Raw genomic sequence first — 72089 nt, 5'->3', positions numbered from 1 at the left:
ATTAGAAAGTGTATCAACAAAAAAGACATTAACTCTCTTATTAAACTGAATAGGCAATTAAGAGGACTAATTAAGTTCAACAAACCAAATTTAGAGGTAAGGATAGAATCCTAGGCCAAAGACAGCCATAAAGCCTACTTTAGCTATGTTAAAAACCTCAAAGGCAGTGCAAAGCATTGTGCCATATTGTTAGTAAATGGAGCCATATTTATGGATTAAGAAGACATGGCAAATCTTCTGGTTGAAAAATTTAGCTTCAGCTTTACCCTCCCCTCTCACCCCAGCCATCCTCCAGGAAATACCATCTAACATAATCCCTTCAGCGATCCATAGGGAGCATGTCTTAGATGTGCTTTCTAAGGCCAAGAATCAGCTTCAGTGGTCCCAGATAATATCCCAGGATACCTCTTGAATAACCTGAAATATGACCTATCAGGGCCACTGGTTTTACTATTCAATCATAGGTTCTGCACAGGCTTTATGCTACATGAATGGAAGACTCCGGCAGACATCCTTCTGCACAAGGGCAGACCAACAAGTCATCACAGGATGTACAGTCTCATTAGTCTGACTACTTTCATGTGCAAAGTCATAGAAAGCATTATCATGGAAAGGTTTAACAGTGACAAAGGAAACCTTCAGACACTGGACCCAACCCAGTTTGGTTTAATCAAAGGCAGATCATGCCTATTTAACCTGATGGATTTCTTTGACAAGGTCACCAAGGCAATGGATGAGGGCAAAATGGTGCATTCTGCCTACCTTGATCTAGCTAAGGCATTTGCTACAGTACTTCACTCAGGCACTGTAAACAGACTCATGGAATTAGGCATGAACCCTTATGTAACTCCCTGGATAGCTAGCTGGCTTATAGATAGGGCCCAGGTAGTTAGGATTGGAGAGACCACCTCCACAAAGAGGCCAGCTACGAGTGGAATTCCCCAGAGCCCTGTGCTGGGTCCTCTCCTCTTTGGCATCTATTTTTCAGAAGTCAAGATCAATATCAAGGGCCTCTGGCTTACCAAGTTTGCAGATTATTGCAAGCTAGGAGCAATCAATCATTGAAACCCCTGCAAGCTACAAACATCTTACAGGATGGTCTAACACAAACAAATGACTGGTGCCAAAAGCATAACTTAAAATCCAGTGCCAAGAAATCCATAATAGCACCTTTTGGGAAGTTGGCCACCCAGATAAACTACCTCTGTAATAAAATTCCCCTAAATGCAGACACAGTTAGTCAGGCATTTGGGGAGTCATGTAGGTAGAAACTTGGCTTTTGACCAACATGTGTCTAAGATTGTAAGAAAATCATTCTGTGTCACTCAGCTTATAAGTAGTGGCATGGCGTCTAGGCCTGGGGAAGTCATCATGTCACTGTACTCAGCTATCATCAGACTCATCATGAAGTATATTTGACCAGGGTCATGCAACTACTGGAATGCCCACAGAGGTTCCTCACAAAAACGATGCAGGGTGTAAACACAATGTCCTGTGCAGATCACCTTAAATCCCTATCTCTATACTGTAACTGTATTTTCTACAGGCTACCGAGAGGCAATTTATGCCTGACATACAATACATTCTTGGATCCTGCTCTGATGGATCTTTTGCACATCCACAAAATGAACAGCCCCAGAACTATTAGATCTAAAGATTTAAACTTAGCTTGCACCATAAATAGGACATGTTGGAGGGACAGGTATGTATCTTTGAGAATCCCCATTGTCTGGGATAGGCTTCCCATCCATAGGAAGAAGAGCCCTTCCTTAACCCTATTTAAGTGCAACCTGGGCCAGTAGATGAGAAATCAGAAATTCACCCTGGTCTGACACCTTTGTCTGTGATGGACAGAGACAGCAGTTAAACCATGCCCTAACTAACAAACACCTCTTAAAATAACCTCTAAGGTACAATAACTCGTGGAATGTATTTTGGTTACATGGCTTGGCTTATAAAGACCCCAGTGGTTGTTAGCCCAATATACAGCTATGAACGTATAAATAAAACAGTCTTTTTATTGGCAAAATCTTCTTGAGTTTTATTTTATGCTTTAAATCTATGTATGCACTTTTGAGGTTTTAGGCTGCTGTTAACTCTTACTGAATGCCCAACTTTAAGTGATTGCTGGGATTTTAGAACAAACAGAGAAGTACAGACTGTTGGCTACTCTCACTCTGGGGTCAGCTGTTCTCCTTGCATGTCTGATTTTGATTTTGTAATTCTTTGTCCTGTGACTTGAAGTTTGAATGTGCACAGGGGTCCTGGATTTACTAGAACCACTGGTGATATTGTTTCTTTAGGTTTTGCTATTTATTATAAAAGACAACAAGTCAGTAGAGAGAATGACACAGGTGCAACAGTATTTGTTCTAAATGAACACATGTTTACAGAAATCTGATGTAAAGCTTAAAATGTACACAGGTAAAAGGCTGACTTGGATAAAATCATAAGTTATACTGAGGAAAAAAGAATCTGTGCTTGCTTTCACATTTGGTAAAAAATAAAAGCTGAATGATTAGCTTTGTGCTAGAGGGAACTGAAACAAATTAAGTCTTTAAACCAGTGTGTATTACGTTTATTTAAATCAGTATAAGAGGTGCTTGATAAAAAAGAGAACATTGTGTGGCAGAAGACCCCATAGTGGTGAATCAGGGTATGGCACCTGTGTCTTTCAAAAGTAGACCAGTACCCTCTGCAATGAAGTATGTGGATAAAGTGATTGAAATAACATGTATTTTTAATTCAGTAAAGCATAGTGAATAGACATATCTAGTATACCTCTATTGTAATAAGGTATAGCACCATACATATTTGTGGTGATTATAAATGAGCAACGAATCAGGATAAAGGCACTGAGACCCATCCTTTACCTTGATGCTCATGCTGAGTGATAGAATTTCTTTTCCTAAATAGATATAGCCACTGCTGATAAACAAGAATTATTTGCTAATGACACAAAAAGTCTGTGACCATGCACATAAGTGTTTGTGGGTGTATATTACCAACTCGAATAAACTGAAATGTGAATACCGTTTCATCGACACATATGTATCGAATGCACAGGTAAGCGAATAGCCACATCACTGATTTTTTTCCTAGGGAAAAAAATCGGTTGGCCATTGTTGTGAATTTGCCCTTTTCCCCACTGTAGTGTGATCTTGGAGTTAGTATATTTAGTTAGGGGGGTGTGGGGGGCACAGTCCCCCACTTTATAATGCTTGTACTGGTGTGTCATGTGCAGTTGGTCGTTTGCTTACCTCAGTATTCGACACATATGCGTCGATGAAATGGTATTTGCATTTCAGTTCATTCGAGTTGGTAATATAGACCCAGTGTTTGTTACTATGTTACAGATTACCACTTGCTGCTACTTTTACCATATATTTTCAATGAATCACAGAAAACTTTATCAAGGATTAACTGTATAGCTGGGCAATTTACTGGTAACTGGAAAAGAAGAAAATGAGCATCTTAGCAACTTGCATAAAGTACAACAAATGCTATAATTTTATGTCTTGAATTAAAAAATCAGAATGTGTGTTTGTTAAATCACAGATTGAATATCTGGGGCATGTGCTAGACAGAAGGTGTATAATCTATTCTGCAGAGAAAATTAATGAATTTCATGAGTCCCCTCCACAATACATGCTTGCGTGCACACACAAACACACATATATATATATATATATATATATATATATAAATGTGGGAGAGTTGCAGGCCTTTTTTTGTTTAATTAATTATTATGGAATGAACTCAACAAACTAAAACATAGCATTGGTAACCTTGTATACAATGCTGAAAGATAATGTTTCTTGGACATAGTCCTTTGCATGAGATGTTAAGCCAAGACCTCATCTGTCTGAGTTGGTAGTAGCTCAGGTGGATGCAAAGGATCCCACATTTGTCAAAAAGAGTTGGGGATGTTCCCCAATACCCTGGGCAAATTTCCCATAGTTGGTGTAAATACCACCTCAGATCACTCATGCAAGAAGATCATTGGCTAGGACTAACCGATAAGTATGTTGTTGTTTTTCTTTTTGCTTTTCCTGGGTAGGGGTCGCCACAGCGGAACTCCGGTCCACTAATGATTGGCAGTCAGTTTTTATGGTGCCAAAGAGCCAGCCTGACGCTCAACCTTCAACAAAGGCATGCCCATTCATGCATGTCTTTCGAATGCCACTCAACCGTGGGGAGGACATGCAGACTCCAAACAGAAGGCGCTCCAGCCAAGAATCAAATGGGAGAACCTCTTGCTGTGAGGCGACAATGCTACCTCTGCGCCACCGCGGCTTCCGATCTACAAAGTATAATCAGATGTTAGCATTTTTTACATTTTTTTCTGAAAGCATTTTGTATAGATGCTCCTATTTTTTTTAATTAATTATACGATCTACAAAGTATAATTAATTAAAAAAATAGGAGCATCTACACAAAATGCTTTCAGAAAAAAATGTAAAAAATGCTAACATCTAATAAGCCATTGGCACACTGTGATCTAAAATTACTAGTATCACAAGCCTGTGATGCCTTAGCTTATGGCACAGATGCAGTGATTCAACATGAGAGAAACAATTTGCATATCCATCCAGTACCTATTCATCTGTGGACAAAAAATATTACCAGACTGAGAAGGAAGCTGTCAGTTTGACTGCTGGAGTAAAGGAATTCCATCAGTACTCAAGAAGTATTCAAATCAAGTTAGTTACTGTCCATAAACCATTATTAACATTGCTTGGTGGGTGTAAAAGTTTGCAAACAATTGCAGTAGCAAGAATTCAGAGAAGGGGTATAATATTGTTCGTCCATGGTTATCTAATAGAATGTAAAATTTCCCCAAGTTATGGTAATGCTTGAAGAGTTCATTCATCTGAAATATTGTGTAGTGTTATAGAAGAAATGATACAGTATGTAAACTTTGATTGAAGAATGCATCCTGGATATTCCTTTTTCTTTTATAGTTGACTTGATAGCAGTTGTAACAACAAGTGACAAGAAACTGTTGTGATTATTGTGTTTTGTGATGGTAGCCAAGACGGCAAAAGTAATTGAGAGTTTGATAATGTTCCTTGGAGAATATTCAAACTTTTAATGCAAAGAATGTTGTACTGTACAAGGAATCAATAAAAACTAAAAGAAAAATCTAGCCAAGCTAGAGTTTCCACTGTGCAATTCCTTAAACCACTTGTATTAGAGGCACATGGGATATATGTAAATGACCAATTAAGGACATCAGATGTTTCAGTTATATGGCAGTTCTGAATGCCCATGACTTTTTTCTTTTTAAGTCTGTTATGGACAAATTCAGGCCAATAAAGTTCATACATTTTCACCAAATCTAAGTGCTGAATTTTCCTCCATATATTTAGTGTATGATGAAAAACGTCATTTTGTAACTTCAGATGGAATATTGCAGCAAATGCTTTTAAATGCTATCAGGTTGAAATCGGACAACACAAATGGATTAGCACTGAAGTTGCAGTAATCTATGCATTCATACAAGCACTGCCAAAAGATGTTATGTGGTTTGACTTCACAAACAGCCAGATATCTCATCCACAAATTTTAGCAACAGATTGAAGAGAATAAAGCTGCTCTCACACATAGCTAGCACAATGGAAAATAACGCTATGTATCCAGAGACTCCTTGAACAAAGATCAACCAAATGTTGTTCCATGAACAGTAACACCAGCCGAATAATCTGTCATCATTTTAAACATACAAACTCACCAGTTTTCAACTTTTCCTGATGTAGATCCAAACAAATTAATAGTCATATTTGGAAATTAACCTGCCTTTTGAACATTGTTCCAAATGTAATTAACTGTCTTCATCAATATCTTGCACAAATTAATCCCCAAAATGCCTACTGATGATGTAGAGAGAAACACCTCCTCCACAACTGCATAGGTTCATAGGTCATAGATCAGTACTAGGCTAACTCCCCCAGGGACTATTTTAAGCCCAGCCAATTACCTAATGTGATAATCAAACCCTGCACCCTGTGTTTATAAGGTAAACACCTTAACCATTCTGCCAAACTCACACCTGATGCAGATGAAAGATTGTGACAAAGTTGTGAATGATGCCTTAAACTACCTCTATCTAAGTACCTGTCCACAAATCAGGATCATTGTAATGAGGTGTAGCTTTCCCTACCTCAACTCCAGAAGATGAATGTATATGAAGAAAAGCCTTCTTTACACTTGCTGGTAAATTTCTCCCTACAAGCACAATAATGTTTGTTATTCAATTATTTTTATAAACAATATACATCAATATTGACTACAAGTAAATTTGAATTTCTATGGCTCAGATGCATGAACACATCTAGCCATAATAACAAAGCAACAACAGCAAGTACAAATAAAAGATGCCAAGACACATCACATGATTCAATTCAGCAATAAAAAACTACAACATGAAATGTCGAATTACAATAATATATGAAGTATTACATAAGGTTTAGAGGGATAAAATGACAGTAACCCAAGCTAAATTGGTGAAACAGGTGCTGTAAATGCAGATGAGGTAGTGTGAGGGTGAGTGACTTGCTCATCCTGGTGGTAGAAAGGAGGCGAGGTAGTCTGACCCACTACAATACCTGTGTAGCATTTTGGATGTCTTTGAGGTTTAGGCAAGTTAATGTTTAGAAACTCAGCGTATGATGGATTATGAGTATTTTGATAGCCTTGGTCAGATGTGGTGTGTGGTGTTTATCTATAAAGATTTTCATGTCTGAGTTGACCGTGTGCAAGATTTTTGCAATCAACAACATTATATATGCAAATCATTCGCACATTCTGAAATGATTTTGTAGTAGATAATTGTCATACAGCATGAGACAATTTTTTCATTGTCTCCAGATACCCATGTCAATCAGGTTGGCTGCAGAAGTTGTGGATAAATGCTAGTTCATGTTTTTTACAGGAATGATGCCGTTTAGTTTGTTTAGCATAAGTTTTGGGAAGATTTACTACTGTGGAGTAGGGAAAGGCCTAGTTATTTGGTCAGGGGTCTGCTGCAGCTGAAGGTGCATTTACTTGTATTGGCCCAGGTTATTTGAGCCTCAGACTTGGATTTCTATGGTTTTATAGATTTTGTAGGTCTCTTATAGGGAAAAAAGTTCTTACACCGACAACCCACTGAAGAGCAAGTCCAAAGGCAGCATTCCACTCAGAGCAGCTCATAACAGATTTTTTTCCATCCCTTTTTGATGAAAAGTTTGTTTCTCATATTTTTGGGCTTTCCATGCATCTCAGAGTCTTGATTAAAAGACCCTGAGTGGGCGCAGGTCTGTACTGGTTATAACAGATTAACTAGATGGGGGATCCAATCAAATAAAGCCAATAGTGGAGCTCTTTCACTTCAGAACCTGTAGCAAGTCACAGTTCCTTAAGTCCTATGACTCTGAGCTACAGGTCAGTGACCCCAAGTAGATGAGAATTTCAGAAACTTTAGCGTTGATAGCAGGGAAAATTGTAATTAATGTACAAACGGTAGATATTAATACAGAGAGCAGTGCCTAATGTATCAGTGGGGGCTGGGAATGCTTATAACAATGTATCAGATACAAGAACAGGGAAAAATCAATAACAGTAACAACAGTAATGTATCAAACAGAAAGGCTTTGGAAAGTAACTTTAAGCAGATAAATGATAAGCAGAGTATAAGACTCCAGCAGCAAAACTGGAAAGTAAACAGCTTTTTAAAAGCACAGATGCCCAAATCCTGCAGCAAAAATTACAATATTGCCGCTGTTGCAATCCAAACTATAGTCTTAAGGCACATGGCAAGGCAGAGATTTAGCAGTAAGACTGCTTATGAAACAATGCAGTAAGAAGTGACTAAATGAGGCTCTGATCCTACAATACTTCACAATTCTCCCACAGTTTCCCCCATACTTTCAAATGAAGGTACGAGACTTAAGGTCCCCGAACAAGTTAAAATACAAAGAAATGACATCTTCATTTTTAGCTAACAAATGGACAATTGCAGGAAAGTACAACAAAAAAAAAAAAAAGAACAGACTACTGTAATTACACTGAAATATTTGACCAGAATTGAAATAAAAGCTTTTTCTTCCCTTTTGATGAAAAGCTGGTTTCTCACACCTCAGGGCTTTCCATACTACTCCGAGTCTTGAATAAAAGACCATAGATCTGAGTGAGGCATAGATATGTCATGCATCCATGAGGATCACATGTGTATATGGCTTTTTGGGAATTTCACAATTCCAAATGATACAGCTTTTTTGATATTATAATGCCTCACTTTAAGTCCACCTTGGGCAGTTGTACTTTGATTCATTACATATATCTGCGGATACCGCACTGAACAGTGCAATCTGTTGTTTAGTGTATTGGACAGTAGCAGTACAGCTGACTGCATTTTGAGTTTGCTTAATCAAGTTATTCATGTTTCAAGAGACTACCGAGCAGAGCCTTACTGCAAACATATTTGTGTGATGGGATACACAGCAGTATCAAGCAAACAGATAGTATTGGCAAAGATATCAAAACATAGGAGTTAGATGCCAGGGTAAAAATAAAACCAAACAATTCACCTCACTGATTCAAGCCTCTTTTTTTCTGAAATCATTATCAGCAGATGTGGGCATTCTCAGATGTTTATAATGTAGAACTTGTGCCTCAAAATAGTAACAGTTTGCAGTTCTCTGCTTCTTATGCTAGCCTTTATCCGTTTGCTCTTATGTTATCTAGATCACTTTTGAGAGTACTATGTATATTAATTATTGTACATTTCGAAGCTTACATTACTGATTCTATGACATAGCCTCACATTACCCCACTTTGTTCCCTTGTTGTCCCTTAAGTTCTTACACCTGTCAGTGAAGTTTAAAACTCTACCTGTGTTTCATTTGATTAACATTGCTCTAATGATGCAATATGTATGGATTCCATGTAATGAAGTTTATTATAGCATTACTTGTACTTTCCCCACCTCTGCCAGGCACCAGACACGAGCTCTTCTTTTTACACATGTTACTGTTATAGCTTGATAAGATGTTTCTTAACATCTCAATACATGTTATCCAGAATAACTTCTGCATCAGTCTCTGGTTATAGAAGTGCATGTCTGTAAGCCCAAACTTGTCATCTTGGAGTTTCTTCTCCTTTGGGTGTTTTCATTGCCCTTGTTTAGCAGTCTGAAGTATACCATGTCCCCTTCTCAAACAATATAGGAGACACTAGTGTTTTGAAACAACTCCTCTGTATGATTAGACACTCATTACATATCTCACATGTGCATATATTGTGATACCTTTTCACTTTTCGCTGCTGCCATGTTTGACTGTGTGCGTCGACTTTGAAATTTTGTTGTCACCATCATTGCCACATTCATCCTTTCCGCCTTGCTCTCACTTCTACATACAGTCTTCATAGTACTAATTTATACCTTTTGGGGGATTGTTGACTTCAGTAGGAATGTCTTTGTGTTTATTGATGTTAAAGTTATGGTATCTGATTTGAAAGTTTTCTTTTTTTTAGATTTCCCTGTATTACCTGCATGAAGAGTTTGGAGATGACTGCAGATAGGTACATCAGTGTAATAAATATACTATATACACAAAGATTTTATATTTTGCACTCAGTTGCTGATGCCATATTTTCCATATAACAAGTCTTCTGTCTCTTTATGGTAAAATTCAAAACACTTCCAATGTTCACAGTATATCAGAATCCAGTAACAATTAATAATGACAAGCTGGCTCTTATTTCAAAAGTTTTATGTATTTACATTAAGTTTAAGAATAGTATAAGTTTCTGAACTGAGAATGAAATGGGTCCAATGGGTTCTGTGCTCTTTCCCAGTCAACAAATTCAAAATAAAAATAAAAAAATTAAAAAAAAAACAGAAAAAAAGAAAATACATATAAAACTCTGTTATAATATCATCTGATATTTAGTACAATGTAAAAATTATTAGCATCATTTAAGTATTTACCCTGTGGGGTCAGCAACCAATAACTCAGGTTTTGATTTATATTGCAAGGTTTTACTTGTTGTTTACCTCTGACATCTGGCTTTTTTTTTTGTTTTTTTTTTTAACAGTGATGCTGAGTAATGCATTGTTTGCTAGTAACACAAATTTTCACTAATATTACTGACTAAAAGAATACAGTCTATTTTCTGTATTTCTGCATATAAGCTAAAACTGTTTTAGTGCCAAGTTATGTAAAAAAAATGGCACATGTGGAAACCAGACACGATGGGCTACTGGGAAATTAATCAGGAGAGGGCCATGAGTTCGTTTATGTCAGTATCCCACTTAGATATGATTAATGAGCTCTGTGTTAATGTCTTTGATTTGCTCAGTATGCCAGAAATAATTTAACTATAAAATAAATGAAAAATGCAGATATGTTTCTGAGTTTTTCATATGGCAAGTATCCCAGCTGAAAGAGCGTTAAAAATTTTCTAGACCCTACTCAGCTAGTTGAACTCTAGCTTTGAAAACTGTCACATATACCTTTCATTGCTCATATTTTTTGTTTCAAAAAAATAATAATATGCATTTCACTATTTTATAAGCATTTAACTTAAACTGTTATTTGACTGGGTCACTCTGATGCAGACATGGTTGCTTTAGGGCTATTACTCATTTGCTGGTGAAATTAAAACTCATTACAGCTGTCTCTCTTGTTCAAAGGGCTAAAGCCTTGATTATACTTTGGCAGACCCTGGCTTAATTAGCACTATTAGAGCTAAAGGAGGTGGTTGGGAGCCTGCATTGGTTTGCCTGTACCAGGGAGGGAAAGCTGGTTGTGTCTCACAGCAGGACTGCCATTTGTGGGAAAGCCCAGAAATAAATCCCATATGCTTAGGGTTGGCATAATGGTTAATGTCATAACCTCATAGACACAAGGTGCAGGGTTTGTTTCTGTCCCCTGGTTATTGGCTAGGCTTGTAATTGTCTATAGATTGATTGATAGCCTGTATTTACCTCTGAACCAATGAGAAAAAATGTATCTGAATGTTATAGCTGTGTTGAAATGTACATTATCAATTAGCCTTAGTCTAATTGGCAATTCATATGTGTGTTAGCCGCAAGAAGAAAAGTATCCCTGCAGAGTAACAGCAGGGATACCCTGGCTCTTGACTGCCCCTTCTGGTATCTTATAGTGCCAAGAGATAGACAGGAATGAATGGGTCTATCAGGAGTTATGGGGTTTGATGGTCATGGGTAATATGGAACAAAAACAGAATGCAAAAGCATTATAACATATTACAAAACCACAGTTGGAGGTCAAAATATCACTACCTACTGTACAACTCAAGTCATGCAGAAGAAGCTTCTGGATCCCAGCTGATTACTAATTAGTGGAAAACATCTGTCTGTAACCTTCTTCCTACACTGATACTGGCACTGTAGCTGATATTTCTGCTTTGCCGGTTTATTTTTATTTCAGTTTATTAATCAGGCTATTTCAAGTAAGCTAATCTTTGATATACATAGGAAAAGTGACAGTGCGAATCTGGGGAGGCATTTTTCCTTTTTTTATTCAGAATAGCCTAAGGAACATATAATTTTGTGATGGATGGAGCTTGCTATAACCATGAAGCAGATGCCAGAGCCATGGCCTCTAGCTAAACGCCAAAAAGTGTATAGTCATCCCTTTTGGCAAAAACAAAGTGCCCACAAATTACCACATAGGTGGTAATCCATTAAGTACAGAAGAAGTAATTAGGGACCTGGGGACCCAAGTTGATAGCAATCTCTCATTTGACAACCACATGGCCAAAGTGGTTAGAAAAACATTTTATATAGCCCACCTAGTCATGAAGGGATTCACATCTAGATCAGGGGAGGTCATTGTGCCTCTTTACTCATCCCTCATCAGGCCCATAATTGAGGACAATGCCCCTTTTGGGATGTACCTTACCAGCCACCTGCAGCAACTGGAAAGACCCCAAAAGTACCTCACCAAGAGGATCAAAGGGCTCAAACAGATGCCATATGCTGCCCGGTTAAAGAAACTCCAGCTCTACTCAGTGGCATACCGCCTGCTCAGAGGCGATCTGTGCCTGACGTATAAAGCCATGTCCAACCCGGAATTAATGGACATGCTGCACCTCAGAAAATCCAAATCCCATCGAGCTACGTGCTCAAGAGACTTGAACCTCAGCACTGAAATAAATAGGACATGCTGGAGTGACAGATTCATAACCCAGAGGCTTCCTTCATTCTGGAATAAAATCCCAGTCCAGGTTAGGCAGAGTCTCTCATTGACTCTCTTCAAGAGGAATCTTGATGAGTGGATGGGAGATCATAGGTTTACCCCGGGTATCACTTCTGTGTCACTGTTAGACAGAGGCACAGTATACTAACCTCGAAAAAGGTTATAGCAAAATTAATTTAAAATGGGTGGTGAAAGCCAAACACACTCTGGCTAGGCTTATAAATGCCCTAGGGCAGATAGCCTAGTATGAACCTATGAACCTAATACACAGTCTCCATTTAGAAAGAATGCAAAGGTCAGAAATGAACCACACATTTTGGAAATGAGATACAGTATCAGTCCCCTTTATGCCCTTGCATTCCTATTCTGCATGTGGCATCACTGCATGACTGTAGTGCTGAATAGCAAATCCTTTGAAAAAGGTCTGTCTAGACTGTTACTAGACTTTTGTTTTAAAAATTCTTTGCTATTCCTCTCGTTTCTTTGTTTCTCGGAGTAGTGACTTAATTTTTTGTTATATTTGAGCACATTAGTATGTGGCAAGGCATTATATTCCACCTGGAATCTTATCATGATGGCATATTAGCCACCTGCACTCACTGCTAGCTAAACACCTTTCTGTGCACTTCTGTCATGACAGGATGCAGGCTTTGATAGCAAAAGCTAGTTCTGATCCATTACTTTGAAAGCTACATGCTTACTTAACTCTGTTAGGTCCTTTGCTAAAGTAATATGATTTGGCTGCCTCAGACTTGCAGCTCTGAATGTCAATTTTTTTTAACATTATGATTTTTATTTGTTGTATACGTAATACAGCTTTTCAACAATACCAGTTGACATAGCATTTTATATAAAGTGATCATTCTACATTAATCTATGATATTATGTAACATACTTACCTTAGTATATATAGTGAAAATATCTATCCCTTATTTCATTAGACAGAAGTTTTTTTGCATTTCAACTCATTCACACCTAATCCCCCCACATAAATTGTGCTGTTGTTCCTTCACTGTTTTACATTATTCTGTGGAACTGCTTAAATTCCCCACTCCCCTTTTACTGCCTCCTTCTGCCCAACTTGAAATTAACACTTATAGCCCTTTTTCTAATGTTTGTATCTTTTAATATTTTAACTTAAGCTCTTGTAGAAAGATTAACCCTAGCTCCTCCCTCTTCATCTTCATTAACACTCTCCTTTTTTATAGGATTGTTACTCTATGCATTATTTCATCTCCATACTCACATTTTCCCTTTTTTTACCCTCTCCACTCTTCCCACTCTCCCCTAAAGTGCACTCACCTACTGCTTTAGCAGAGCTGGACCCCAAGTGTCTTTGGGCCAGTAAGATGCTGACTAAGACTCCCACAGCAGGTTAATGCACTGACCATTAGTGACACCAAGATAAGTGGCAAATAAGCTCAGAGCTTCACCCAACTGGTGATTTAGAAACTTGCTTCTTAAGAATTACCAAAAACATGTTCACACCTTTATGCCAATATTCCCATACCAGTAGACATATGTCTTATTGTGTCCCAATACCATGGTTGATCTGCATGAGATAACATATCACAACACTCACACTCACTCACAGTACAAGTCCATCAGTTTACTACAGAAATAGTGATTAAGCAAGTATTATGTTAGTTTAAAAAATATTGTGCATAAGGGTACAGTTATCATAATAATTCACCATCACATAATATGAACATTTTCAAATACTGACAGAATCTGTCTATACTTATTATAAATACCAAAAGTATTTTGTTTACAGCAGGCAATATTTATATAGTAGCCTCTCTTACACATTTTTAAGTAAACTGGCTCTAAAATGCCAAGGCCCTTGCTGGGTTAGCATCATGGCTCCAGAGTCCCACATCTCAACTTCTGAGAGACTTGCTTGGCTACAATCACTTGCATTAGAAGCTGAAGTTAAGTGAAACTTGCAGTAGTGTATTTTAGTCTTCTGTTAAGTACAAACTTGCAGTTTTAAAAGTACTGTATTTCATTTTTTCTGTTTCCTAATTGTGTGTTTTATTGAATAGTGTGCTGTGTGTCTCTCTGCAGTTAGTTCCCCACCCACCCTGCCTGTTCTTGTGTTGGTGTTAGTGTTAGTGTTAATGTTGGTGGCTCTGGAAATGCCCGCCCCTCCTGTAAGTCTGTATTTGAACACTCCTCCTGGGTCCATCTCATTTGCTCACTTAACCAAGTACAGTGAGATCATATTCTGAGTCTAGTGTTCACTCTACTTAATACAGAGAGAAGATTTGAGAAGGCCAACCCACTTAGGTTCTTCCTTCCTCTCTCCTTGCACTAAAAAAAAAAAATTGCACTTTATTCATCTGCTTTTACTGTATTTGTGCTTCCTCCTACTTTATTTTGCTTTTCTTAAAAGTACTCAGTTTTATTTATTCTGCTGCATTTATTACTGCTTGGTAGTAGCCTGATTGAATTGTGACTGATTCTAAGTCTTTTGATTTAAACACTTGGGCTTCATACAGGTTGTTTTACATTAAGAAGGTTTGTGGTCTGCACTGTTGTGGCAGGACAGGTACCTTACATCCTTCTAATCTGGGAATTGCTGATTTGAAGGCCCAGTGTCTACTATTCTAAAAGTTTATTAGTTCTGGCTTAAGCACTTGGGCTTCAGGCCAGTTATTCTACATTAAGAAGGATTGTGGCCTGCACTCTTGTGGGAGGAAAGGCTGGATTCTGCCCTTCTGAGCTGGGAATTTTTGGACACAGGCTTATTGTGCCTGCTTATTTGAACTGTTTCTTTTTGAAATTGGTGCGCCTTGTTGCTGTAGCATAGACCAAATTCAGGCCTGCTAAATCTAGCTTTGTTTGTATAACTTGATCACTGATCCAGGCCACCTTTGTTTGGAGAAGGCTCCCCTGCACCCTAGTAGCAGGAGTGTGCAGTTAGAACGTGCCTGATTGAAGACTGCTGGAACAAAGCTCAGTTTTGAGCTTTTTTCCTGGTTAATTGGGTAACTTGTTTAAATCAGTTTGTTCATTTTCTATTGTTTTATATATATAAAAAAAATAAAAAATTGCACTTTATTCATCTGCTTTTACTGTATTTGTGTTTCTTCCTACTTTATTGCTAGGTGCATTGACTACAACTCTGATCTGCGATATGTAACAATAAGTATCCTTTTCTGTGCATTTAAAGTGTTTTTTGATTGCATCTGCTTTATTTTCTGAAAAAAAAAAAAACAAATACATTTGTTTCCCGCCTTTCTAAGCTAGTATAGTCCAGTTTTCAGGTTAATGCTGAATTCAGGGCTGTGTTACAAATCTCTGTGTTTGCCCATACCTTACTTTGATAGAAGGAAGTTTCTCTGTTCACCTGTGAGAGAGGGGAGCTTTGAGCAGCCTATCTGTCCCTGGAAGAGTGGTTTCAGCCCAGAAATTAGTAGTTTATTGGCCATTTTGGGCTAATTTCTATCTCTTTCATTTCCCCACTATAAATAACGCATTTGCCCGGTTTTGCGTGCTGGGCAACGCCGCTTAGCTAGGGTGTAACTATTCCTGGCTCCACAAAGTCTCCTCTTCAATTTTTCCCTTGGAACTAGACAAACTTTCAACTTAAGCACTCAAGCCATTCATTTCTCAGCCCGGCACTTGCTTAAAACTCATAGCAAGCACTTATAAACCCTAGCACTAGACCCTTCTGTACTGTACAGAAGGACAAGGCTCTCTCTTCGACCTTACCAGCCATCCAGTAAAACAGTTCACTGTATGTATCCAGGCATGTCCAAAGGGCAGTTTCAGATGTACTCTCCAGTCCAACTGGTGAATCTGGGCATTTTGAGGCAATGTTACAACTGCCTCATGTACAGAGACAACCCTCTCCTCCTACCTCCAGATGCAATTATGCAGCCAAACTGGAAGCTAAGCTCTCTCAACCCAAGACTGGATCAGACAGTCAAGAGGAGAAGGGAAATACTTGCATCACACCACCAGTCTCATATATACCCATTAAACCAGCACCGGCAAAAAAACCCACATAAATACATGAAAACATACTCGGAGGCTCTAAATAAAAATCTGTAAAAGCAACAGAGACTTACAAAGCAAACATCCAATCAACCTCCACCACCCAACACAAATCATGAAACACATACTTCACAAAACCAGTGTGCCAATGCAATCATAGCCCTTAAGGCAAAATAACATACCAGTAATAGGTGACTCTATAGTCAGGCACACTGACGTCCCACTCACTAGGCTGAATAAGGAGAAGGTTACTGTTAGCTGCCTGTTGGGTGCCAGGATCTGCCACATAACACAAGCATTCAGGACACTCCAGAACAAGTACAAATATGACTCTGTCATTGTCCATGTTGGTGTGACTGACCTGAACCGTACCTCCCTGGACTACATGAAAAGAGACATGGAAGAGCTCTCTGATCACGTAGCCCAGGCCGGTATGACCCTGACTAGCATCCTGCCCTCACCAAGAATGATACCACAGTATTAAGAAAAAATTCTCGATTTCAACAATTTGCTAAGTTTCTGGTGTCATTCAAAGGGGATCCAGTGTCTGTCCACCTGGGATGACATGCTCGACAAGCCACGCTGCTTCACTAGAGATGGCTTGCACCTGTCACCCTTAGGCTTTTGAGTACTGGCCAAGGGTCTTTCCACCCCCATAGTGCCTTTTTTAGGCAAGACTCAAAAGACAAACCCGCCACCATAAATAGCACAAGTAACAAAAAACTGAGGGTAATGCTACTCAATGCCAGAAGTCTAAACCTCAAAATGCATGCACTCGAAGCACTCCTCAGTATGGAGAAAATCAGGATATATGTGCAGTAACAGAAACCTGGTTTAAGGCTGCAGAGAGCACCCCAGCACTACCAGGCTACACCTCATACCATACATTTCAGCCACAGAACCTGAACCGAAATACAAAAGGCAGGGGCGTATCCATATTCATCAAGGATACCCACACCTCCATGTTAGTGGCACAGCATGATGCTTCAGAGATCATGCACGTGCAACTAACAACGGGCAAAACTGCAATAAAAATTGTAGCTTGCTACAGATCACCCACCATGTCCCAGGACCCCCTTTCTGCATTTCTGGAAACACTGGGAAACATAAAGGTCCTACCAAACACCCTAATATTGGGTGATTTCAATTACCCAAATATTAACTGGGAGAACTACTCAAGTACTTACTCCTTTGTCCAACATTTCCTAGAATTTATAAACTCAAACACCCTGGTTCAACTGGTCAACACTCCCACCAGAGGTGACAACATATTGGACCTGGTCATCACCAACATAGGCGACCGGTGTTCCACACCAGGGGTCAACCCCTCGCTGGTTAGATCTGACCATAAACAAATCACTTTGAATATCCACATTCCGCCCCCACCCCCGGACAAGTAAACCACCATGAAAAACTTTTCAAAAGCAAACTTCACGTTACTTAAGACCGAGGTGGAAAGTTTCAAAGCCTACATGCTAAAGGATAACGCTGTCCAAGCTGCAAAATCCTTTATTAATGCATTGTATGGGCCCCTACAAGAATGCATGGATCATGCTATCCCAAGCAAAACCAAGACTCACTCCTCCAAGAAAAGGAAACCAGTCTGGTGGACTCCTGCCATAAATAAGATATACAATAAAAGGAGGAAACTAGTACAGAAAAGAGTAAAATCCCAAGAAGGGATGACATCCCTGATCAGTATCAGCAAGAAACTACGATCCCTCATAAAATCATCCAAGTTGAGCTTCTAAAGAAAAATTTTCAAGGACTCTAAAGATAACCACAAGGCATTTTTTAGCTATGTCAAGAATCTAAGTGGCAATGCTCAGATCTGCTCGGAGTTTGTGCAGAATGGCACAAAATACACTGAACCGACCGATATCGCCAACATTCTGGCAGACAGGTTCAGCACAAACTTCACCCCCCTCTCACCCCCAAAAGGGCCCATAACCATACCAGAAGAATGTAGAGTCCTTGAAATCACAGACAGGTTAAAACAGCCCTCTCCAAAGGCAAAAACACAGAATCAATGGGACGGTGTCCCAGGCTGTGTCCTACACAATCTCAAAGATGAACTAACCCCTCACCTAAACACACTGTTCAAACTCAGCCTCTCTCAGGCTGCGTACCCATAGAGTGTTGCACAGCAACAGTTTTTCCGCTCCACAAAGGTGGAGCCACAGCAGAACCCAGGAACTATTGCCCTATAAACTTGACTAGCTTAGTCTGCAAGGCTATGGAGTGCATCATCATGGAACTCATTAACAAAGACATTGGGAACTTCCAAACACTGGACCCTACCCAGTTTGGCTTTGTTAAGGGCAGATCATGCCTCCTAAACCTGGTGGACTTCTTTGAGACAGTTACCAAGGCTATAGACAAGGAAAAGGTGATTCACACAGCCTACCTAGACCTCACAAAGGCCTTCAACACCATTCCCCATTCTGGGATTATAGACAAGCTCACCAGCCTGAACATAAACCCCTACATCACAAGATGGGTTGCCAACTGGCTCATGGACAGAACCCACATGGTGAGAGTTGTGGGAGCTAGATCCGACTCTAAACCAGTTACAAGTGGCATTCCCCAGGGCTCAGTCCTAGGACCCCTCCTGTTCGGCATATACTTCTCAGAGGTACAGGCAAGCACAGCAGGACTATGGCTGACCAAGTTCACAGACGACTGCAAACTAGGGGCTATAATTGACTCTCCGGCTGACACAGACATCCTCTAAAAGAGACTCACTGAGATGGATACTTGGTGTCAAAATCATGGCCTCAAGCTAAATGCCAAAAAGTGCATAGTCATCCCCTTTGGAAAAAACAAAGTACCCACACACTACCACATGGGTGGTTGTCTCCTAAATACGGAAGATGTAATAAAGGATCTGGGGACCCAAATTGATAGTAATCTCATCTTTGATAATCACATTGCCAAAGTGGTTAGAAAATCCTTGGCCCATCTAATCACAAAAAGAGTTCGCATCCAGATCAAAAGAGGTCATTGTGCCCCTCTACTCATCACTCATCAGACCCATCATAGAGTACAATGCCCCATTTGGGATGTACCTTACAAGACACCTGCAACAGCTGGAAATACCACAGAAGTACCTCACCAAGAGGATCATTGGCCTCAAACTGATGCCCTATGCAGCTCGACTGAAGAAAGTCCAGCTGTACTCGGTTGCATACCACCTACTCAGAGGTGATCTCTGCCTGACATACAAGGCCATGTCCAACCCAGAATTGCTGGACATGCTCCACCTAAAGAAAACCTTATCCCCTCGAGCCACACACTCTAGAGATCTAAACCTCACCACAACAATAAATAGGACATGCTGGAGAAATAGATTCCTGTCCCAGAGACTTCCCATGCTTTGGAACAAGATTCCAAGCTACATTAGGCAGAGCTCCTCGCTAACACTCTTCAAAAGAAACCTTGACGAGTGGATGGGAAACAGAAAGTTTACACTAGGGATCACTTCAGTGGCTGTGCTGGACAGAGGCACAGTGAACTAATCTAAGGGGGTGGCGAAAGCCAACACATTCTGGCTAGGCTTATAAATGCCTTTGGGCAGATAGGTTCATAGGTAGGTACTAGGCTATCTACACTGCAACACTTATTACTCCCATGCATAGTGCTGCTACACATTATTTGGCTCATCTTGGTAGACTATATTGTGATTGTTGATATTGTAAAACAAACGTGTAGCTACCCACAGCATATAATATGTCTGTTAGGTACCTGACAAGATGTAACCGATATCATGCCATTTACTTGCAGATGATCTAGTAATCATCATTTCAGTATTGTTCAAGGACTTTCAATTCCATGCATTTCACCAATGAAGACTGGGCATCCCTTTTGTGTCCTCCTGCATGTGATCACTCATTGTGTTGGACAGTAGACAGATATAAACAAAAAACACAGAAAAGGGGAATTAAGTGCAGCATTACTATACACCTTATTGAACCACCACTTACTCCATTAAAAATGCTCTCTTAGCCACTTACATGCCATACTTTTCTGCATCATTTATGCCTTCACACCAATGATAAACTCAGTAAATACAAAAAAAAAAGTTGTTTAAACACCACCTGTTTAATACTGATTTGGTACCTTGGCCATTCACCTTCTCAGGATAATTCAACAGTAAAGTAGTGTGATTTAAATACAGAGAAAATGCCCATATAACAATCAATTATTCACTTATACAATTATATAATTATATAGACTTATTCATTGTCAAACATTTATTTCCAAATTAACACCCCTAGGGTAAATTGTTACAAATTTTAAAATCATTTTATTTTCCAGTGTATTTAATTTCTGAGCAACCCCCCCCCCCCCCACTTCCAGGAAGAAATGGCTGTGGTAAAACACTCAAGAAAAAGCCAGGGTCTAAACCCTGGTAAACTTTATGAAAATGTTCAGCTATAGGGCTTTTGAGATTTCTATTCCTAATATTCCCAAGTGCTCCAGTATAAGAATTTTAACTTTATGTTTAGTCTGACCCACATCCTACTATATATACCACCCCACAAGACTCACAGTTAAACCTATCATTATAAATAACGCTCTTTCCATTAATTTGAGTCCCTGTTAAATTTCTTGCCAAAGGGCACACCTTACAGTGACCACAGACATAAGTGCCTCTAAGGTTTAAGGGCACCACCTTTAATCTCTGTTCAATACTTAATATCTCCTTTCGATTATAATACCTACAATAAGAAAAAATAATGTGTTTAGAAAGTAATTCCCTAACTGTTTAATCACAATATACCAAATACTAACAGTACTTAACAATTTTTTCCATGGTAAAAAGGAATTTAGTTACAAAAAACATCTTTTCAACACCTACTCTCCCAAAATTTTGCTCAGAATTGATATTAACATTCTTATATTCTTTTTTACTTATAACTCCATGTTTCATTTTTGCCTTCATTAACTGGTCACTAGAATATTCACGTTCCAACAATTTCATATTAACTCCCTTTATACCTACCTTTTTATATCTTTCCTCAGAAGTATTAGTACAAATTCTTCTCATCCCCCCAGATGGTAAAGAATCCAACAAATGCAGTGGGTACATACTGGAAGCATGCAGAAAATTATTAACTGCTGTTTCCTTGACATACTGTTGATACTGAATGTTTAAATTCCTATCAACATACAAAACTACATTCAAAAATTTAATAGATTTCCTATCCAATTCATATGTAAATTTCAAACCATGTTTATTTTCATTTAATTTATCAAAAAAAATCCCTAAACAACCTTTTATCCCCTTTACATATAAATACCAAGTCATCAATAAATCTTTTGTATAGAACTACATTGTTTATAAAAAATTCAGTAGGATATAATATTTTCTTTCAACCCCTCCCCCATATAAACAGTTGCATATGATGCCCCATTGCAGTACCCTTTTTCTGCAGAAAAAATTCACTTTCAAAACAAAAAATAGTTGTGTGTCAGACAAAATTCTAACAGCAAAACCAAGAAGGAAATGTTAATGTGTCACTCTTTGTAGTAACTTACTGGATTTTCATTTGAAAAAGATATTACAAAGAGTGTCTGCACACATTAACAATACTCAGGAATTACTTGAGAATGTGCAAAAGATAAACTAGAGTGATTATTATTTTTGGGTAACAGCTGACGTTAAATCCTTGTATGCTAATATAGAGCACAAATGAGGTTTGGAAGCAGTTTCCAACCCTATGGGTGAAGGTCTTCGAACCTCTTTCTTCATTTATTGATGACTTGGTATGTATATGTAAAGGGGAAGAAAGGTTGTTTAGGGATTTTTTTGATAAAATAAATGAAAATAGACATGGTTTGAACTTTGGTATAAAGGAAGTTAATATGAAATTGTTAGAACATGCACCTAGTAGAATGTAGAACTGGTGACCAGGGAGAACAGGCAATAAGATGCAGATGAAAAAGAATGGTAGTGTCTCCAAACAGCAAGTGAGAAGACTATTGATATACATCCAAGCCAGGTATGGAAATATGGTACATAAGGAAAGCTGGTGGTGGAATGCACAAGTTCAGGCAGTTATCAAAAGAAAGAAGGCATGCAGGAAAAAGTAGGAGATAGAAAAGACTAACCAGGCTAAGTTGGAAAACTGGTTGGCTAACAAAGAGGCTTAGACAACAGTCACACTAGCAAAGATCAATAGATACTCTACCAACTTCTGGAAAGTGATTCAGCATATACCACAAAGAACGGTAAAAAAAAATAGAAAGATAAAGAAGACAGTCATCAAATACCAGTCATAATGAATGCCAGCAATGATCTGCTTATTAGCCTGCAGGACATCAATGGCAGATGGAAGGAATGCTTCCTGCAGCTTCTGAATGAAGAAACACTCACAGAAGCTGTATGGATTCATGCACAGCCTGCAATGAAGAACCCATTAAAGAACAAGTTAAAACAGAACTAAGGAGAATGAAGTCAGGAAAAGCAGCCATCAATATGTTAGGCACCTAAGGGAGAAATGGTTCCTGAAGCTACTCAAAGCAGTATGGACAAAAAAGTGCATCTCTGATGACTGGAAAATAAACATTCTAGTGCTAGTATACAATAACAAAGGGGACATTTAGAACTGGGGTATCGAACTCCTGTCACACTGCATGAAAATGCTGGAGTGAGTGCTTGATAAATGAATATGAAGAGCAGAAAGATGGAAGATGAGCCTTTCAAATTCGGATCAGCATGCAGCACAACTGACCCAATGCTTGCAGCGAGACAGCCAAGAAGATGCTGGAGATGAGGAAAGAGTCCAGTTGTACATTCCTAAACTAGGATTAGCATATGACAAGGTCCTAAGAAAACTGATTTGGGCAGTCTTGTGATGTTTTGAAGTCCCAGAAAACATTGAAGAAATTAGTGCAAGCTATGCACAAGGACTGAATAACACAAGTACAAACAGTGTTTGGTCTCATAGGCAGGTTCCCAACAGGTATGGGTGTACATCAGCATAAAGCTCTCACTCTGTTGCTGTTCATATTGGTGATGGACTACATTTGCAAACAGGGCACAGAGGAGTGATCAACAGTGCAGCTAGATGCAGATGCTGTGATATTGCAAGCAGGCAATGTTCAATGGAATGTAAAATTGAAGGTACATAGGATGAAACTGAATACAAACAAGACAGTTGGCACTGCAGCAAACTGAGCAATCATAAGAAGCTGAAATGTGAGATAAAAGATAAAATAGTGGGACAGATTAACAGCTTTTAGTATCTGGTAGGAATGGTTGAGGAGAAGGGAAGTCTCAATGAGGAGGTCAAACATTGAATCAGAGGGACTGCAGCCAACTAGCACATATCAGGGATGTGTATAATGGAAGAATGGCAAAGAATCTGAAAGTTAGGGTATACAAAACAGTGGTGCAACCAGTGCTTTTGTGTGGTATAGAGACCTAGGCAGTAAAGACAGAGCAGTTGTGGAAGCTATAGGTGAAGGAGATGATGTCACGGAAATGGGTAATAGGCTGTACACTGTAGGACAGACAAAGAAATGACAACATCAGGGCATAAGCCAAAGTAATTTTAATTGCAGAGATTAAAGAGAACAGATAACAGTGCTTTGCACATATACAGGAAAGCAGAAGATGATTTGGGAGAGATAAGAAGAAGTCAAGAAAATGAGCATATCCAGCCAAGAGATGGGTGAATAGTGTGGGAGAAGACCTACAATAGTCAGGCATAACTGTTAAGGAAGGTAAGTTGAGTGACACTGCATTATCAGAGGTGGTGACAATTGATACCCCAACCCCATTTAAAAAATGGGAAATAGTGAGTTGATGATTATGATGATGATGATGATGATAATGATTAGCTGTATTATATAATTCAGACAAATAATTGGATTTGTGCAGTGCTGATGAATTGGATTGGATAACAACGGATGGTAGAGGAAGGGCCATCCTTGAGAATTTGCATGAGTCATGCTTGCTATTCCAGATACCAAACATTTTTTTCTTTTGTTTTTCTTTAATCCTAGTTATAGAAGGTAGTCTTGACCAGTAACCTCTTTTGAGCTATGACATTAGTATGTTGTTCTTCTTTTGGCTTTTTCCCAGTTAGGGGTCGCCACAGCGGAACTCCGGTCCGCTAATGATTGGCAGTAGATTTTTTTACGGGTGCCGAGGTGCCAGCTCGACGCCCAACCTTCAACGAAGGTGCACCCATTCTACGCATGTCTTTCGAATGCCACTCGACCGCGGGGAGGACACAGAAGGCGCTCCAGCCGAGAATTGAACAGGAGAACATCTTGCTGTAAGGCAGCAACGCTACCGCTGCACCCATTGGTATGTAATAACAAAAAAAAAATTACCATGGTTGGAAGAAGAAAACATAAAACAGGCAGAACAATATGCATAATGACAGAACAGTGTTCATTGTGAAAAACAAGTTAAGCAGCCTAACGGAATTACAAATTCAGTAGTGGCACCTGATACACTTCTTATTTAAGAAATTTAAATGCTAAGGATCCTCATTATTTTTTATATATACACATTTGCTTTGTGATAGGACAGGATTTAAATGTGGACATAATAGATGAGATCTGTATAGTCAAGAAAAGGGAAGAGACTTCCCTAGCTTAGGACCACTGAAAAGATGGGTTTTATAAAAAGACTGGAGGTCTATCAGTGAGGTAAGTGACAGAGTTTTGTGCTTAAAGGAGGAGTCCATGATAGTATTGCAGACAAGGGTGCAGGAGGATATTTAGTTCTATGCATCATACCTCTCACACTCTAAAAACAAAAAATCTGGACAAAGCCAAAAACAAAGGTGGGAGGGTCAAAGGCCCACAATCAGGGTCAAAAATTTAGATGTTTTTCTTATTAACTTAGAAAGCTGCTTGAATAACAGGTTTTGCATTAGCATGCATTTTATAAAGGATATGAAGTCTGAAGCTCAAATGTATGTCACTATTTAGTGACTTTAACCCTAAACAATTTGTCAGAAAACAAGAAATTTTATGAGGAACAGGCCAAAAATATGAGGCAAAAATCTGGACGTTCTGCAAAAAGCTGGAAAGTTGAGAGGTATTCTATGCATATCCCCAGTCAGTGGAATAAATTGCCACTAAAAATAAAATAAAATACTTCTATGGCTGGTCTTGATGACTGGATGGGTAGACACAAATTTATACCAGGCTGATCATGTAAGGCCCTGTTCAGTTTGAAGGTTGGCTGTAACTTAAGTTTATCTACTTAAAGGGTGTATATCTAAGCATCTTAAGATCCCCATAATTGCTTGTTTAGTATTATTATTATATGTTCCTGTATGTGCTATGAATAAGACTTCAATTTAGTAAGGTGACACAGTTGTTGTCCAAACAAGGAGACTGCACCATGAACCTAAAAACCTTATACAAGAGAACCTTTATTGATTTATCACTTTTGACACTGGCAAATTTACATTCATATAAAAGTAATCAAACTATATTAACATAACAAACATTATACTTCACACATATTGTTATATATCATATAACCTAAGCAATATTACATAAATTATTCAATTCCTACTTTTTCTAAACAAGAAACATCTTTATTAAAGCAACATTTACTACACAGGCAATCATACATTTATATAAATGAAAACAAACCACACAGATACAATCCTAGTCGCAAACATTTTACATCAGAAACCGTACTGACACACTTCCGGTTGCAAACATTAGACATTACTTATAATACCCAATCTTTTTCACTCAAACATTACATAGCTCATGTAAGTCCTGCCACCTTTTAAACCTCATTCCTGCCTTGTATGTAATTTTCTCCTACCTTTTTCTAAAGATCTCATTTCCAGTTGCTTTGTCTCTGTTACTATATTCACTACTTCCAGTATAGTTGGTTTAGATTTTGATTTCCATTTTCTAGTAATTGCTTTTTTGGCAGCTACCATTATTAGAAACAGCAGGGCCTTACCATGTCTAGGCAATTCTGATTCTGTATCATACCTTAGAAAAATCATGTCCCTCATTGGACCAATCTGCTCAACCAGCATCTCCGAGAGTGCATCCTGCATGGAATCCTTAAAGTCTTCCAACTCACCGCACTCCCAGAAAATATGTTCCCCAATTACTTCTCTCTTCCCCTTGCCTGAGGAAAAATTCTCTGGAGTCTACTGGGGTATAAAAATATCTATGTAAACATTTCCTGGCAAAAATCCTAAACCTTCTAGATTTTGTTGCATATTTGGGAGGCATATATATATCCTCCCATTGTTTCTCTGTGAATTGCTTATCTAGCCTCTCATCCCAGTCCTTTCTACCAGTGCTGTTCTTTCATTTGAGCTGGAATAGCTCAGTTGGGCGAGCGTTAGACTGAAGATCTAAAAGTCCCTGGTTTTGGCATGCAACCTTTTTATATGTCAAGTAGGGCACCTCCTTGGCCCTCTTCAAAAGGAACCTTGATGATTGAATGGGAGATAGGAAATTTACCCCGGGAATCACGTCAGTCGCTAGACAGGAGTCCAGGAAAGTAAATACTGTGGGAAGAAATAGCCAGGGAATTGTTATGGCTAGGCTTGTATAGGCCCTAGGGCTGATAGCCTAGTACCAACCTAGGAACCTATTTAGGAACCTATTTCTTTCTCTTTGCCTATACTCTGATATTAATCCTTGATAGGGAAGGCAGTCTCTAACCTGCAGTCCAAATAAATTCTTGGTGTCTTCCCATTCTATCACCCCCCCCCCTTGTTATTTGCTCCTAATACCTTGGTTCCTTTGCCAATTTTCTCCAATAAATTCTGGCTCCCCTCTTCCCTGTTGCCTGTATCCGTAATTGCAGTCATCCCTATCGACATAATCTCCTTTCTCCATTCCCATGTTGTTTTAGTTCTTAGAATACTTTCTGGTACTTTACAGATATAATATATTCTGCATGATTACTGTTATTCTCCTTAAAGACCTGCATCCAAAACCCCAGTTTACTAAGCTTCCCCAGTGTTTCATCATCATCCCTTTCCAGTTTGAATTATAGTTTTCTGCTTGTGCTATGTATAGGAGCCTTAACTGTGTAGATCTGGAATACCCCTTCAAATTGGGTAATTCCAATCCGTCCTGTTCTACTGGAAGAATCAGCTTATCCCATTTAACTCTTGCCATCTTCCCCTCCAGATAAAGTCCTTCAGCTCTTTATTAATTGCTGCTCACAACTTCTCCTCTGTAAGGGACTAAAAATATTTTAACTGTTTGTATCTTACTATCCATATCCTTATAACAAAGCTTCCATTTTCTCTGTTTTGTATTATCTTTTGTTTAGTCTCTCCTCCCACGTATCCTTACTAGAAGCATTTTTAATCCATACTCCTATCCCCATAAATATGGGTATTCCTGAACCAGTTCATGTGGGGTACATAATTTACCACTATTGCCTTTGTTTTAGCTTCAGAAATTTTGTAGACAGAAAAAGATCTGAATCTGTCTCAAAATGTTCCACAGCACTGTAGTGTCTTTTTCTGGTTTTGTCAGGTACAAAATAATATCATCTGCAAATAGTCAGCTTTTCTTGACTACCATATCAATTATATCCTTGAATTTCTGAGACCCTTATTTTCTTTGCCAATGGTTCTAAGTATAATGCAAATAATAAAGGGAAAAGAGGAGACACCTTAATTATCAAAAAGGACCCCACCTGCTTTAATTTTCACCTCTGATCCCTCATATATTCTCCTAATCCATATCATTTTTTAGGAAATGCAAATGCATCCATTGCCCTGCTCATAAAATCCCAGCTTACTTTGTCAAATGCTTTCTCTGCATCAAGACCCAACAACAACAGTGGTATTTTGTTCCTCACTATCCTCACCTCTTTATCTAACCTTTTTCTAACCTCACTATCCTTAACCGCTTTTTAACAAGGCGCCTCGCCTTTGTAACTGACCTATGTTTTTTTTTATATGCTGCTGCTGTTTTTTTTTTCCCCAAGATGTGATGTATCTTTATATTGTATTTAGAACTCAACTATCTTCCTTTTTTTGCATTAACAATGTTCATATGTCTGTTATGTACTTGGAGCTTTTCTCCCCGGGCCTCCGCTGAAAATGGACATGTATCCAGTCGGACTCTCCCGGTTAACAAATGTAAAATAAAATAAAATAAATAAATAAATAAATAAATATTTTCTTATATCCTGCTTCCCTCTGGATCACCAGTGTTCTGTTAATGTTGTCAAATGTTTGCCTCCCCTCCACAAAACCACATTGATCCATATCTATCAGTTTTGGCATTACGTTTGCCATCCTTTTACCCATTATAGACATGAACACTTTATAATCATGATTTAGTATTGACATGGACCTGTATGAAGCTGGATCTCATGGATCTTTACTCTCTTTAGATATTACAGGTACCACTTTATTCCTGGAGACTTTCCTGTAGATTAGTTATACATCACAATTTTTACCTCATGTCCTCCTATCCTAACTGTTAGTAATTGAGCCTTATCTACCTCTAACCTTGGCACATTTAATTCTTTCATAGATATTTCCATTTGTATCTTTTCTTGATTTTCATATTTCACTACTTTATAGAGAGACTCGAAGAATTTCCAGAATATTGCTAATACCTCCCTAAGTTATAGGCTCCCTAAGTTTGGTGACAGCCCTTTCTACTTTCTGTTGCTTGAGTCATTGTGATAAAAGTTTTTGTGCTCTAGCATAATTATAATAATAATAATAAAAAAAAACAGCTGTTTAACAGCAGTCTTTCTAAGCTCGTGTATATTATCAGGGTAATCACTTATTTTCTGCCCAGCATTTTGCAGCTGATCCTCTTCTTGTTCTGTGAGATTCCCCCTATCCTGCAATACTTTAACATTTGTCAATTCCTCTAAATAATTCTTATTACTTCTTAACCATAGCTCCCTGTCTTTTATTTCCACCTTATTTTTAAATTCCTCCTTAATTTTATCCCACTCCCTAGCTATATTTTCAGAGAAATTTCTATCCTCTCTAATGGCTCCTGAATAATCTCTACTACCCATTCCTTAAATTCCTGTCTTTTCAACAGGTAGATGGGAAAGCACTAATGTCTCATTTTTAATTCATTACCTTGTGTTTTTATTTTAGATATTATTCATGCATGATCTGAAATAGTTATTTGGTGGGTGTCAAGACCTTCAATTAAATGCACATGTTCCTGTGATGTGTAAATTCTGTCTAGCCTAGCCCAGTTGTTATATCTTTGGAAGTAATATGTAAATTCACTCTGAACTCATATTACTGAATTCACATCTTCCATGCCATATATTTTCATAAATTTCTTCAAGAATCTACCCTGCTTTGTTATAGTTTCCCCTTCTGGACCCACGGGCACATCTTCACTGCTGCAAATCAAATTCAAGTCCCCATGTATAAGCAGCATTCCTTGCAGAAAACTGATCATTTCTCCCAGAATAGTTCTAGGTGGAATGTAAATATATGCCAGTGTAATCCTCCTTCCTTGCCAATAGCCCCTTAGCATTGTAACTCTGCCATTATTATAGGTTCATAGGTTCATACTAGGCTATCTGCCCTAGGGCATTTATAAGCCTAGCCAGAGTTGTGTGGCTTTCACCGCCCCTTAGGTTGAAGAATACTATACCCATTAGTTTGCCGTGCCTCTGTCCAGCAGTGATACAGAGATGATCCCCGGGGTAAACCTACGATCTCCCATCCACTGGTCAAGATTCCTCTTGAACAGAGCCAGCGAGGTGCTCTGTCTCACATGGACTGGGATTCTGTTCCACAGCATAGGGAGTCTCTGGGTGATGAATCTGTCCCTCCAGCACATCCTATTTATATCCGTGTTGAGGTTTAAGTCTCTTGCTCTTGTGGCTCTGGTGGATTTGGATTTTTGAGGTGGAGCATGTCCATTAATTCCGGGTTGGACATGGCCTTGTATGTCAGGCACAGGTCACCTCTGAGCAGGCGGTATGCGACTGAATAGAGCTGGAGTTTCTTCAGTCGGGCAGCATATGGCATATTTTTGAGCCCCTTTATCCTTTTGGTGAGGAACTTTTGGGGTCTTTCCAATTGCTGCAGGTGTTGGGTAAGATACATTCCGAATGGGGCATTGTACTCAATCATTGGTCTGATAAGTGAAGAGTACAGGGGAACAATGACCTCCCTTGATCTGGATGTGAATCCCTTCATAATCAGGTGGGCAATGTAGAAGGTCCTCCTAACCACTTTGGCAATGTGAGTGTCAAAAGAAAGGTTACTGTCAACTTGGGTCCCCAGGTCTCTGATAACCTCTTCTGTGCTTAATGGATTGCCACCTATGTGGTAACTTGGGGTTACCTTGTTTTACCAAAGGGTATGACTATACATTTTTGGCGTTTAGCTTAAGGCCATGGCTCTGGCACCAGTTATCCATTTCTATGAGACCTCTCTGAAGGATATCTGTGTCTGATGGATTTTCAACTATGGCGCCCAGTTTGCAGTCATCTGCAAACTTTGTCAGCCACAATCCTCCTATGTTTGCCTGCACTTCTGAAAAGTAGATGCCGAACAAGAGGGGGCCCAGGACTGAGCCCTGTGGGGCACCACTTGTGACCGGCTTGGAGTCTGACATGGCACCAGCAACTCTAACCCTGTGGGTTCTGTCCTTGAGCCAGTTTGCAACCCATCTTGTGACATATGGGTTTACATTTAAGCTGGTGAGCTTTTCTATGATACCCGAGTGGGGTATTGTGTCGAAAGCTTTTGCAAGGTCAAGGTAGGCCGTGTGAACTGCCTTACCCTCATCAATGGCCTTGGTGACTGTTTCAAAAAAGTCGACCAGTTTCAAGAGGCATGATCTGCCCTTGACAAAGCCGAACTGGGTAGGATCCAATGTCTGTAGGTCCCCTATGTCTTTATTTATGAGTTCCATTATGATCCTCTCCATAGCTTTGCACAGGCTTATTAAGCTTATGGGGCGGTAATTACCAGGGTCCGTAGAAGCACCGTCTTTGTGGAGTGGGACCACAGTTGCCGTACGCCACTCTTTGGGTACATATCCTGTGGTAAGGCTAAGATTAAACAGCAGCCTTATGTGTGGGTTTAGTTCCTCATTGAGTTCGTGTAGCACACAGCCGGGGACACCATCCGGTCCCATTGATGCTGTGTTTTTAGCTTTAGAGAGAGCAGCTCTCACCTGGGCATTTGAGATGATTGGGAGGCTACACTCTGCTGGGATAGATATTTCTCCTTTTGGGGGGGGATGGGAGAAATTTTCACTGAACCTGTCTGCCAGTATGTTTGCAATGTCTGTGGGTTCAGTGATTTTTGTATCATTTTGGACTAATTCTGAGCATATCTGGGAGTTTCCACCAGATTTCTAACATAGCTAAAGAAGGCCTTATGATTGTCTTTTGAGTCCTTGGCGATTTTTCTCTCAAAGTTGGCCATGGATTATTTTATGAGTGATCGTAGTTTTTACTAGTATTGATCAGAGATGTCTTCCCTTTTAGGGATTTTGCTCTATCTTGTAGTAGCTTTCTCCTCTTGTTGTAAAGTTTGTTTATGGCTGGGGTCCACCAGATCGGGCTTGCCTTTGGTGGAAAGGGTCTTGATTTTATTTGGGATTGCTTGATCCATGCAATCCTGGAGGTGCTCAGAAAGCATTTGTAAGGGCTTCAGCAGCGTGGGTTGTGGTTTCCAATGGCTCAGGGGCCTTGAAGGATACCACACCAGTCTTAAGAAGTGTGAAGTTGGCTTTTGAGAAGTTCTTCACTGTGGTCTTTTTTTGTTGGGGGTGGGGCGGATGTGGATCTCCAGTGAGATTAGTTTATGGTCTGATCTCACCAATGAGGGATATACTTCCAGTGTGGAGCATTTTGTCCCCATGTTTGTGATGATCAAGTCTAGTATATTTTCACCTCTTGTGGGAATGGTGACAAGTTGTTCCATAGCATTTGAGTTTATGAACTCCAGGAACCTTTGGGCTAGGGTATTGGGGCTTGAGTAATGTTCCCAGTCTATGTTTGGGTAGTTGAAGTCACCCAGTATGATGGTGTTTGGAGAGACGTTTATACTCTCCAGTGTCTTCACAAAGGCTGTGTGGGGTTCCTGAGTTTGAGAGGGTGGCCTGTAACATGCTACAAACTGTAGAGCAGTTTTTCCTATGGTTAATTGCACCTGAATGGTCTCTGATGCTTCGTGAGTTGCCACCAGCCTGGAGGTGTGGGTATCCTTGATGAATATGGATACACCTCCTCCTTTTGTGGTACGGTCCAGGTTTTGGGGCCGGAACGCATGATATGAGGTAAAACCTGATAGTGCCAGGGTGCTCTCAGGAGCCTTGAACCAGGTTTCAGTCACAGCACAGGCATCGATGTTCTCCATACTGAGGAGGGCTTCGAGGGCGTGCATCTTGAGATTTAGACTTCTGGCATTGAGCAGCATTACCCTTAGTTTTTTCCATTATTGTTTTCTAGGGCGGTGGGTTTAGAATTTGAGCCTTGTCTAAAAAGGCACTATGGGGTGGCAAGAGCCTTTGCCAATATCCAGAAACCCAGGGGTGACAGGTGCAAGCCGTCCCTTGCGAAGCAGCGTGGCTTGTCAAGCATGTCATTCCAGGCAGACAGACATTGGATCCCCTTAGAATGACACCAGAAATTAAGCCAATTATTAAAACTGATCATTTTGTCTCTGTATTGTGGCATCATTCTTGGTGAAGGTAGGATACTGCTCAGGGTCAGGGTCATACCAGCCTGGGATACATAATCTGAGAGCTCCTTTATGTCTCTTTTCATGTAGTCCAGGGAGGTACATCTCCGGTCATTCACACCGGCATGGACAATGACTGAGTCATATTTGTACTTGCTGTGGAGTGACCTGAGTGCTTGTGTTATGTGGCGGATTCTAGCGCCCGACAGGCAGCTTACTGTGACCCTCTCCTTGTTCAGTCTGGTGAGTGGGACGTCAGTGTGTCTGACTATGGAGTCACCTATGACAAGTGTGTCTGGCATTGTGTTTGGCCTTAAGGGCTGTGACTGATTTGCACACTGACTTTGTGATCTATGTGTTGCTTGTGTTATGTCATGAGGTGGCAGTTGTTTGGGTGTCTGCTTTGGAGGCCTCTGCTGTTTTGGTTGATTTTTGATCAGTGCCTCTGAGTATGTCTTTGTGTGTTTATGTGTTTGATTTGTAGTTGTGATAGTTCTATGTGAGACTGGGTTTATGGTGTGTGTGGTTACCTTCTCCTCCTGTCTGGTTTTGCCAGTCCTGAGTTGAGAGAGCTCAGCCTCCAGTTTGGCTATATAGTTGCATCTCTCGCATGTATTTGTGTTTTGTGGGAGGAGGAGAGGGTTGTCTGTGTACACGAGGCAATTGTAACATTGCCTCAATATTCCCAGATTCACCAGCTGAGCAGGAGAGGACGCTAGCAACTGACCCTTTGACATGCTAGAAGAAATGAAAAAGTTTGCTGTGTAACTGAGTCAGAAAGGACCTATAGGGAAGTGGGTACTCAAGGGGGTTTTAAGCTAGTGAAGTACTTTGTATAATATAGAAGTGCTTTACCTGACTAAAAAATGCTTCAGGAACAAGTGCTGAGCTTTACAGATAGAGAATAGACTGTTTAGATTACAAGTAGAGCAGTTCTAAGGGAAAAAATGAAGAGCAGACTTTACGGAGCCAGAAATAGTTTAACCTTGTTTAAGTGGCAACTCCGTGCTAAATGCAGAAAAGGCAATAAGTCAGTAGTACAGGCTAGCACACTTTAGTGGGCAGCCAAACAATTAAATTAAACAGCAAACAAACACTTTTCGACTTGAATTAGACTAATTTTGACTAAAATGTACTTTTAAGTGCAGATAATAAAAAATGCAGTAAATAACTATGAAAACAGTTAAAGTTTGCTCTAGGTAAGCAGTAGAAGGTAAAACAAATATAAAAAACAGCAGGATACTTAATCAGGAAACAGTCGCTTTTTTTCAGTTCTCTGTAGCCAGGAAGACTCAACAGGACCACGTGGAGCTGTGTCAGAGAAATATGGCTTCAAAAAAATGCCAGAGGCAGATTTTAACCAGGGAACTTCAAAAGAGCTAGAAATGGTCCAAAATGACCAATTACTACAGCTTCTTGTGCTGAGGTCACTTCCCTCAAGGACAGGTAGGCTATTCAAGGCTCCCCACTCCCACTGGTGAGCTAAGAAATTTCCTTCTATCCAAGTAAGGCAATGGACAACACAGGAACTACAACACAGCCCAGGATACAGCAAGGTCTGTAAACTGGTCTAACTAGTTTAGGAGAGGCAGGAAAACAAGGAATATTTTTTGTTTTTTTGTTTTTAAATAGAAACACACAGAAATGCAGAAAAGGCAATAAGTCAGTAGTACAGGCTAGCACACTTTAGTGGGCAGCCAAACAATTAAATTAAACAGCAAACAAATACTTTTCGACTTGAATTAGACTAATTTTGACTAAAATGTACTTCTAAGTGCAGATAATAAAAAATGCAGTAAATAACTATGAAACCAGTTAAAGCTTGCTCTAGGTAAGCAGTAGAAGGTAAAACAAATATAAAAAACAGCAGGATACTTAATCAGGAAAGCAGTCGCTTTTTTTCAGTTCTCTGTAGCCAGGAAGACTCAACAGGACCACGTGGTATCTTTTTTATCTTCTTCTATCACTATTGGAGCTCCTCTTGCAATTAATATAAGTACTCTTCTTTTCCTTTGTTCCAGGTATTCCACTGAATAACCTTCTTGAAAACCTTTATCAAATTCACATGTTCAGTTCTTTCTAAGTGTGTTTCCTGTAATATAGCTATTTGCACTCTACATTTTTTAATATAGTTCACAGCTCTTCTTTGTATCTACCTGTGAGGCCATTTATGTTATAAGACTTTAAAGGTAATGTATAATACCTTTTTTGTTCAATGTCTAGTTCCAGCTTTTGTGTTATATGCATACACTCACAAAAAAACGAAAAACTGTTAAAATCAAACCAGCGAGCAATAAACTGAAATTAATCCAAACGAAAGTTAAAACTCCAATTTTATTAGCGCTTTCGGTGAGGTCAGTGCCTCCCCTTCTTCAGACAACAAACAAAAGTATTACCAACTGATTTATACTATGTTTAAAAGAAATTATTCAATTATGTTATTAAACCTTGTACTTTCTTTAAAGAAACTATGCTTGGTAGTCTGACAACCACGGAATACTTAAACACTTGAAACCATAGCTACATATATTTTATGATGCAGACATTACTGGACCCTAAAAAACACATATACTATATTTAAAAATGAAAATGTGTTATCCACTAAGAGTAAAAACAAAAACATTTACTACACCTTATTATAACACTAAACTACCATAAGTAAAAAAATCAAAAAATGACTGATACTTTAAACATACAATTTAAAACTGATTTGAATCATCCACAATTAATAAACCTTAATCTATTCCCACACTGTTCAAATACATATTAAATTGAGAACTTAATTTACTTATAAATAAACATCAAACCTACAAATCCCTTTATTATACTTATTGAAAACATCTGTTTTCTTTGTAGGTAAAAGTTCAAGCAATTGCTATTAAGACTAAATCAATTTTATTTTTATTTTGGTTTATATTTTATAGAATGTTTTATTTATCTACGTTGGGCTAATAATTTCAGTATGCTTTTAATAGAAACACATTCGTTCAGCCCTGGTGGAATATGGGCTACTGTCCTAATTTGCCACATAATTTCATCAACTTTGAGTTGTAGTTGCCATAGCCCCCCTCTTAAATCTCCTTGACATTGTTGTAATATTATGAATTTAAATCTATGATTAGGTTATTCTATAATGTGCTTAGCTAATGCATTCATTGTATCTCTTTTATTAATAGCGTACTGATGATCATATATGCACTGCTTGATCTTTCTCTCCATCTTGCCAATGTAATATGCAGAACATTGGTTACAGCAAGCTGTATACACAGCTCCTCTAGTCTCACAGTTAAATTTACCATTAACATGGCATATCCTCTCCCTAATGGTGACTTTGTTATCTGTTCGTATAAATTTACATTGCTGACATGAACCACACTTGTACATTCTACAAATCCTTACTTGATTAATTTTTTCTTTTTCTTTCAAGTAATGCTTTTAAATTTGAGCCTTTTCTATATGTAAAGCTAGGTTTATCTCCTAATACTTTCAACAGACCACTATCTTCTGTTATAATGGCCCAGTTTTTATTCATTATTTCCTTTATTCTAATGCAATCAAAGGAATACATACAAAGAAAATTGGTCGTTATTTCATGCTTTTTATTGTGTATGACCATATTATGTTGATCTGCAACTAGGTCCACATTTAGAAAAGAATTGTTCTGTAATAGAGGTTTAAAATATCCCGTATTTCTCTTGGAACTAACCTCAAAAATAATGTTATCCACCATAATTTGCGGGTACCCTCTATTAATGAACATGGTTTTCAAAAATTCACATTCACTAATGAAGTCCATCTCATCAGATAGCATTCTAGCTGCCCTTGCCATCTGTCCTTTCACCACCGCTCTCTTTTGATGGTAAGGGTGACTGCTGGTGAAATGCAAGAAGGCATTAGAGTAAGATGGTTTTCTATAAATTGTACTTTTAAGTCTAAAGTTAGTTGTATCCTTCACTATGTTAATGTCCAAGACGTTAATACCTCTAAGTTGTAAGAAAATTCTAAAAAATTAGTCACCCCAGTGATATTATTAATAAAAGTTGGAACCAGTGCTTTTTCCCCTTTCCAAATCAGAAACATGTCGTCCTGGTATCTGGTGTACCAGGAGATGTTTTCTTGAAATAACTTGTTTGTAAATAATAAAGTTTTTTTCCCAATGGGCCATAATACAATTGGCAAAACTCCCCCCACAGGGAGACCCCATTGCTACTCTGGTATTCTGGAGATACAGTTGCCCATCAAAGATCATAAAGTTGTTGGTCAACACTATTTCTAATAAGATTTCTACTAAGTATATAGTTTTCTCATCAACTTGTCTAATTGTCATAAATTGCCTAATCCATTCAAGTCCTAATTCTTGAGGGATTACAGTATATAGGTCTTTCACATCAATTGCGAGAAATCTATAACTCTCATGATATTTTACCTTACTTATAGTTTCTAAAAAAACTCCACGAGTCCCTACAAATTTGGGACTCTTGTGCCACCAAGGGCTTCAATATAGTGTCTATATACTTAGCACAAGCATAAGTCACAGACCCTCTTGCATCTACAATAGGTCTAAATGGGGGGCTCACACATCTTTTATGAATTTTTGGTGAACCAAAAAGGGCTGGTATCCTAGGGGCAACCATGGTTAGATACTGATGTACCTCGAAGTCGGTAACACCTTCTAAAAATAAATCACCTAAGGTGCCTCTAATTTTCTTATAAGCCATATTAACTTCATTGATACTGGAGGAAGGCTACGTATGATTTATATACATACACTGTTTGGCAGGTTGAACATTTATGCAGATGCTTCTTGTCATACACATTTTAGCCTATATCACATCTTATAAAACTTTTTGTTTTATTGAAAGCCCTCAAAAAAACAAAAAAAAAAAAAAAAACACACTCCAATACCCCCTAAAACATATTAACTTAATAGCAACACACAAAACTATGTATACCTTCAAATATTGACATTTTGCCTTCCTAATAGGAACAAAAATAAAAAAAAATGATAGCCACACTCATAGACTTGAGTTAACCTAGAAGAAAGGTCATCCATGCTAAGATGCGTGGTGCAACCTGTGCTTCTACTAAGAGATGATTGGTTTTGTCTTGCACTCTCTTAAAACTTGTTCCTAAATCAATCTAAGTTGTTTAATCCAGTTATTTCCACATGCAAGAATAAGAAAAAACACATTATTTTTTTTATCATGCTTTTTAACCAGGCTTTTTTTAATACATTGTAGTGTCTACATTTCTTAAAACTGAACAAGAAGGGGGGAGAGAACAGGAACACCTATTTACAATCCCCATTGCACTTAAAAATAACTGAAAAATTACTTTATAGCATGTAAAGAAAACCACATGACACAGCATTGGTATTATTTAAGAAAAAAAATATTTACTTACAGTTTACTTTCTCCATCCTCTTCCCCTCCAATTTTCCCAACATTAATGAAATGTAGTAGGGCATATGCTTTAGAGTCCCCCAACAAGTCCAACAAATTCTGAAAAGGTCCAGTATTTCCAGATTTTATTATGTCATATTTCACAAATATGATTATTGTATTGTAATCCCATATTAAGATACTGGTTTTATTACTGTTCATCTCCAAAAGCCTGTCTCTGCTTCATTTCCAACATGCTCTCAATTCTTCTAGTCAACTCTTGTGCTCCCTTCCTTCTCTCCAACATCTTCCATTGAAAAGTTTGAAAAGGTTTCACAGGTACAGCTCCTCTGTGGTCTTTATTACCAGAAGAATAAGAGGCACGATATCCTTCAGTTTCACAGCTTTCTTTTTGTAGGACGAACTTTTGTATTTCCTCCTTAGCATGTACTTCATCAAAAAATGATTTTGTCCCTTCAGGGAAGAATACCTTGAAGACAGCTGGGTATAGCAGTTTAAGTCTCACACCTGCATCTCGATAGGCCCTGAATAGTGGAATCAATTTGCTAATCATCTGTCTGATGTACAATGAGTAATCATTCTCCATAAACACTCTGCTGTCTCCTACTTTTAGTACTTTGCCCTTCTGCCACAATTTTGTCAGAATCAACTCCTTCTGCTGGTCGGATTGCATCTTTACTATTAAAGATCTAGGTTGCTTTCTTATAACCAAGTTTAGAGCATACACATGATATGCCCTTTAAACTAACAACTCCTGCTGTGGAATACCAGTCCAGTTGCTTATTTGTGCTTTCATAAAATTAATGCAGTCTGTTCCTTCCAGCTTCTCTGGTATAGCTGAAAATCTCAGGTTTTCCCTATGTGCACTGTCCTCTAATTCTACTATTTTTTGAAACAGCTCTTCCTGAGCAGTGTCATATTCAGCTAGCCTTTTCTTTATTTCGACCTCTGATTTATCATCTTATCTGAATATCTGTTTAAAGTTTCTTCCATTTTTCCAGCCTTTTGTTGTTTGTGTTGATATACTTCATCAGTGTTTTACTTTAACCAGGTCTGTATGCAGTTATCTTATATCTTCCTGTAGGTTACTGGAAGTCATGTCTGAAGGTCACATTGCTTTTTGTTGAACTGCTCCATTACTTTCCTCTGTTAGTCTTTCTTCGTCACTTTTTGTAGCTGATTTTTTTCAAGTCTTCTGTATTTCTTTCTTTCTGGCATCCAGACAGTGCATTTACTAGCCAGTTACTGAAATTTACCCATAAACACATATCTACTGGCCTTCTCTGCTGAGTTTCTGTTTTCACACTGGAAGAGCTAGAATTAAGCTATTACTCAATGTGCATCTATGTTGGAAGTAGAAGAGAATCTGAATTCTGATGTACTTAGTATACAGCAAGAAATGGCCAGCTGAGTAACATATTCCATGACATGGAGAAGTACACCTTATCTAATTCTGTGCCTCATAGCTCTCAACCTGTAATCTGTAGCCTTGCACGATATCCTTCAGTTTCACAGCTTACTTTTTGTTGGACAAACTTTTGTATTTCCTCCTTAGCATGTACTTCATCAAAAAATGTCTAAAAGTCTAAAATAATCATTGCCAAAGGCTCCAAGTATTTTAACACTTTAACTTGGAAGGTTGACAGAATAAAAATATGTGTATTAACATGTAGTTTATGGGGTAAAAGATGTCTGTAGCTGTTAATAATTTATCATTATTTATTGAGTGAACCTTATCTTTCCTCAACAAGTTGCCAAGTTTAGGAGGATAGAGCAAAATTTTAAACAAAGCTCAGGTTAGTTGAGATGCACCCGGCATCACTGGTGGCAGCTGTGCAGTATTGTAGCATACTGTTAACCATGCCAAAGATTAGTTGATGTGATGTCAGTATGGGCTCCAAAGGTGAAGTATGAGTTTTCAGGTGAGAGGCAGTGCATACATGTATGACTATACAACATAGTATTGAGTAAAATAATTATATATATATATATATATATATATATATATATATATATATATATATATATATATATTAATGTATAACAAATTAATTTTGTGTTTTCTATTAATGTATGTGTACCTATATCATTGTTTAAACTGTGATTTAAAAATATATTTAAAAAGATGATATTAAAATTGGGAAGATGAATAACAGTGTTAATGACAACTGAGAGGAGTAATCTCTCCCATCTGTGTTTCTTATTTGGATTAAAGAGCATACTCACACTATAAGTAAGGATAAAAACAGAATAAAGTCAAGTTTCTTAGGTTCATAAAATCTAGAGCACTTCATGTTGTTGTAAATTTGTGTATAAGCCTAGACGAAGATGAATATAGGGGGGTGCCTAATGTTTACTATGCACAATGCTTCATATTAATAGCCATGAAAAAAATTCCAAGATTTGAATTTTTTAACCAAAGAACTTGATGTAAAGGGAGATCTTAGTTACGCACATATGTTAAAATCTTGGTTTTGTATCCATTACGTTACAGAAGAGCTAATGGCAACCTTACATTTGTAAGGCAAACCAAAACAGTTTCTTTTTTGAATGCCCAGGGCTTGCCAGGCTTAAAAGCAAGGGCATGGTAAAACTAGTTAGTGGCAGCATTGTTTAATGGTTCTTTTAAAGCACTGTTGCCCTATGGAATTTGTATCTTAAATTGTTAAAGAACAGTACAGACCTCACTGAATGTAATTTCAAAGTTGATAATGTAATGTATTGAGACTTTTTAAGATATGGTAGTCAGGAACTAGGACTTTCATCCATGCTTTAACATGCTTTCTTTATCTTATGTTCTGTCCATTGTATGCTGCACTGTTTATTTTATTGCTCAATGAATGCAAATTCTCTGAGCCTTAACTCCTCAAAACTTGATTCCCCAACAATACTGGCATTTCCACTGAGAAACATTGTGAAGGAATCATGCAGGCCCCAAGTGACATTTCTGGGTGTTTGCTCACTTTTCCCTTTGTAGTACAATGGTGGTGTGGATTACATAATTTAGACTGTTGTGGGAGGCACAGATGGGCTTACCCCTTGTACCAAAATAACAATGAAAACAGTGCTTTTGTGCAGTTGTTTTCAGTGGGTTGACTTTCTGGGAGTCGAGGCTCAGTGCATTTGATTTTGCCCACTCTAGGGCAGTACTACATAGAGTGACAACTAAAGCAACTATGTTACCAGTATTATACCTTGATGCCCAAGTTCCTAACTCAACATTTTATACTGTATTAATTCTGTTTTACACTATCTGTGAGGAATTGGAGTCCTTGACATTATGGTACTTCATTTTTGAATATTATTATGACATCCATTCTGGTATGTCGTTAATGTAATAAGCACCTGCTCCGAGTGCCTTTACACCTTGCATACCTTTCAGTTCTGAATCTAGAGCCAAAGACTGAAATATTCTAGTCCTTATTCCTAATATAACTTGCACTGGCTCCATGCCTGATTGCTAGAAAGAGAATTTCAGTTTACAAAGATTTATTTTTCCCTAAAGAATGGTGGTGATGCACAGCATCAAAGACATTTACTATAAGAAAGGGTGAGTGTTATGAAATGTGGTGTACCATAAAGTATTTGGCCTTGCACTTTGGATATGAATTCATGCTTGAAATGTAGCACCAGCTGTTATATCACAGCCCTTACATCATGACACTGTCATTAAGGGAAACTGGCTAAGCTTAAAATGTCCCACAAGGGCAGCTAGCATAGTACATACCTATGAAAACATATCATTAACTGTCAGTATAAAATTGCAATGTCATGTTGTTAACAACTATGAAAATTTACCTGTAAGCTTTTTAGAATGAAGGTAAAACTTCCTGTCTTTAGTCCATACAGCTTACTTATTACCTGTGAACACAACCCAAAACATTGCTATTAGCTTCATATGCACAGAATTGCATATGAAGATGCATCGACTCATTCATGCCCAGTAGGCTTGCTGTCTCCATAATTTGTGAATATATGAGCATGGCTTAATTTGTTGAATGTTTGCTGCTATTTGACTTGAAGCAACAAAGGCCATATACTAATTTGTTGGTAGCAGTCTCAAAAAGCTTATGTATTCTTTGCTAAAAAGAAATCATTTTGTAAATGCACCTCTTAGAGTTAATTTATAGCAACAAAGGCACAGATATGAACTTGCAATACAATTGTACATTCCTTTCCCACATTTGAGAGTCACAGCCTTTCCAAAACGGGCACCTTCTCAACACTGTTGCATTCCACATTCAGCCCTATCTTCCTAAGCTCATTTCTGTGCTCCAAAGTTACAGGATGGAAGCACACAGTACAGCATATATCATTAGTTTAGAATCAATCAGTGGAAGGGGCGTATAGTTGGAATCAAGGACATTGCTGTCAACAGTCTATTCTTCTATCAACTCAAATACTAGTGCTTAAACAGATTATTTATTGCCTTGCATTTGATATTTTACTAACTTACAAATGACATTCTTAAACAAATAAAATACAGTTGTTTATCTGACAGGATATGGAATGCAAGCAATCTTGTCAGCAAATTTCAGCTGTTCATGTGCCCATATGTGAAGATCTGGTTCTTCTTCTTTTTTGTCTCTTTTGGTTTGGGTGTCTTTGGTCTTTTAACTTTTAAATATTTGGATTATACTGTTCTGCTTGTAGGCATTATTGTTTATAGTTAATTGTCTGTATATATGCCAGTACATGAATATATGCAGGCGCGTCTGTGTTTGTATACATATTTACTTACATGCATGCATATCTTCAATTTGTGTGTCTATGTTTTTGTGTATATACACATTTATGTTTGCTTGCATACTTGCATTTTTTTTGCATGTATGTATGCGTAATTTTTTTGAGGAGAATAGATTATATAGTACTTACTGCTAACCAAGTACATACCTAAAAATCTGAGGCCATCTGTATTAGTTTGATAATATTCTAGATATCATATCATTAAATTTAAAAGCATCACAAGACACCTGACAATAATTGTCACTGGCTTGTAGGGTGTTGAACATTTCATACCCATGGGAAGTTCTTCATTGTCATGTCACAAAGAAATAAAACATTGCTTTGTAATTGTTTAGAATGCAGCTTGATTTTAAAATAAATCATTTAATTATATATTTTACCAGGATAGTGAACTACACAATTCATTTTCTGGTGCCCAGTTCTGAAAAGTAATTGGAAGTGGCTCAAAAAAAAAACAAAGTTGATTTCATTGATTTCACAACCATTATCAGAGGCACTGGTAGATAGTTCTAAACTTGGATATTGCTTCTCACTGTTGCGTGTGCTCCACTGCTTTCTTGTTTCCATAAGCACCTGGGGTTGAGTTAAATCAGACTCACTTTCTTAGCAGCACTTCTGATAGTACTTGTTAAAGTAGTGTGATTTTTGTTGCTGTATTTCCTTCTGATATCAGGATATTATGTGGAACTGGCTTGTTTTACTGACTTATCTTTTTTTGACAGGCCACATACGAAACTGTAAGAAGTGAAAAAAAAAAAACAAGCTAAAACTAAGAATGCTTGCTTTAAAAGCACTGCTGTAGAAGTATTAATCATTTTTATGCTTAAGCTGTATAGCAGTATGTCAAAAAAAGATGTGGGCTGAATTTACAATTTGACTGAGATATCTTGCTATAATAAGACATTGAAAGGACAAATACTGCCAACATTATAGAGTAATGTTAAACATTCATGTTGTCTTTATGTGGCTGTTACTTTTCACTATCTGGTATCAAAAGCACCACTTGAGAAAATGCTAAATGATAATGCTGTATGCTGCTTCCTATGACATCATTTTCATTCTGCTAACAACCTTTGTACTATTATTAAAATGAGACCCATAGAAAAATTTCTATGTCTATATGGAAAACTACACCAAATAATATTTGTAATAAAGTAAAATAGAATAAAGTGAAAAGCTTCATTTTGCATATAATTGTCTGCTGCTTCTCACCATTGAGTATCAGAGAAGTGAACCTGTCAAAACAACAAAGCATTAATGCTGTATGTTGTTTCACCATCCTCTTATCCATGCTGTTTCAGTAAAAATATTTTTATTATTAAAAATGAATGTGTGCTCCTGCGTCCACATAAAAATGATACACTTAGAATGTAAACATATTTTTCCATGGCTTAAAATAAGCATGAACAGACCATATGAATGGAACCTTGCACTGCAGTCTTAACAGAAAGCTATGTTGCACATGACTGAGCAGATGTGAAAATGAGAAACTTATATGGCACATTTCTGAAGGGTATTAGATCTCATATTTAAATATCGATCATTATTTATCGATTGTAGTCTACAATTATTTTCCATAAAACCAGAAATGTTATGAGGAACAGATCCTAAATTTGAAGCAAAATAAGGGATAGTTGATAGCTATGATTCTGTCTACTCATTTTAGTAGGCTTCTTTGAAAGAGTTACTGAAACAATAACTAAAGCCACTCTGTTGGGTTCCTATTATTTTAGAGAACGCAATGAATTGCGAACGTTGTTTAGTTGAACACCATTACGCGAAATGGCAAAATACCGAAAGCACGGAACAGAGATTTTTTTCCTAGAGAAAAAAAAAAATCACTGGGCCATTTTCAGGGCATTGCCATTTCCTCCACTGTGGTGCATTCTAGGAATTGGTATATTTAAGTGGGGGGGGGGGTATGTGGGGGAAAAGCCCCCCCCACACACTTTTTTTTGTGTTTTGATTTTTTTTTCTTCAGATCAATGATTTTTTTCCCCTGGTAAAAAAATTCCTGATCCATGTGTTTGACATTTTGGGTTTTTGGTGATTATGAGTCAATTATATAGTGTATGCAATTCAGTGCATTCGCTTATATAATATAGACCCAGTCCGTCAATGCTGGTCTAATTAACAAGCTCATCTGTCTTATCATTGACCCCTATTTTACCAACTGGATAACTGAGTGGGTAACTCATAGGACACATATAATGAGAGATGATAGTACAAACAAACTTCTCTAATGGTGTCCTTCATTGCTCCTTGGCCCATTCCTTTTTGGCATCTAATTTTGATGATGATGTGAAGCTAGAATTTTGGGGCTTATGCTAACCACCTTTACTGACATTTGTAAACTAGATGCTTTTGCGACATTCTTTACTGATGTTCAGATCCCCCAAGAAGAGTTTGACCACGTCATCACATGGTGCGTTGCTCATTCGTTTATTTATTTATTGCATTTGTTAACCGGGAAAGTCCACTGGGTCTATAAAAAGTCCATTTTCAGTGGAGTCCCGGGGAGAAACGCTCCACATTAATTACATACAGAAGTGAAATAATAATACTTAGAACAAAGTGTTATGAGCAGTACATTCACATTTAAAGAAAATAATAGCAAAAACAGTGATAATGTTTATAATCAGGTATAAATGTGGCAGTAAAAGATGTCAAGTATTTAAATAACACATGAAAATAAATATATCTGTAGAATTCCTAGCAGAAGAGGGTTGCATTCAGGGTAGAAAGGATGTGACAGCAGGGCTATAGCAAGAAGAGTCAAGTTAATGAGACAGCAAGAAGTCATTATGGTAGAGAGAAGGAGAGGAGATGTTTGTAATTGAATGGTTAAAGTTGAGACTCCAGAGAGAAAAGTCAGGAATTGGGGTTATTTGTTGGGATCCTGCCCAAAAATGAAGTATAGTTTCATTTGGAAAACAAGACTTTCCAAGTGAATACCACATTATTGGTACTCCACTTATGATAGACATAATAATTAGAGACTTGAGTGCATTCATCAACAGTGAACTTTACTTTGACTACTTTGTTTCAGTCAAAGTTAAGAAATCATGTTTACCTTGCACAACTAATCACCAAAACCATGCCTTCTAGAACAAAGGAAGTCATAATTCCGTTTAACTCTTCTCTCATTAGACTCATCACTGAATGCAGTACTCCATTCAGGATGTATGTATCCAGAAATCTGATCCAGCTAAAAGGCCACTATGACCCTTATGGGACTAAGCTCCATAAACTACCTAGGTAGAATAAAAGCCCTATCAGTTTACTCCATATCTTACAGACCTTCCCATGAAAAGCCCTGTTCTTCTAGACTCCCTTCATCTTCAGAAGTTCATAATGCTATGAATACCTACAATAAAGATATCAGCCTCCATTGTAACATAAACAATTTCTTCTGGTGTGACAGGTATTTAACCTACTATCCCGTACCAAGGGAGAGTAATAAAGCAGTATGCTAGCAACCTTTAAAAATCGGTCTTGATGATTTGAGTGACTACATAATTTCACCACTGAGATATTTAGCTTAGATCTCATTGATTGAGTCAGATAAATTATTGACTAGTTTATTGGGTTACACCAGCTAGATGTCTCAATAGTTACGTAGACTGCTTGCATAGTAAAAAATATGAACATGTGTTATTTTGTACTATCACATGGTAATTTTTTGTCCACCTTAAAACATGCAAAATTAAATCTATTGTAAGGTTGTCTAGCTGCAAGGTTTATGCTGCTTAGTAGTTCTTATAAGATCATCTGATGGTTTTAAGAGTATTATCTGATGCAGACCAACCCAGCTATAATTACTATTATCTGCTTCAGTTATTAGGTTTTCAGTGATATATACAGTGCTACATTCTGGCATACTTAATTCTAATTTTCCTTTTCTAATTAAACAGTTACTTTCACTTGCAAGCAAAGAAAACCCAAAGAATTCACTGTGTGCTGTGAAATAAGTCCAAGATAAGAGATAAAAAAGTACAAAGAAACACACACGCACACACACACACACACACACACACACACACACACACACACACACACACACACACACACACACACACACACACACACACGACTCAATAAACCCACCACCACGTAAACATAAACATATTTAATAGTAAAACCAGTAAACCCTTTTGCTATATGACAGCTTTTTTCAGACCAAAAGTGAGAACATACAACATCCACATTTAAATATAATTACATCACCACCTGTTGCACAACTAACCAATGACAGGAATCGCATATTTAAAGATACAGGTACCTGATTTCTATAAAACATGAAACAAAAAACGTACTTCTAAGAGCTGTATAAAAGAAAAAAAATCTAAATAATAAAAACATCATACAAGTGTGCAGAAATTACTTCTTCCTCAAACCCCTAGACTTTAAAAGCATGCGTAGAGGGATATGTTCATTTAATCCATCGCCTTTATGGTACTGCAGTGAGATTATCCATCTCTTCTCCCTTAACTCAGTCTCATTTTCTATAGCCCCATTCTAATGTCAGTCCCCATCACATCTATGGCTATAAACTTAAAAGTGTGGTAGCACCAAATGTATTAACATGCTTTGCCAGGGCATTAACCATGTTCCTCTTATGTATACAATAAAGATGGTCTCTGACCCTTTTTTTAAACTTGCGGTTTGTTTTGCCAACATAGAATGAGGAGCATACCTCACAAAAAGTGATGCACATCACATTGATGGTATTGCAATCACCTGAAACAGAAAAATGAAACTCCTGTCCTATATCAGGATGAAAAAATATTCCATCAATACTTAGAAAAATCACAAAAATTGCACTTTCTGTATCTATGATACCCAAAGCAAAATGCCTGTTTTGGTGCCTTTTCATGTAACAGTAGCCTTTTCAAATTCTGTACCTCACGTTTTGTGAGGTATGCTCTTCATTCTATGTTGGGAAAATAAACCGCAAGTTTAAAGAAAGGGACAGAATTGTACATCTCTAAGAAGTATGTTTATTGGTTCATGATTTATAGAAATCAGATACCTATATCTTTAAATATGTGATTCCTATGATTGGTTAGTTGTGCAAGCGGTAGTGATGTAATTCTATTTAAATATCGATGTTGTATGTTCTCACTTTTGGTCTGAAGAAGCTATTTTATATAGTGAAAGCGCTTACCAGTTTTACTATTAAATACACTTATGTTTACATTGTGTTTGATAGCGTTTCTGTGTGTGTGTGTGTGTGTGTGTGTGTGTGTGTGCGCACAGTCTCGTGCTTTTTATCGCTCGTCTCAGTTACTTTCACTTAGTTTAGATAATCATCTCCTCTGATTTCAGCTCTTTTTTTTACAGTATTATAGCTAGGAACTGGCTTTGGGTTTTGCTTTTTTGGACAGGCATGGTATAATATCATTAGCAAGTTTGACAATTATCTGTTTTCAACAGCAGTATGCAATATGACACTGTGCAGCATAACACAGTTGTACCCTTTTGAATATTCTTATTCATTCCAAGTGACCAGTGGATTCATTCATAAAATTCACTTTTGTACTATGAATTTCTACTGTGAGAGTGACTTCTTATTAACTCTTCACCCATGTGGCATTACTTGACTTCATGTACAGTTTTACACTAATAACAGTTTGATATTGCCAAGGGCAACCTGATGGAAAGTTAGTAAAGATAACCATGGGTAGGTCCTTGTAAAGATTACCAAATGCTTTCCTAGTAAACAATCACAGACAGAGATTTGTGTTACTTCTGCAAGATTCCTAGGAGCACCAGTGGATAGGTCTGTTCTTAGTGGTGTTATCCAGCAGCTTGCTATGTAATGATAGTTCAGTTTGTACCATGCCTGGATTTGTCTCAGAGTTACTGTGACAAGTTAGCCTAGTATTTCCCCTGAAATGTGGTAGATGAGTACTCCCTTGAACACTGTGATTCTACCAGACTTTTTAGATATTCAAAGCCACAGACAAGTTAATATCAGTAGAGGGTAGAGGTGCAGCCATCTGCTTTAATTTCAGCTTTGTAATAGTTGAAATTAATAGTGGATTTACCAAATCCCTTCACTCTGTCTGTATCAGGCTCAAACTGCAAATTCTCTTAATTTGTTCTGCATTTAGTTATTTGAGAACAAGAGTTCACTTACTTTGTCATCAATACATATTTTAGTTTCAAGAGATGGCTAAGCATTGGTCATCTGATACCTGATTCACCTCAGTGAACAGCAAAGCACCAAGGCTTACCAGGCAGTCTCTTCAAATTATAGGAAGCTTTGTCTTTGCTCAGGTGCTTTCCTATGCTGCCTTCATCTGAAGCTTTCCTTTGATTCTGATTTTTATTCAGTTAAAAGTAATCGTGACTGAGTTGACGGTAATGCCCTGGTAGTGAGTCATTTCCCTGTGGTACATTTGGTTGGCGACACATGGCTAAAGTGGCATTCAGCTGCAGAGAAATATGGCTGTTGTGAATTTCCTGCAGGCAAAGGGAAGTACACATTGCCATGCCCAGAGCTTTAATGACCAAGTTCATGGGGGCAGAAGAATTAATGAGTGTTGTACTTAATGTGCAGTGGATGCTTATGTAACTACAACATTTAGATGGGTGCTACAACATGGAGGAAATCCTGCATGCTCTACTGTAGTCACATTTATGCTCCAGTATGCATTTTAGGTAATGTTCCCTAGACACTATGAGGGGGGGTAGTGGTCCACATACGCTAATTATAAAGGCACTGCCCATTATGCACTGCATTTTTACTGCCACTGACCACCTTGCTCCTGATGCCTGCCATACTGTCTGCCCTCTCATATTGCCTTGGTGACCATGGCCATTATTTTCTCCCTGTGCATTTGGTTACTGAAGTTGTGGCCAAGGCACCACATTCTTTTCTTTGCCCACAGGGAATTCACAACAGCCATATTTCTGTGCAGTTGAATGTCACTTCAGCCATGTGTCCCTGACCAAATGTACCACAGGGAAATCTCATACTGCCTATGCACCTGACCCCTATGAAGAGAGACACAGAATGACTGCTATGCTGCTTATGACTAGTTTTATCTCTCCATCCCTTGAAATCTTGAGAGTAACATACATGAGGACTAGCTATTCAACATTCTCAGGCTCTTTACCTTTCCCACCCCTAATTGTTATATGCATCATAAGCTTGACTCCATTTGTCTGGTGCACAAACTTGAAGCATGCCTGGATAAGTGCTGTTATTCAAAGAACTCATATCAGCTGTTATAAAATCTTCATATTTTTAATCTTAACACTATCTCCAGAATAAAGATCTCATGACCCGATAAGATCTGTAGACAATAATTCACATACTGGTTAATTCTTTCTGACTCACGTATTATAATATGTAATGTAATCTGGGCTCCCTGATGATTCATTTTTTTTCATTGTAGGTGGTTAATTTAAAGGTTGTAAAATAGAATAGGGATGTGGTAAATAAGGTTTTTCTTCTTTTCCATCCTATTTTCTCTCTCTCGCTCATATATATATATATATATATATATATATATATCGCCATATAAAACCCACTTACTACAGATGGCCATTGTTGGCATCTTAACTTAACTCTTGATGCTTTCCAGGATGGAGTTCCTTGCCTCATACTGATTGCCAGGGAGATAATTGTGCAAAAAAATTGATTCCTTACTCATCAGGGAAATGTCTATGAAAAGATAGATAGCAAGAGGAAAATCCTTACTTTCATTTTATTTTGTTTTATTTTACTTGCAATCATGACCTTGGTAAAGGGGCACAAACAGAATAAATGAGACAGTAAGCCTGATATATTAACAGACTACTAAAATAATGCACTGGAAACATGACACTGACAGAAAGATCCACTGTCAAGATGACACACTGGCAAGATTATATGTTAGCAAAATGACACATTAGAAAAATGACATGATGCATTGATGAAACATAAGTACCGCCATGATAAGTTGACAAGAGTATTGAAATTAACATATAAATGAAGTGAAAGAATCCAAGTGACTGGAGTTATTGTATTGCGCATGTTGTTCAAAGAATGGAATTCATCGAAATTATCCTTTTCTGCTGGCAAGTTGTACATGTCTCTGTTACTAGTCAAACAGTAATGCGCGTGCTGCTGAAGGAAGTTGGTATTATGATGAATGTCAAGCAACAGAAAGCAGCAAAATGCCTAAACATAAACGTTGCTTTAAATTTCTGTTTTCTTGTTATTCTTCCTATAGTTAACTGACTTATCTTATTTTAGATTCATCTTACAAAAACATAAATGATGGCTTTGTCAGTGAGGCCCAGTTACCCTAACACATCTCTCCCTTGACCTCAAAATGAGTTTGTACCTGTCATTCCTGTCCCAAGACATTTTCTGAAATGATTTCTCTGTCCTTGGAATTTTAATCTTTACACACACAGGAGAAGGTGTGGCCATTTTAAAAGCTTTTTACTCCAAAGGCCTCTGTGGATTCTGCCAAATATTTGGTAATTTAGCAACACTTATTACATAAGACCTAATCTGAAAAGGAAGAAAAATGTTACTACTTGACATGAAAATTGCAGCTGGTAAAAAAAAGAAGCAAATTATGTACATGGTCTAGGAAGTATTCCGTGGGTGTAAACATAGCAAGTCCTTGAAAGAAAAGCCTTTTTTTTCTTTAAACCATGATATGAGAAAAAACACTGTCGGTATTATTTGTTGTTACTACGGAAATATGACCTTACATCAGTGCCTACAATTTCCCAAGCATTATGTATTCTTGGAGATATAAATACATGCTAGTATTTAATTCCAAGATTCTCTGATAAAAGCAAGCAGGTACTCAATGTACACGTACTTTGGTTGGTACAGCAAAATGAACCTTTTGTTAAACAAAACATTTACCAAAACTGTTTTTGCATAACAGATGTTTTATCTATCTATCTATCTATCTATATATATATATATATATATATATAGATCTACTTCATAACATTGAAATTTCATAACGTTGAATTTCATAACATTGAGACCAAAACATCTAAATCCCAAAAAACTGAAAAACCAAAACATTGAAAACTCAGAACATTGAAAGTGTGCTTCATAACATTGAAAACTACAATGCATATGTAAATAACATCCTCTCCACCTATAACAACACCTAACTAACACACTTTCTACTAAGTTTATGCAGGGGGGCAAGCCCCCCCTGCATCCCCTGTTTGAGGGGCTCTGCCCCCTACAGCCCCCCCATAAATTAAATATACCAACTCCAAAATCACACTACAGTTGAAAAAAGTTAACTAGGTCACTAGGTTAGCAAATTAACTTTTTTCCACTGTAGTGTGATCTTGGAGTTGGAATATTTAATTTACAGGGGGGTATGGGGGGCAGAGCCCCCCATGAGGGGTGCAGGGGGAGCTTGCCCCCTGCAGAAACGTAGTAGAAAGTGTGTTTGTTAGGTGGTGGTGTAGTTGGAGGGGATCTTATTTACTTGTGTAATGTAGTTTTCAGTGTTATGAAGCACACTTTCAATGTTCTGAGTTTTCAGTGTTTTGAATTTTCGATGGTATGGTCTCAATGTTCTGAAATGAAATTTCAGTGTTATGAAATAGACCTATATATATATATATATATATATATATATATATATATATATATATATATATATATATATATATATATATGTATATGTATATGTGTGTGTGTGTGTGTGTGTGTGTGTGTGTGTGTGTATAAAAACATATGAAGATGGTAGAAGAACTCAGATATCTGGGTCATACTGGGTAGTATAGATACTAATCCTGTGAATACATCACATTCTCTGCCACCTTAAAAGTTATATTTGAATACATAGTGAATGTTTTAAGATTAAAAATTTACTGTATTGTTCTTTGGTTTCACGACTTTATGAAATGAGCATTAATTTAGTTCATCTTTCTACTCATATTGTTCCAGATTTGATTCACCATTTATATTTTATGATTTACTTGTGCAGAACATTGAAAAAACTGAATTGACTGCCACTATCAAAATAGTGTAATTCATGATAACTGAACTAATGGTCAGCTTCTGTTAAAATTTGAAAAGACATGCACTACTGGTAATTACCACCCAAATCTTTTTTTTTTTTTTCAGCAAGGGACCGTTTTTCTATCTGAGACTGTTGCAAGTGCAAAAGTAGTCATTTATTGTTTACATATTTACTTTTTGTTGACCAGATTCATTGCACTAGGCCTGTGACCTGTTTTCATGAGAGACACAAGGTAGTCTTTATACAGATTGGGGAAATTTGACCATGGCACTAGGGAAATCCCCGTGATGTCAGTGAGAATCGTCTGTGGTACCCAGGATATTTGAGGGAATTGGTTCTACAGACTGCTTAGAAGATGCACAAGAGTTACAGACACTTACATATTAAACTACAGCATTCAGTATTTTTAGAAGGTGGTTTGTCTACATATACTTTGCAGCAGTTGTACTGGTAGCCTGATGATCCAGCCAGTGGTTCAGATAGTTTGTAGTCTGTGTTAATGCAGGAAATCACAGGTAACATTAGTCATTCATATGACTCTCATTTTCCAAAAGTGCCTGCACTGAAGAGAATGAGGCCTTACAGCACCAGAATGGGTAGTATCAGTATAATTTTGACACTTCCTTCCTTTGACTACTCTCCTGAGTCTTATTCTTAACCATGGTTTTAGCTAGGAAAACTGCCTCTCCTGTGGCAACAGATTACGTGTTCTGATTCAAAACTGAAAGATTTCTGGCTTTACCAACAATTCCATAAACTAACAAAAACTTAAGCAGTTCAATCCTCAAACAATTTAAGCTGATGTGACTCCAGATTTCCAGACTTCACTGCTGGACAAAGCTTATATACAGTTCATCTTTCATCTTCAGCTGCTTACAAAATGCTGCCAGACACTTATTTGCAAATGTATTCATATAGTCACAGCTTAAAGCATATCACCTGGGGTGCTCATCCAGTAACTGGAAATAGATTCATAGGTTCATAGATAGGTACTAGGCTATTGGCCCTAGGGACTAAGTAAGCTTAGCCAACAAGGTTCCCTGGATTACGCCACCCAAGAAAGTTAATGTCCTGTGCCCCTGTCGAGCAGAGCCACAGAAGTGATCCCCGGGGTGCATTTTCTATTTCCCATCCACTCAAGATTTTTCTTGAAGAGTGCTAATGAGGAATTTTGCTTGACATAGATAATCAACAAAAATGCAACTTACACATTCTTACCCCATTCTGCATTGCTGATTTTAAACCTATTTGGTTTACATACAATTTTTATTTTTATTTTCATTTGTATTTTTAAAACTGCTTTTTCCTCTTCTTTGGACGATTTATGTATGCAATTTTATAATGGTATCAACACGGTTTACTAGTTTTGCACTATTTTACAAGCAGTGCAGATGCTAAACATTTTTTATGTAAACTTGAATGACTTGTTTATTTTTCCATGACATGTCAAACTGATTCCTTTACTGAGACCCAGCTGTAATTAAACATGTGACCAATTAAGACTCTTATTTAAACAGTAGCTCTCTCTTGAAAGAAACTGTTTTTGACTTGATAAAGCTTGGTATTACCCAAGCGAAAGCGCTTGTCTGATACTGCTGTTTCTCATTTTGCTGACCTTTGGATTTTATCACCTAACAACCGAATAAAGGATTTGCTTTTTTATCGAATTATTGTCTTCACTGACGGTCTTGGAGTTTTTTCTTGGTTTTGTGTGGCTTACATTTGGTTTTCCTTGACATAGATGGGTAGCTTGTTCCAGAGTATAGGAAGTCTCTGGGACAGTAATCTATCCCTCCAGCATGTCCTGTTTATTATGGTGACAAGGTTTAGGTCCCTAGAGCATGTAGCTTGCAGGGATTGGGATTTCTTTAGGTGTAGCATGTCCAAAAGCTCTGGGTTTAACATAGCTTTATATGTTAGGCAGAGATCTCCTCGGAGTAGGCGATATGCTACAGAGTAAAGCTGGAGTTTTTTGAGATGGTCAGTGTAGGGTATCTGTTTGAGGCCAGTAATCCTCTCTGTGAGGTACTTCTGTGGCCTTTCCAGCTGCTGCAGATGTCTTGTGAGGTACATTCCAAAAGGGGCATTGTACTCTATAATGGGTCTAATGAGTACTGAGTAGAGGGGAACAATGACCTCTTTTTTCCTGGATGAGAACCTTTTTGTGATGAGGTGCACCACAGAGAAGGATTTTCTGACTACTGTGGTGATGTGATTATCAAAGGAGAGATTACTGTCCACCTGGGTCCCAAGGTCTGTTATCTCACATTTGGCGTTAAGTAGACTGCCATTTATGTAGTAGTTCACTGGTACAGATTTTTTACCAAAGGGGATGACAGTGCACGTTTTGGCATTGAGCTTGAGGCCATGCCTCTGATACAAGGCATCTGTCTCAGTGAGGCCCTTCTGTAGGATGTCCACATCATTTGGGGACTCAACTATGGCTCCTAGTTTACAGTCATCTGCGAACTTCATTAGGCAGAGGCCTTCTGTGTTAGCTTGTACTTCAGAGAAGTAGATACCAAACAGGAGAGGTCCCAGGACTGAACCCTGTGGTAATCCACTTGTCACTGGTTTGAAGTCAGATTTGGAGTCTGCAACTTTTACAGTGTGGGTTCTGTCAGTGAGCCAGTTGGCAACCCATCTTGTGACATATGGATTTATACCTAGTTTAGTGAGTTTAGCTATAATTCCAGAATGGGGGATGGTGTCAAAAGCCTTGGCGAGGTCAAGATAGGCTGTGTGAACCACCTTACCCTCATGTACGGCTTTGGTGACTGCCTCAAAGAAGTCGATCAGATTCAGAAGGCATGATCTGTCTTTCACAAACCCGAACTGGGTAGGGTCCAGAGTTTGGAGGTTACTGATGTCTTTGTTTATGAGTTCCATGATGATACATTCCATGGCCTTGCAGACATAGTTGGGGACCTATAGCAGGCTATGACCGGAATCGCTGTCTTACCTAATGTTAGCTGCACCTGAAGTATCTCAGATGCATTATGTTGGGCTACTACTCTGGAGGTGTGCACATCTTTATGAATATGGAAACACCACTGCCTTTGGAGCTTTGGTCCAAGTTCTGGGGCCGAAAGGTGTGGAATGAGTTATAGCCTGGTAGTGCAGGGGTGCTTTCTGCTGCTTTCAACCAGGTCTCTGTTATGGCACAAATGTTGATGTTCTCCAATTTAAGGAGTGCTTCGAGCGAGTGCATTTTGAGATTTAGACTTCTAGCGTTGAGCAACGTGACCCTCAGATTGCATTTGTTTGTAGCTGTTATGGTGGTAATTTGGTCTTTGGAACACCGCCTAAAAAAGGCACTATATAATTCTGAGCAGATGTAAAATCCACACAGTCGGTCTTTCAGCTTCTGCCTGTTACAAACACTATCAACTACATACTCGTGGATTTATTTGCATAGGCATTGGTTACACTAAATCACCTGAGACACTTGCCCAGTAACTGTAATCATAGTTGATCTTTCAAAGCTATTCTGAATTTCTGTTTTGAAGATTGCTGTTAACCCTGCCCACCTACGCCTTTATACAGTACAGAACAGATGACTGAGTGAATTAAGTGTTTTGAGCGATGTCCTTCCTTTTGCCCAAAAGCTAAACCACAATCAAAGGATATAGCTACAACAGTACTCTCACTATGTCTAAAACTCTGCTGTAAAACTACATGTTCACTTTCCAGTAGTATTCACAAACTTGAATTGCATCTCTCTAATCAGAATTGTGGCATAAAGTGTCTGTCTGGACCTAGTGAGTGTGATTTTATGATGTGATTTCTGCTGCACATTGTGACCCAAATTGTCAGACTCTTCCTGCTTGTGCATTTCCTACATCTAGTTAAATAGGGTTGCCTGATCATCAGCATGCTTTTCATTCAAGGGATATAGAAATTACGATTGCCATGTGCGTTCTGTGACATGAAAAGAATTACACTTTACCTCCCTATGGTAATTCTGCAGCAGTATTTGGGCCTGTGATATACCTCCTCCACACTTTATTAAATTCACTTTTGCTGAAATCCCTTTCACTGTCGCTCTCTTTCTGTCACTCACTCACTACTTTGCCCTTCTCACTTTATACTCACTTTATTATTTTACAGGGGTTTCACCCTAATTTCCTTTTTTAAATAAATTGCCATCAAATTACTGTCATTTACATTATAAAAATGAATGAATAACATTTGTGTGCATTATAGTTGTATGAAAAAGGAAATCAGAGTTGACAGTCAAGCATAACATTAAATGACTAGTGCATTATATTTTTATACACTTAATGAGTCACCACAGTAACCTTCCTTACAGTTTCATCATCTAAATTCCAGTGGTGCTGTCCATATGCAAACCCTCACACTCCTAATTTCAACAGAGTGCATCCAAAATTGAATGGAGTTGTGGACAGCAGTACACACTCTAGGTGGTGCCTATCAGAAGAAGAGTTGTGCAGGCCATCCACTTACGGCATCGGCTATGGTGTGCAGTATCTTCTAGATAGGAGAACTTGCATCACAGACTGCATACCATGTCAGGGCTACCCACTCGATGTTGTAAAGACTGGCCGTAGATTACTTGGTCATGTTGACTTATGTCATCAAAAATGTGCATGGGTATACATGGTGTCATGTAAGCCGAAGACCTGGGCTACTCTGACCTATGCCATGGATCTGTGGTAATGGTAGGGGGGGGGCTCTTTGTGTCTCTAACTGGACATAAAACCAAACAACCTGCCAAACATAAACTAAGAATTGCTACCCTCAATGTAGGTTCACTGACAAGATGCAGCTTGGAAGTGGATGACATGATGGCAAGAGGAGGCTGAATATCCTGGGTATCCAGGAAACATGGTATAAGGGCAGAGCAGCAAAGCCTTTCAGGGAGAGGAGAGATTAGAAATGCTGTGGGAGTTGTGGCAAAGGGCAGTCTTCTGAAGACAGTGAGGGGTGTCATCAGATTTAGTGATAGACTTGAAGCAAACAGAGTCCAGTGTAATGACAGGACAGTATTGATCATCACAGACTATGCAACACAGGAGGATTGTAATGGTGATGAAGAGTGCATTCAGGTAGAGGTGCCAGACCTAATAGATGAAGCAGGACAACATGAGAACAGAGGCTAGCACTGACAATGGGTAGAGCAACAGAAATAAAGAAGGATAGGCCTTTGTAGACTTCTGTCTGGCAAATGATTCAATGTTGTCTGTATCATACGGCAGTACTGGTGACACCACTGTTTTGTACACATTACCTTTTAGATTCTTTGGCATTCTTCTGTCACACACTACTCCTGAAAGAAGAATGCCAAAGATTCCAAAAAATAAGGCGCACAAAACAGTGGTCTGACCAGTATTACTGTATGTTACAGACAACTGGGAGTGAAAGCAGAGCAGTTGTGAATGGGAGAGGTGATGGAGATTAAGTGCCTAAGAAGGGTGGCAGGATGCAGAATGTGTGAGACATATGGAAATGATCATATCAGAGCAGAAGGCAAAGTAGTTCCAGTTATAGAGAAGGTCAAACAGAACAGATTATGATTGATTGGGCATGTTTAGGAAAGCAAAAGATGATTTGGCAAAGAAAAATTGGGAGAAACAAGAAGAAATGTGGACATCCAGGAAAGAGATGGCTGGATTGTATGGCAGAACAATTGTGACAGTAATGCATAATTGCTGAAGAAGGTAGAGCGGCACTGAATCAAGAGACGTAGCAGCGGTTGACTTGACCCCTCGACCCTATGTAGAAAAAAAATGGGATAAAGGGATTTTGGAGATGATGATGATGACCATGATCATAGAGCGGCACTGAATCAAGAGATGTGGCAGCTGTTGACTTGACACCTTGACCCTATATAGAAAAAAAATGGGATAAAGGGATTTTGGTGGGTTTCTGTTACGTGATCGAACTTCAACAAGTTCAAACCCTATATGGTCGAAGCCATATAGTCGAACTTGCAGAAGTTCGAACACGGAAACAATAAAAAATAAAACATGCAACAGTAAATTAACTGTTGCAAGTGGGGTCAAGCCCCCCTGCACCCCCACGTGGGGGACTGCACCCCCAACACCCCGCTCTTTAAATATACCAACTTCGGGATCGCACTATAGTGTGGAAAAGGAATGTTTCCCTTTAATGCACTGTAGTGCGATCTCGGCGTTGGTATATTTAAAGAGCGGGGGGGGTGTGAGGGTCCAGGGGGGCTTGCCCCCCCACGTGCAACAGTTAGTTTACTGTTGCGTGTTTTAATTTTTTTTTCTGTGTTCGAAGTTTTGAAACTTCGAACAGACAAGTTCAATATTGTCATGTTTGAAGTTTCAAAACTTCGATCATGTAATAGGAACCCGATTTTCGTGATGATGACCATTATCATAATAGTGATAACCCCTTAATAATCGAGGAATCCAATGCATTATCATTTCCCTAAAGTCATGTCTGTTATGTGAGCTTTTGTACACTTAACCAATTTGCTGTATATTTCAGAATCACTTAAAATTCCTCTCATAAAGTGCAAACATTCACCTTGACTCCAAAATCATTCTTCGTTGGAGGTATGTCAATAAAGGGATTCACTATACAATCTCGAAATACTGAAATGTCGAATTTCAGTATTTCGAGACTGAATAGTCAAAAAACCAAATACATGAAAATCCACAATCACGAATACTACAATTGCGACCATTCACACACACACACACACACACACACACACACACACAAACCAGGACATACTCACAAATACACCTACCTAACTAAACAAACATAACAACACACACAAACACACTTAACCTACCTATAAGCAGGGGGGCAAGCCCCCCTGCACCCCCCCACCCCCCCACTTATATATTCGAACTACGAGGTCACACTAAACACACAAAAAACACCACCGCACACACTAACACACACTAAAATCCCTACCCATTATCCTCAAATACACAACACTTACCTGAAACCCCAGATAAATCCACAAACTGTACCACACATCACGAATGCAACACCACGATAGCGGCGGATTCGGCATAGTGTAGTTTCGGTTAACTGTACTTTCCACTATTCGGTCTCGACGTACTGAATTTCGACATTTCAGTAAGTCGAGATTGTCTAGTGTATCCCAATAAAGTCCACCATTAATTTCTATATCTCCCATATTCGCTCATCACATAAACAGTGCTGGATCTGTTTAATTTATTTGTTTTTATTTATTTATACTTTAACTGGGTAAATGAACTGGTCAAGCTACCCTTTTTAGCCACAACGTGGGCCACAATCACAAAGAAAATAATAAGTTAGAAATGCAATCAAGAATACAAAGAAAAAAATAATATGGTCATTAAGGCAATACGTTGCCAAGGTATGACAGTGAATAAGTAAAATATAAAACAAATGCATACCTTATTAATACTTAAATATACAAAGCAAGAAGCAAACCCAGATACCGAATACAAATCCACAATCCAGATAAATTCAGTACACTGCATCTGCCACATGCACAAGACCCTTTAATTCCATTGAAAAACTTGGTAAAACACTTTAAAAATGCCACAAAATAAAAGCTAAATGGTTGAGCACTTTTGTCTGTTAATTCACCATCTTCAGAACTGCTAGCTACTAACACAGTAAGCTTAAAATAGGCTTTCAAATTCACACACCCCTCAAAAATAACCAATCAAAACTAATATTCAAATAAGGAATACATACACCCTATTAGAGCTCTACTAGCAATAAAATGACCAATGATCATGACACTTCTGATAACCAATAAGAAATGCAACTTTGACAATTCAACCAATGGTCGCAGTGACAAAAACTAATGTACAGATGAACAATACATAAACGCCATAGGTTACATCTTATCCAATCAAAGGTCCAGAATGGAAAAATGGACCAATAGTAAAGTGGCCACAAGTACCAATAATATGGGCAGCAGGAACAGTTTACCCAATGGCAATAAAGTTAACTGAAAAAGTCAAACAGGTGAATGAAATTCAAACTCATAACCCCTAGTTTACAAGACCAGTGTCCTAACCCCTGAGCTTCAGCGTCAACTTTTACTGGATCGTACTTTAACTCACTAAAAATCAAAATGTTCTTGTTCAAACCAGGGTGGTTACTGGCATCCAACTTTAGCTGCCAAAATAATTCACAATCCAAAAGTCTTGTCCACCAATAACCCACAAAGGCTCCCTCATTAATCTGTTCCATCAGAGAGAAAACAAAGAACCAAAAATCAACACATAAAATAGAATGCTTAGCTAAAACACTTTTACTGCTATTCTGTTGGATACTGTAGTTGTGTTGATATATTCTACAATTCAAGGCATTATCAGTTTTCTTCACATAGAACATTGAACAGGTGGCACATCAAACTAGGTAAACCACTCTCTCTGACAGGGATTAAACCTTCTGCCTCTCGAGCTTTTACTGATTATTTTGTATATCTGCCCAATGTATTCAGTTTTAATAAACTGTTTGCACCTTCCACCCTTCTTTGTTATCACAACACCATCAAGATTGTCTCTTAACAACTTCTTCAGTATTTTGAAATTCAGCATTGTAAGGTTTCAGTATAATGAGATTCAGTCAAATGAGTTTTCAGTATTTTGAAAATTAGGTATTGTGGTCTCAGTCATTCCTCTCTTGACACAACAGTGGTTTCTCTAACAGATTTTTAATATTAAATTTGTTTTTATATGAAAAAGTGGGTTGGCTCACCCATAATTTCTTCATCTTGTCATGGTGCTGAAAAATAAACTGATTCTCGCATATAACCTGTTCAATGTTCTTAGGATCCGTGGTGTAAAATAGCATCATGTTGACACTGGTGTCAAAATTGGATTCAGAATGGGTTGTCGTGGCACCTTGTAAGCCAAATTTAATAATTGGTGCATAGGAACCTCCAGCCATTCTGTTGGCCAACATCTCGTCATGAAGGGGGAGACAAGACCGAGTCAGGATAACCATGTTCACGTAATATGTCCATTAACATCGCAAACTCTCTTAGACAATGTGAATCATCAGAAGTTAGTCTGGACACATGGATCAGTTGGCTCTTTACTATTCCCTTTTTTTTGAAAAAAGGGATGATGTCAGGAAAATAAATAGAATTACAGTAGGTGAGTTTCCTATAAATTCTAGTGTCCAGTCCATCAACACTTGATTGTACCAATTCAATGTCCAGTTAGTTCATTTTGTAATGATCAACATTCCAAGTGAAATGTAAAAGGTTGGTGGTACTCTCCAATTCCGATACAAAATCTGAAAACTGCTGTTGTGACCCCTTCCAGATGATCAGTAAGTCATCTAAAAATGGAAATAGGTTACACAGTTCACATATAGTGGGTGTTTTAACACCGTATCCAATTCCCATTTTAACAACACAGTGCTCGCAAAAATGGGGGCACATGTGGCCCCCATCGCTATTCCCACTTTTTGCTTAAAAAACTCACCATCAAATGACAAGTAGTTATTATCGAGTACTGTAGCCATCAAGCCCCTAAACAAATCTACTTCTGCAGTTGGTACATGACCAAATCTGCTAATAATCTCTGAAAACCATGTCAGACCCAATTCATGGGGAAATCACAGAAAAGAGACTCAATGTCACATGTTACAAAAACACAATCCTGGATGTTATCGATGTCATGTAATTTGTCAACTAGGTCCCACAAATTTTTCACAATATGTCTATAGTCCCCTAAAAGTTCTTTAAACAATAATCAATATATTTGGCCAGGGGCTCCGTACATGTCCCTCTGGCCACCACAGTGTATCTCAGTGGTGGGCCATATAAATCCAAATGAATCTTAGAGATACCAAAAATGTTTAGTATCACCAGATTCGGGACTCTCAAATAGTTGTACAAATCCTGAGAAATGACATCAAATAACAAGAGCTCATTCAACATAACCTTAATGTTCCTGTAAGCAATTTTGATTTCATAAAGGAAGACACAGTTGAATAAGCCTCATAATCTGCCAAAATATTGTGTAAATGTCCAGAGTAGTCATGAGTACTCATAATGACTTTCTGACTATCCATAACTCTACCTAAGTGTTGTCTCTCTCTTTTCCACAGTGCTCGGTCCTGGGTGCTCCCTTCCTGCCTCAAAGCAAAAGGAATAACTCCAGCCACCTCCTGAAGACACTCTAACTCTGCCAGCCTGCTTGGTATCAGAACGCTACTGCTGAAAAGTCCCCTAACAAGTTTGCGTTAAATGTATGTTGCTCACTACTAAATTATACAATGCATTGTAATACATTTTGTGCTAGTCTGGCCTCCCATGCATGTGTGCGTTCTAGCAGCCCACCATAGACCATATGCCACTTCCTCCTCCTGTTTACACTACTAAGACTATATTTAAACCTAAGTCAGGTTTAGACTCTTCTTACTTCCTCCCTCCACCAATGAGTAGCAGCATCTACCCAAGTAAACCCCACCTGCACACTTTCACCCTGATATGTTAATTTTCTACAATAGAGTCTGCTGAATTTATCATTCTATGACTGCATATAGCCTTTCCCTCTGTACTAAGCCTCCCTCAGTAAAGGTCAGCCTGTACTACCTCCCCCAAAACTTTTGAACAAACCCTCTTTCTACAGCCATTTAACTGCCCTTCACTGATACATTTTCTGCTGTCCTCACCTCTTCAGCTCTGTCCTGCTCCATTTGCCCTTCAGGCTCACTCCGCTCTTCTACCCTGCCCCCAATTTCCACCCGCCACCAGCAATCATAGCTTTATTCCTCTTTGACCCCTCCCCCAACCTATTCACCCAATAACTGTTCCCCCCACCAAATCCCTCCCCTCTACGTCCCTTCTACACCCTCCATCTGCATACCACCAATATAATTACAAAATCCTCCTCTTCTACTGCATCTCTATTTTACTCCCATACTAAGATCCTATAAAAACCTTCTGCACTCAAACCTCCCTTCCTACCCAACCTTCTCTTTCCATTACTCCCACTTCATTCTTTTCTTCCCTTTAGCACTAATATGCTCTTATCAGGTCATCATATCCTCCTAGTCCCCTGCCTCCTCTCCCTTATCCTAATTCCTCTATATCTTGCTAGCTCATACAACTCTAATACTTGCCCAAAATTAGCTTCCAAAACTACTAGCATACATACACACCTTCACACTCAATCCCACTCCCATTTCCACTCCATCTCCTCATCTCTTATCCAGCCCAATACTCTTCACTTATTCCACCCTAAAATTCTCTCCTTTAAAGTTAAGATATGGCCACCCACTCTAACCTGAAAACCATCATATCTCATACCTAGTAAACCTAAATGGCTAAAGGACAATACCTTCAATAGCTTAGTCCAAGCTGGGGATATTCATCCTAACCCTGGTCTTACCCCTTCCTCTGCCAACACCCACATTCTACCATCCACCTCCTACCATAATACCCTAAAGCTTTTCACTTTGAATGCACAAAGTCTTAACAACAAAATTCACCACTTTCAAGCTTGGTTAAGCCATAACCAACCTGACATCTTAGCCATCTCCGATACTTGGCTCAAACCCTCTATCTCTGACTCTGAGATCCTACCCCCAGGATTTCATGCTCTCAGAAGTGACCGCCTTAACAAAAAAGGTGGTGGCTCTGCCCTAGTCTACTCTAACCTCCTTACTGTAATTCCCCTTCAAACTTCAATTCTCCAATTCCAGAACACAAAACTAACTGCCGGGCTACTAAAACTAAATAAACACAAAAATATCTGTATTATTGCCCTATATATCTCACCTGGTAATAATATCTCTACACTCAAAGAAATTCTCTTATGGGCTTCTACTAGAATCCACTATGAAACATACATCCTAGGAGATGTAAATATTGACTGGAACAAAATCAACTGCCACTCCCCCTCCCTAACAATTAACGTCTATAACTTCTCTCAGTTGATCCTCCCCATCACCCGACCAAACAAAATAAATCCACCTGGATCCTAGTTTCAAACCCATCTAAAATAACTAACTGTGGCACCATTCCTAATACCATTAGTGACCACCTTCCAGCCTTCATACATCGCTCAACCAGCTCTACCCCACACCAGCACCAATACATCCACACTCGCAACCTTACTAACTTTAACCCCACAACTTTCTCAAGCATATTTAAACAGATGAGTGGCAAATTCTAAATGCCTTTCCTCTTGACAGTGCTATAGAATACTTCAACTTTGTCTTCCTAGACACCCTAAATTCCTTCCCCACTAAGAAAAAAAAAGGATAAAAGCCAAAAATGTTCCTTTGCTATCCAAAGAAACAAAAAAGATTATGCACCAAAGAGAAAAAAATTGGAAACTCTACCAAAACAATAAGCTGCCCACTACTCTTCTCCAATATCAACAGCTGTGTGACCTTGCAAAAAAACTAATCACCAAGGACAAGAAATCATATTACATCACACTTCAGTCCAAACATAATAAAAATCCCAAACTTTTCTGGAATTCTCTAAACTCTCTTCTCAATCCAGGCTCCAAGAATAACTCCTGTCCTGACCCAAGTAAATCTGACCTCGAACTAAGCTCCGAATTTAATTCATTTTACATAGAAACCATTTCTAACCTCACCAAGACATTTCCTAACAATACCCCATCTTCCTCATATTCACCATTTTCCAATTCACCCAGCAACCCTCCCTCTCTGTTTGAGCTCAAACCCATCTCCACTAAATTTATACAAAAACTTTTATCCAAACTTAAAACTTGCTCTAATGCTCCTGACAATATCCCTTTCTCATTCCTGAAATGTGCTGCTGATGGCATTGCTCTTTCAATCAGCATCATTATAAATAGATACATAAAGGAGTCTTATGTCCCTAAACTCTGGCGCTCAACCTATATTCTTCCACCTCACAAAGGTGGCAAAAACACCAGCATCTCAAACTTCTGCCCAATTGCTCTGCTCTCTCCAATCTCCTAGAAAAATGCATCCACCTCCAACTCATGCCTTTTCTGACCCGAAACAACCTTCTCACTCCCACTCAACATGGCTTCCGCCCAGGCCATAGCACCATAACTGCTCTACTCTCTTTCCTTGAAACTGTCAACCAGGCCCGAGATTCTGGACATTTAGTATCCACCATTTTACTTGATCTGTTTAAAGCTTTCGATACTGTGTCCCACAAACACCTTCTCTGTCAACTCTCCAACCTACATCTCTCACCCAGCACTATATCCTGGTTCTCCAGTTATCTGTCCGAAAGATCACAGGCAGTCAAATGGAAGAACTCCATCTCTTCCTTCCTACCCACCCCAACTGGAGTATCACAAGGATCTATTCTTGGCCCCATGCTTTTTAATGTCTTCATCGATAACTTTCACTCTGCCATTCCTGATACCAAAATCATTCAATATGCAGACGATTCTACATTAGTTTGCTCTGCCTCAAATCTCTCTGAACTTCTAAACAAAACCCAAATAGCATTTTCAAGAACCGAAAACTGGATGTGCCAAAACCACCTCTCTCTAGATGCAAATACTTCAAAGATTTTACTTTTCCCTCCTACAAAGTCCTTCTCCTATGACAAAAACAACTTCAAAGTCTATAGCAACACCAATTCACCAATAGAAGTAGTTCCCTCTGCTAAACTACTTAGTATTACCATTGATGAACACCTCAAATTTGATATACATATTCAACAAAATATCAAGAAAACCCACCAAAAGCTAGGCATGCTGGACAGGAACAATCGCTTTTTCTATAACTCTGCAAGGCATACACTGGCCACAACTTATCTTCTCCCTTCCTTATTATATGAAGCCCCTCTCCTAAACAATTTTCACCTCCAAAATAGAAACTTGCTATAACAAAATTTCTAAATTCGCCACAAACTCCAAAAACTATACCCATCACTGCCTTACCCTACAATCCCTGAATTGGCTAGAACTCCCTGACTACCTAGATTACCTCCAACTCACTACTGCCCATAAACTCATATTTCACCCAACTCAATGTCCAGCACTAACTAATCTCTCCCCCCCCCCAGGTACCCAAAAGAACACTAAGATCTGAAGATCAGAATCTAATAGCTATCAATAAACCTAAACATCCTGCAGGCCAACTTCTTCTCGCCTACTCACTTGGCAAAAAATGGAATTCCCTTCCATCTGCTCTAAGATCCGTGCAAAAGTCTGAAAACTTCAAAAGCCTGCTTTTCAAATACCTGTCCTCCAAATGAAAATGTACCTGCCATCACCCTACCTAATCCATGTAAATCCTGCTGCTCTCAGTGTGTACTTTCTCTTTCTCCTGGGCTCTCTGTGTTCTCAATAACACCAACAGCCACTCTGACACAACTCAACCTTGTAAATATTGTAAATAGCATCCTTGTTTAATTATGCGTAACCAGAGTGTATTAGCTATGTCATTATTCTGTCTTCTCTCCTTCTATGCATGTTCATACTTAAATGGTTGTCTAACTCCACATATTACACTGCTCCTTAAATGAAACTGTAAAACCCTGAACTCTGTAAATACCATGACTCCAAATATGTTAACTGTAACTTTTTATATAATGTGTCTGTTATACCTGTGTACCAATTGTTTTGCAATTGTTTTATGCAACTTGGAGCTTGTCTCCCCGGGCCTCCACTGAAAATGGGTCATTTCGACCCAGTGGACTTCCCCAGTAATCAAACTGGAAATAAATAAATAAATAAAATGACAAAACCCCCATCCTTGTCTGGTTTCATATAATGAATATCACTTCTAGATCTATTGTCTTTCAAAACCACTTTATCTTGCTTTGTAAGGTTATATAATTGACCCTGGTTCTTATTACTCAGGAGATTCCTGAGATCTCTGTCACACAACCTTTCGAAAATATTAATGACAGGGTGGAGGGGAGGATTTACCACACACTTCCTTCTCAAAGTGTTAGATGTTCCTGATTGTTCCCCTTTATCAGCAAACAAAATCTGAAAATTCAGTTTCCTGGAAAACAACTTTAAATCAATAGGAGTCTCCTCTATTGTAGCTTTACTGGTCGGAATGAAGTTAAACCCTTTTAAAAATAAAAGATGGTGAGCTGGTTCCACAACCGCATCAGTGTAATTGTAGGTCCTAAAGTTAAAATAATTAGTTATTTTCACCTTTTCAACATATATTATTGGTGGGATTTCCTCCAGTGGGTTCCATTGTGTTGCTAATGATTCCTCCTTTTCCTGGGGTCTCCCTTGAAATTCTCCATTCTCGATTGGTTGGACCCTTGTTTCCTCACCAATCTCTCAGAACATCTTAATTGGGAGGCACCTAAAGGGGCACCACTTTCAGCTGTTGCAGCGTCCCAATCAGGTACTACAGTTGGTTCAGTCCCACCACAACTTAAGTTGCTTTGTAGATGTTTATTCAACCTACTAGGAGGGAGGGGGTACACCATCTTGTTAGTATAATCATGATTGTCTCTCAACAATTTCTTCAGTATTTTGAAATTCAGCATTGTAAGCTTTCAGATTAATGAGACTTGGTCAAATGAGTTTTCAGTATTTTGAAAATTAAGTATTGTGCTCCCAGTCAAATGAAATTCAGTATTTTGAGTTTTCAGTCATGTGAAGTAGACCCCCCTCACACACACACACACACACACACACACACACACACACACACATCCATCCATCTTGCACTCAAATGCACACTGAGCCAACCTCCATGCACATGCAGACTTCACTCCACTGATGTAACATTCACATAAAAATGCTATCAACAAAGTATTTTCCAATTAAACATTCTCATATGCAGATGTTCAAACACCTACCACACACACACACACACACTCACACAGACACACTTTCTGCCAAACACCTGACACACACATTTCCACAACCAGTTTCAGAATATTCTCCAAACAAAAGTACTGCAGAGTGACACAAAGAAGTTCAAATATCTGACACTTTTTGAAAATGAAAATATTCTATGAAGCAACAAATATAACACTATATACAACCATATTTTTTACAGAAACAAGTAAAATAATAAAATTGCTGCTTCAATGACAGTAATCATTTGAAATATGGACAGTGAGCTCCCAAACAACAATTTTTAATCATTGACATGATTACATTAATGATAGACTAGAGAAGGTACCCTTTCATAGCATGCACCACAAGGTCTCTCCTCCACTTTCAGTTGCTTTGCAGGTTTATTGCATCTTTTTCTCTCTATTATACGTAAATGTATGTCTTTCTGTTAAACTTCATGGCAGTCTCCTGCATCTGTTTTAGCTACCTTATGTTTCTGTTTTAGCTACCTTATGTTCTGCTCATGTTTCCTCTGTATTTGTTCTTGTTATGCATTTTAATGTCACTTTTTGTTTCCATAGTTGTAGCATCTTAAAGCTTTCTATGGATGTTTTTGGTTAAGTTTATTTTTCTTCATATTGATTTTTGATTGGTTGTGCTGCAAAGGCTGTGAGTATATTGGGGGAATCAATGTCTGTCACTGCTATCAATTATGTTTATTTATATTATCTCTTCTACTTCAAAACTAGTCTAACTATTTCTTAGTTAAGCTGAAAATCATTTCCTATACATATACATCTAAAAAGGTACTATCTCTGATTGCAGTGCTATTATTTAACTTGATTTTGGGACTCCGTTTCCTCCTAAACTAGAACTAGCTGCTTCTTCTGGCTTTTCCCAGTTAGGGGTTGTCACAGCGGATCACTGTCCGCTCATGATTGGCAGTGGAGTTTTATGGCGTTGAGTTGCCAGCCCGGCGCCCAACCTTCCACAGAAGGCACACACACACATGCACAGGGCCAATTTAGTGTGTCCAATCCACCTACAGCATGTCTTTGGGATGTAGGAGGAAACCAGAGCACCCGGAGAAAACCCACGTGACCACAGGGAGGACATGCAGACTCCGCACAGAAGGCACCCCAGCCGAGGATCGAACTGGAGAACCTCTTGCTGTGAGGCGGCAACGCTAACCACTGCACCACCGTGGCTAAAAACAAGTTGTTCACAGCACAATAGAGCATCAGTGTTGTTGTTACAGAGAAATAATGGATCCAGGCCATGTAACACCTCTGGATGGTCTAGTATTTTCATTCAACACCCATTCTAATAGGCACTGTTGCTAAATTAATAAGTTGTTAAATACAGTACTGACCACTTAAGGCTTTGCAGTTTGTTGAAAAAAAAACTTTACTATCATAATTTGGCATTTTAATTATTGATGAAATATATGAAAGCATAGCTGGAAATAAAAGATTATTTAAATATATATTTTACACACCATTACAATGAATGATTATTTATATTATTATGCACCATTGCTTAAAGGTATACTTGTTGCACTATGTATACATTTGCTATAGCAACTATCAGTCTGAATGCATGATTTGGTATACTTAGATAAAAACAGAAATAACATCTGAATTGCAGCTATTCAGATATTAAATATTGAAACACATGCCAAGCTTTTATTCAGCATTATTAATATTGATACTGTTGTTGTTGTGTCTTTAGGGGTCGCCACAGCGAAACTCCGGTCCGCTAATGTTTGGTAGTGGATTTTAATGTGCCGAGTTACCAGCCCTGACACACAACCTTCAACGAAGGCACACCCATTCACGCATGCCTCCACACAGAAGACGCTCTAGCTGAGAATCGAACGGGACAACGTCTTGCTGTGAGGTGACAAGGCTACCACAGCACCACTACCGCGGGTCTATTATTAATATTGATACTATTTCCTACAATTAGAATGAAGTTTCTAGAGCTCTTCATACTTGCATTTCTGTTCCATACTACTACTACGTGACTTAATCAAAGTGGACACGCTATGTTACTTAATCGAAGTGGACACACACCAATGACACAAAAGAATTTAAGTCACTCTTATTTTCCCAAGGAATGTCACTAAGTATAAATGTAAAAGTCACAGTGATTTCCTCTCGAGTAATGATTTTTTGGTGATTATTGATTGGTTGCTAAAAGGAAATATGCAAGCAATAATGCCCTCCAGGGTGTGTATTAATGTGTAATTAACGCCTGCCCAGGGGTGTTATGAAGGGTATCGGGCCTCTACACCCTGGAGGGGCATTAATTACACATTAACACACACCCTGGAGGCAATATTGCTCTTAGAGAATGGGCTCTCTCTAAAATTGTTGTGTTTTACTTGCCTATTTTTTTTTATTACTATATTTTTTTAAATATATTTTTGATGTAAAATAGTTCCTCTGCCTAATGTTTCAAACTTGCTGTAGTATATGTTAATGGTTTTGGAGGAAGCATTTTACATCCAAAATATAACACTTTAAAAAATAACCAGGTATTTACTTTACTTTTTGGTCTCTTACTCCTAAATCATTTGGTTCATTGGCAGTCATTGGAGATTGAAGTTACTAAATGACATACATTTGAGTTTCAGACTTTTATTTCCTTCAGAAAATTCATACTAACACAAATCCTTTACTTAATCAACTTTGCAATTTTGTAAGAGCAATTATTAAAATCTGTTTGTATTTTAGAGCCTTTGTCCCCCCTTTATTTTAGGCTTTATCCAGATTTCTTCGGCAGAAAGATCCAGTGTTATGCAAACCCCTTTACTGATGCTGATGCCAGTAGTCATTTCATTCACTCACACACACACACACACACACACACACACACACACACACACACACAAAATCTCTTCTGCTTTTGTGCACACATTCACTCCTACACGCAGACAGCAACATAAACACACACACACTTTTTTCCTGTTTCATTTATTTTTTTACAATTCCTAAACAGCAAAAGTGCTGATTAGCAAGTGTAAAATAATAGCTCAATCGATCTCTCTCTTACTTTCATACACACATACAGTCTCACACATTGACATAAACACGTGCATGCTTTTTTATTTTAATTTTTTTTCTTTTTTATTTTACACTTGCTAAACAGCTAAAACACTGCTTAGCAAACGGAAAATAATGGTGGACGTTATTTTTTTTTCTGTCCGAGCTCCACGGCAGCTTGATATGCTGCTGTGAAGCAGTGGACTCATTTTTTTCAGCAGGCATTACTTGTACATTAATACCCTGTTGGAGAACATTCCATCTCCAGTCAG

The sequence above is a fragment of the Protopterus annectens genome, chromosome 17.part0 (genome assembly GCF_019279795.1).
Source record: "Protopterus annectens isolate FY-2018-M chromosome 17.part0, PAN1.0, whole genome shotgun sequence".
Lineage (NCBI taxonomy): Eukaryota > Metazoa > Chordata > Ceratodontiformes > Protopteridae > Protopterus > Protopterus annectens.
The sequence above is the reverse complement of the archived record's forward strand: the minus strand, read 5'-3'. Positions refer to the sequence as shown.